The following is a 72,089-nucleotide window of genomic DNA, read 5'->3' as shown; positions in this document are numbered from 1 at the left end:
CACTCAAGGATATTAGGAAATGCAACATCACGACCTAATGGGCTTACATGCCTTCTAGGTATGATATTTTGCCTTCTACTTCTTAAGTCGGTTATGAATAGACAATGGCGATACATATTAGGAAATGCAACATCACGACCTAATGGGCTTCCATGCCTTCCAGGTATGATATTTTGCCTTCTGCTTCTTAAGTCAGTTATGAATAGACAATGGCGATACTGAAACAATACTTTCTTCGTTGTAGGGAAGTTTTATCTCATCGATGGTGGCTATCCTTTACTTCGTAGTTTTAGAACACCGAACCGAGGCGTATCGTATCATTTAAATGAAATCAGGGGTCAGAGACCACAAACGCCAGAGGAACTCTTTAATCACAGACATTCATCACTCCAGAATGTAGTTGAACGTGCATTCAACTTCCTCAAGAAGCGCTTCAGAATTTAAACGAGGAACCGATGTACCCATATGTGGACCCCGATCCCGATGATGAATGGCGAGGGACACGAGATCCCACGCCGATCATCTAAGATCTCCACAATGTGATAGAGAGCTCTACCAAGGAACTCTCGAAATGGTGCCACTCACAGCATCGGTGGCGATGTAAATGAGATACCTCTCGATTCAAGGACTAGCCCGGAACCAAGATGTACCTATAACAAAGAAGAGTCACCATCCAAGGAAGTAGGCCCTGGATCCCATGAAATACTCTGTTACAACGGATAACCAGAGATACAAAAGTCCGTGCTTGATGACGAATGGGGAAGGTGTTAAGCACCCCCAATTCGCCCAAGTGCAAGCACCTGGTCTCTTATGCCATTTTAAATTAATTTTGAAGAGTTTTGGGCTAAAATCATGTGAAATGGGAACGAGTATCCTCAAGAAAACGTCTATCTAAGCATGCATGACCCGGGGATGGGTGAAAGAAAATAAACATCCAAATCCTAACTCACCGCATCTAATCCTAACCCATCACATCTAGGAAAGCAATAACATCCGCATACACAGCTACAGCTAAGCAAGTAATAGCAGATATGATTAGCAGAAAAGTAGTAAATATCTACAGCTAAGCATATGATCATGATAAGTAAGCAAATAAATGTCACAGCTGAGCATGTAAATAAGCATGTGAAACTAAATGCACAAGGAATAAGCAAGCTGAAAGTAAACACACAAGGAACCAAAGACAAACACACAATAAGCTAAAAGATGCGAGGAAAGAAAGGAATAAGAAAATAGACAGTATGCGCAAACCCAAAATGCCAGGGAAAAGAAAATGGGACATACGATAGACTCAGGGAGCGTATCTAAAGGAATCGAGCTCAGTGATCCTGATCCGCTAAAGATCGGACAAGTCTCGCTATCGTCATAGCCTATCATTGGGCTCAGCGAGGACAATCCCTGTAAAGGGGCCACGCTACGTCGTCGCCCGTCCCAAAACCCGATAAAACGTCGGAAAACCGATAAAATCGGCAAACCACGATCAAAATCGGAAATGAAATAAAAAGAAGGCTCCGAGTGACATGGCAATCACCATCCTTGCCCATTTTGGTTTTTGTATTTTCGAGAAAAGCTTGAAAGATATTTTTGGTTGCTGAAATGATTTTTTTGAAGGGTTTAAATGATTTTATTGAAAAGTTTGACTGAACTTGGGATGAGAATCCCAAGCTGCCTACGTACCCTGTGAAAAGGGATCAAGCCAACGTAGTTTGAACAGCTTTTCGAAAAAAACGCTTTTGTTGTTTTTTTATGTTTTTGTTGTTTTTGGATTTTTATGTATTTTTTATCCCTTTTGATTGAAAGGGGGGTTTTGGCTTAAGAGGTTGCCGTCCGTCATCGCCTTAACCCGACAATGTGCTCCCAAAATCGATGGGATCCCGAAACTCAAAAAATGGCCTTCACCATATACCATGGTAATCCAAGCAAAAACAAACAACAAATCTATTAACTACAACCCTGAAATCAGATTACAGAAAAGTCAATGATTGTAGGAGCTAGATTTTAACATGGGAAGAAAATTCACTCAAAGAAACTTGCAACACAACAACCAAATTTCACTTCCTTAGACAATCAAGACATAAAGCTTGATGTAAAATGTAAATTTAAGAGAATCTAGGAAAAAGAGTAAATCTAATTCACAAAACCCATTAGAATTTTGATGGCATGGAGAAACACAGATCGCTAGTGATAACAACAAAATGCAAATCCCACTCCATGATAATAGGCATGATTCCGACTCAAACATGTATTGAAAGAAAATAGTATAGATTACCTGAATTTATGGATACCCTTAAATGAATCGCTGTCCGATTTATTCTTTGATGACCTTATGCTGGTTTTGTTGAGAATAGGCAGATCTTCCTTTCCTTCTCCAGCATTCTCCTCTCCAAAGCAACGATGAACCCCTTTCAGACCCTCTTCTAATCTTGTATTGGACTCTCAAATGAGAATCAGAGAATCCAACTTGTGTTATCACTTTCCAATACTATGCTGAAAAATGGATTTTCAGAGAGTGAGAGACAAGAATTGAAATCGTCAGAATAAATGGTAATCACTGGAAATTGAGGCAAAAATGAGGATGGGGTCAAATCTGGATGGAGGTAGTAGCGGCCCTTAGTTTTCTTCTTCTTCCCTGAGCAGACATCTATCTACAAACCCAAATTAAATGAAGTCCTATGATGATATGAAGTTGATGTGGCCGGAGGTGTTGGTGGGTTAATTTGACCATGGGGAAGAGTAATGGAGGTGATGGGGTTTCAAAATAAAAAAAGAAGAGGAGGTCAGATGAGTAATGAGTTTGATGGAAATGATCGGAGGGAGCCGGAGACGGTGGGTTAAGTTGATGGTGGAGAAGAGCAACAGAGGTGATGGGGAGTTGAGGATGATTAAAATAGGTTTGGTGGAGGGTCACAGGTTAGAAAGTGGTGGAAATGGTGTAATGAAAATGGTTTATATGGAGGAGGGATTGTAGTAATGATTGAGGAAATATTGGGCTCGGATCTGCAGAGGGAAGGGTGGCCGGATTCTGGCCGATGTCACCGGAGAAGATAAAGTGGGTTTATAGATGGTGGCTGAGATTAGGAGGTGGCTGAGATTAGGAGGTGGTGGATGAGGAGATGGCTGAAATCGATGCTAACGATGAAGAGGATGATGTTAGAAAAAGAAGAAAATGGGATTGGAATGGAGGAGGTGGAGGCGGCTTGTGGTCGAAGAAGATGGACGGAGGTGTTGTTCGATGGAGGTGGGAAGATGGCGATGGTGGCAGCAAACCCTCCCTCTTTCCTTCCTTGCTCTCTTAGTTTCTCTCTTCCCCTCTCTCTCTCTCTCTGCTTTTCTTTTTTCTTTTTTAATGGTGGTGTCGGTGGTGATGGGGAAGATGGTGGAGGTATTGGAGGAGATGGAGGTGCAAATGAGGGTGGATTGCAGAGGGATGGTGCCGGAATTAATGGAGGAGGTTGAAGAAGATGGTCATAGGTGGTAGTGGCTGGAGATCGATGGAGGTTGAGATGGGTTTGGGTTTGGTCGGATTCCGACAAGCTTGCCGGAATCAATGGAGATGGTGGCGGAAATGAATAAATGGTGGTGGTAAAAAATGGTGGAAGAGGTGGAAAAGAGTTTTGGTTTTGGAGGTGGCGGTTGACGGTGGTGGTAGAAGGAGGAGAAGATGAGGTGGCTGCAAATCCCTTTCTTCCTCTCCCTCTGTCTGTTGCTGCTCTTTTTCTTGGAAAATGGGGCTCCCCTGTATACTCACAAGATATATGACTTTATAGCTAGGGTTGCCACCCTCCTCCTAATCTCAGCCATCCATTTCACTTCTGATCCTATGGTCTTTCTTCGATGCTTGCAAGACAAGCCAAAATGATAAATTCGGCCCCCTTCTTCTTGCCCTGGACAGACCCTGGTAGATGAATTTATGACTATTCTTTTATCCTATAGGGGTGGTCTTGGGGGGGAAAAGGGTCTTAGGAAAAGACTACATATTTGCTCCCCCTTTTCACACCTTGGACAACCCTCCTAAGGTTATTTATAACTAACTTTTGCACTTGGGTGGGCTGTCCCTAGGTAATAAAAGGAACAAATGTATCAATTGTTTTTATAGGGCATTGATACTAGCACCCTTCCCAGGTTTAAATTCACCCCCTCTTGCAAATGATACAAGTGCAACCTTGCTTTGATAGTTGGCACCAAACAACTTGTCTTCTTTTTTTTCCATTTGACTAGCCAATGGGTTGATATTGACACCCCCTTCTTTGATAGGTTACCCTCCTATGGCTTGATACTTGAGCTAATTCGGTTCGGGACCTCGACTCAACTTTCGGGATTTTATCTGATTTTGGGGAAAAGGGTTAGGTCAAAATGGGGTGTCTACACCATACGAGAAACAAATTGATATTATCCTAGCTTGTTGTTGTGTCCACAATTACATTCGGAGGGAGATGCCAGACGATGAGCTTATTGATGACGTCGATCGAGAGTTACGAGTACAAGTCCCGCCTGAGGAAGAAGAGCCTGCCCCAATGACAACACTTAGTAGGGCCGATGATGCAATGGAGGCGACTAGGATTAGAATTGAATTGACCATGAATATGTGGAATGACTTTCAACGTTGATTTATGTTTAAGGTGTTTGGTTTTGTTGGATGTTTATGGCTTACTTTAGCTAAACGCCCCATACTTTAAGGTATTTAAGACTTGGTTTTCTACCTTTCCATAACTATAATGGAGTTCTATTTTCATTCTTATAGGGTATCTTGTTAAAAATGTGACATGTAGACAATAGGGCTTCTCCCCACATGCTGAGTGGTAGCCCTGAACTGGTTAATATGGCATTTACCATATCAACTAGAGTTCTATTTTTTTCTGCTACTCCATTTTGTTGTGAAGAATAAGGTCCTATCACCTTATGTACAATTCCATGTTTTCTATAATATTCTGAAAATTCATAGGAGGTCTATTCTCAACCTTGATCCAATCTAAGTATTTTAATCATTTTCTCTAATTGATTTTCTACTTCAGTTTTATAAGTTTTAAAATTTTCTAATGCTTCATCTTCAGTTTTAAGAAGATATATCATTGCATAGTTAGGTTTATCGTCGATGAAGATAATAGAATATGTATTCCCTCATTGAGTAATTGTGTTCCTTAGGTCACATACATCACTATGTACTAGTCCTAAGATTTCTGAATTTCTTTCTATTGATTTAAATGGTTTTTTGCTAAATTTTGATGGAACACATTTTTGACACTTTTGTTTTTACTCGAAAGAAACATTTGGAATCATACCTAGGTTCATCATTCTTTTTATGGATTGAGTGCTGACATATCCTAGTGCAACATTTCATATGATTCAACAATATAAGCTGGAAACTCAGAAATTTTATTGATTTCATTCATGGATGCATTGAGTTTGAATAAACCCCGACAAGAATAACCCTTTTCCCACAAACATCTCACCCTTGGTGAGGATAAACTTATTAGATTCGAAGATGAGCTTATAATCGTGCTTTTTCAACAAGTAGTCAGAGATTAAGTTCTTCCTAACTTCTGGAACATAGAGAACTTGGTGCAGTGTGAGAACCTTGGCGGAAGTGAGTTTGAGATCAACCTTCCATTTTCCCATGACATTCTCCATTGAGGAGTTACCCATGAAAAGCCTTTCGCTTTCATTTGCTTCATAGTAGGTGACAAACATACTTTTGTCACACCAGACATGTGCACAGCGGCTTCAATATCTATAAACCAATTGCTCACGTTGCAAACCATGTTCAATTCAAAGTCTACGGTTTTAAGCTTCTCCTCTTCGGTTCCATAAAAAATGGTCCCATATTGGCTTGAGGAGCGGGTTTCGCTTGAGAGTTTCTGACATTTTGGAGCTTGTCTTTGCCTTTTGGTGTCAACATTATCTTGCATAATGTCCAAGTTTTCCGCGGTTGAAGTATCCTTCTTTTTTCTTGTTCTTGTCTATCTTTTTATTGTTCTTAGAAGTGTCTTCGGTTCTCTATATTCTTCTTGTTTTGATGAGGCCCAAAGTTTTTAATGGTTTTCTTTTCACTAGACTCAACAACTTTGGCCTTGGAGAAGAGTTCTGATTCTTCATCATTTTGATCACAATTCCTATGCTCTTCTTCAATTCAAAGTGTCACTAGGAGCTCTTCTAAAGAGAACTCCTCTTTCCCGATGCTTAAGACTTTTTCCGAAGCCCTTCCATGAAGGTGGGAAGTTTATAGATGATAACCGCCGAATCGAAACGGTCATCAATTGTAATTCCTTCCACTAGGATTTCATTCAATGAGAGTTGGAATTCATGAACTTGCACTAAGACGAATTTTCCATCCACCATCTTATATCTAAGGTAGTTTCCCACTACATGCTTTTTCACTCCTGCATCTTCTGTCATGTACTTTTAATCTAAAGCTTCCCACATTTCTTTTGCGGTCTTCATTCCACAATACACATCATACAAAGAATTTGTCATGGCACTAAGAAAGTAACCACGACACAAAAAATCATCATTTTCCCATTTTTATTTAAGGTTGGGTTGAGTGGATTCATCTTCTTCAGGACTAGGTTGGGACACATTCAAGACATAGGCTAGTTTAGGTGTTGACACCTAAACGTGGTTGCCAACGATTGAAGTTCAATCCATCGATCTTCTCGGGACGAGTGTAATCTTCCCCAGTCATGTTGAACTAATCCGATAATCTATCTTAAGATTGTTGGAAAAATTTTGGGGTTAAGAGAATTAGTTCAACAATCTATCCAATATGTAATAGAAAAAATTGAAAACGAAATTTGAACCAAATATGTAAGGAATGGAAAAGAGTTGAGTGGTAAAGGCACGTTATGGATTAACGCTACTCTTAAGATAGATTATCGCTCCCATCACGGTCGGTTTGCAATCGGGTTCTCTTGTGACCTATCTCCAGGATACAATACCACCATCTTCATCATTGATGGTGTGCACGCACCGGCTCGAACCTAGCGAATATATACGATCGATTCAGAAGATTTGTCCACTTGAAAGAGAGCTTGCAAGGCTTTGAAATTAGGAAAAACTCAAGACCTTGTAAAATATAAGTCTGGATGAAAGAAGATAACAGCAAGAAGAGAAATGGAGAGAGAGAGAGAGGGTGAAGTGAATTCTTGTATACACTAGAGAAGTGTATATACGACCTTCTCAACATCTCTCTCAACGCAAATGTCTCATTTCCCATGAAAACAGTTGGAGGTATAAAAAAATATTAAGGAATTAATAAAGGTTAATAAACAATTGAAATGTAAAACGCATGAAATCTTAAAAATTTCATAAAGCTAATTGTTGTTGCAAACCTTATAGAATAAAAAATAAAATAAAGAGGCAAAGATGGGACGTTACAAGCTTTAAAATTTTGATTTGAAAAGTCGAAAGCCTTAAAGACAAATAAGGATAAAAAAATACCAACATATGCAAGTAAGGGAGCTTGAGATAGACAATTAGAACGTGGGGTTATGGGGCAGTTACCCGAATAAAGCAATAAAAGGAGATGCTTGTCTCCAAAGAAGAGTTCCCTTAACCAAAATCAAACATGTTTTAGCATTTATCTTTTATCATTTACATTCTTATACGACCGTTTACTTTTCTCAGTTGTAGTATGGGCTTAAGGAAGTAATGAATTCATCTTCCCGTGTGAGTCTTTCACTTTAATTCACTATCCTTCACACTAGAGTGTGCTTTCATTGTTTTGTTGGTTATTTAAATTGGACGGTCTGTCGACCCTGAAAGTGGTTTGCATTTTGCATGCATCGACAGAGCAATTTGCATTCTGCATGCATTAGTGTTTATCCCGTGAGTTGTTCACATTCTGCATGTGTTGACATGTCGTTCACATTCTGTGTGTGTTGACACCCCCAAATTTGGTGTCACGTTTGCACTGTAAAAAATCATTTCCATATGTGTAAAGGCGGAGGAGCCCCAGGAAGAAGTGTTGTTCCCACCTGAAATCGAATATCAAGGCATGGAACTCGTTGAATTGAATTTCAATCTTGCCTCCCAAGAGGTGGCATGCCAGCGTATCATGTAAGATGCAACAGATCTTGGCGATTGAACATTGAGAAAATTACAGAACAACTGGGATTGAATTGAAATAAAGAAAAACATACTGAAAGCCATGAATTGGGTTTTTCTTTCTCTCTGAGTTTCTCTTCGCTACACAACCGTCGGTGATGGGGACCGGTTTCTTTCTCTTCAAGCGTGGATTCTCAAAGATTGAAAACGAATTTTTTGTGTGCAAATAGGACCCAAGAGTTCCTTTTTATAAGCGTTTGTGGGAAGAGATGCGACTCCTCATCGCGCCGATCCCTCTCCCCGAACGACTCTTTTTTTTAAACGTTTATATCTTTTCACACCAAATGATCTTGACCGTCGATCTTGCAACCGCCATATCCACCGTTAGAATATTTCCTAACATTCTCCCACTTGGCTAGCAAGATCTTTGAGTCAAACATAAGGATCATAACTTTAAATTAGTTAGATAATAAACACAACATTCCGTTTAGCAAAAACTACCAACAATAAACCATGTAACCATTGGGTCACCAACTCTACCCAATAGCCTACCCCATGATTATATTATTACTAACATGAATGTAAAAGCATACATGTATAAGATGTAAACATGGTCCAAAATAGTCATACAGACACATTCTACCTCTTATTAACAATCCATTTACAAAATGTGCACGAAATGGAGCGGTAGAAAATAGTCATAATATATATCAGAATCTTAAAATATAATGTGATCACAACAGTGTATCTCAATACCAAATGCAGACTCCCACTATCATAGGCTATCAAAAGTGTCAACCAATCCCATGCGCGCTACATGCTCTCTGAAGAGCTTTGGTGACAAGCCTTTAGTCAAGGGATCCGCCAACATAAGTGCGGTGCTTATGTATTCCACAGATACATGCTGATTCTGAACTCTTTCCCTCAGAACAAGATACTTTAGATCTATATGCTTCGAGCCGTCTCCAGACTTGTTGTTCTTGAAAAAGAAAACCGCAGCGGAATTATCACAGAGAAGTTTCAGCGGCCTCTCAATAGAATCAATCAAATTAAGCCCTGAAAGAAAATTTCGCAGCCATAAGGCATGAGCCGAAGCCTCCGAACATGAAATAAACTCTGCCTCCATAGTGGATGAAGCCGTCATTCTCTGCTTGACGCTTCTCCAAGAAATAGGTCCTCCTGAAAGCATAAAAATATAACCAGAAGTGGACCGATGGGTGTCCCGACAACCAGCGAAGTCGGAATCAGAATAGCCAATCACCTCAAGGCTATCCGATCTCCTAAATGTGAGCATGTAATTTGAAGTCCCTCGCAGGTAACGCATAACCTTTTTGGCTGCCTTCCAGTGATCCAGACCTGGGTCACTTTGGTATCTACCAAGCATGCCAACTGCAAATGAAATATCTGGACGGGTACAGACATGAGCATACATGAGACTACCAACAGCGGAAGCATAAGGAATATGTCTCATCTCATCCCGTTCCAGTGCGTTCCTGGGACATTGTAACTGACTGAATACATCGCCCTTAACTATAGGGACAAGACTAGGGGAGCATCTCTCCATGCTGAATCTCTTAAGGACTTTTTCTATATAGGTCTTCTGAGACAATCCCAGCAATCCTCGAGTCCTATCTCGATGAATCTCTATTCCTATAACATAGGAAGCTTCACCAAGATCTTTCATATCAAAATTCCTTGAGAGGAATTGTTTTGTTTCTTTCAGCATGCCTAGGTTACTACTGGCAAGTAGTATATCATCAACATATAACACTAGGATGATGAATCGACTCCCACTAACCTTAAGATATATGCATTGATCTACAACATTTTCCTTGAACCCAAAACTAGACACTACCTCATGAAATTTCAGATACCACTGCCTAGAAGCCTGCTTAAGTCCGTAAATGGAGTTTTTAAGCCTACAGCCTAGGTGCTCTTCGCTCTCAGCCTTAAAACCTTCAGGCTGAATCATATAGACATCTTCATGAAGATCACCATTTAAAAAAGCAGTCTTCACATCCATCTGGTGTAACTCTAAGTTATAATGAGTCACTAAAGCCATGACTATCCTCAAAGAGTCTTTCCTTGATACTGGAGAGAAAGTCTCTTTGAAGTCTATTCCCTCTTTCTGAGTGAACCCCTTAGCGACTAGTCTGGCCTTATATCTTTCAATACCGCCCTTAGAGTCTCTTTTGGTCTTGAAGACCCATTTACAGCCTACAGGCTTGACCCCTTTAGGTAACTTGGTGAGTTCCCAGACACGGTTCTTTTCCATCGAGAGCAACTCATCATTCATGGCTTCAAGCCACTGAGCTGATCGGTCGCTATTTATGGCCTGACCAAATGAAAGTGGATCATTATCCATTTCACCGTCGTAGTCACACTCGTTTAGATAGACAACATAGTTATCAGAGATGGCTGGCCTCCTCTCTCTCTGTGACCTACGCACAGATTGCTCAGCGACAATCCTTGCTGGAGCATCAGGAATGTGGGGCGAAACCTCCAATGTGCCATCTGGTGCATCAATATTCTCAGGTGGAGGAATCGACACTACTCTTTCTTGGATTACCGGTATTGGAACAAATATCCGGTTCTCCTCAAAAGTAAGTGACCTAGGCACAGAACTCCCACTGAGATCACCATCCTCTAAGAATACAGCATATCTAGTCTCTACAATCCGGGTGCCATGAGTAGAACTATAGAACCTATAACCCTTAGACCGTTCAGGGTAACCTATGAAGTAACAAGAGATGGTCCTAGCGTCTAACTTTCTCAACTGTGGGTTATACATTTTGGCTTCAGCCATACAGCCCCAAACATGCAAATATCCTAGCTTAGGCTTTTTACCGGCCCATAACTCATAAGGGGTCTTAGCCACAGCTTTACTCGGTACACGGTTTAGGATATGAACGGTTGTTTTCAATGCTTCTCCCCACAAGGACTCAGGCAATGGTGAATTGCAAATCATGCTCCTCACCATATCCATAAGAGTACGGTTTCGTCTCTCAGAAACACCATTTTGCTCAGGTGTACCTGGCATCGTGTACTGAGCGACAATACCGTTCTCCTGTAGGTAAAGTGCGAACGCACCTGGACTGCGGCCCGTATCGGAATATCTGCCATAGTACTCCCCACCTCTATCGGACCTCACAACCTTAATCTTCCGGTCAAGTTGTAACTCAATCTCAGCCTTATAGATCTTAAAGGTATCCAGTGCTTCCGACTTTTCTTTGATGAGATAGACGTAGCTAAAACGTGAAAAGTCATCGATAAAGGTAATGAAATATCTCTCGCCACTTAGGGCAGGAGTAGGAAATGGCCCACATATATCAGTGTGAATAACTTCTAACAGGCCGGTACTCCTAGTGGCGCCCTTCTTTCTAGTTTTGGTTTGTTTACCCTTAAGACACTGCCTACAAATTCCGAAATCAGAAAAGTCAAGAGGAGGAAGAACTCCATCCTTCACCAGTCTTTCCATACGACTAATGGAAATGTGGCCTAAACACTTATGCCACAAACTGGAAGAGTTTTCATCAACTCGACCCCGCTTATTGCCACGGTAACTGATTTCCTCATTCACATGCATGGATAACAGAGAATGTGCAAACGAGCTATCTAAATAAATCATATATAGATCCCACAAGAGGACCAGAACCAACAACATTGGAATCATGGAGTAATGTAAAACCTTTATTCCCAAACTTAAATTCAAATCCAAAGGAAACAAATTTGGATACAGATATAAGGTTTCTGCTCATGGCAGGTACATAAAATGTGTCTTCCAAATACATAATGAAGCCACTATCTAATACAAGACGAAAAGTGCCAATAGCCTTGACGTCTGCTTCTACTCCATTTCCCATCTTAATGGTTTGCTCCCCTTTCTTGAGTCTCCGTCTCTCTTGAAATCCCTGCAAGGAATTCGAAATGTGAATAGTGGAACCTGTATCTATCCACCAGGTATTTCTAGGAGCATCTACAAGGAAAGATTAATGACAAACAAAAACTGAATTATTACCTTTCTTATGCAGCCACTCTTCATACTTGGAGCACTCTTTCTTTATGTGACCAAGTTTCTTACAGAAATGGCACCTAATGCGACTTTTGATCCCACCGGTCAAGCCCTGAGCCGAACCACTTGCTACCTTCTTCTTCCCTTTCCCAAAGCCCTTTCCTTTGGTTTTCTTCTTGAAGTGACCCTTCGATGTTCCCTCTGTGGTGTAATGAGCACTTTCAGGTTGTTCGGTCTTCAACCTCTCTTCTTCTTGAACACACATGGCTATGAGTTCACTCATTTCCCACTTCTCTTTCTGCGTATTGTAATTAATTTTAAATGGAGTAAACTGCACAGGAAGAGATGTCATCATGAAATGAACAAGGAAACCCTTAGAGATCTCCATGTTCATTTTCTTTAGCTGGGAGGCCATGTCATTCATTCGCATAATTTGCTCTCTCACACCACTACTACCATTGTACTTGATAGTGATCATCTTCATCATCAGTGTACTGGCAAGAGCCTTAGACGATCCCTTAAACTGATCCTCTACTGCCTGTAGGTACTCGCTAGCAGTAAATTCCTCATTTTCTTCTGAATCGGGAATGCCTCCTTGGATAGAGGTAGAGATCGTGCTTTTCATAATCATAAGGCTCATGCGGTTTGACCGTTCCCATTTTTCATAGGTAGCCAAATCCGCAGCAGTACTTTCATTAGAAGACACTTCAGGTTTGTCATTCCTAAGTGCATAATCTAGGTCCAAACACCCTAAGACTATGTGAATATGATCCTTCCATTTTCCGAAATTAGTCCCACTCAAAACCTCGATCCCGGACAAATAACTAGAGATAGAACTAGGGTTCAATGCTGTAGACGAAAAAGACAGACAGTTACAATTTTGCTCACTATCTAAGACACCATTTAAATCCACAAAAAGAGTTTATTCATTAAAATCCACGATTTAATGTAATCCAACTTTAAAATAAATGACTAAAGTAAACAGAAACACAAAATACATAAGTGTGTTCTTGATGGAACACCCGGTGTGTCACCGTGGGATGTCCGTTGGGCCATGCCACGATACACATTTGGTTCCATTTTTAAGTCAATTTATCTTTAGGGAAGTTAGTTGGATTGCCTAGAATCACAGAAACACATAAATGTGATTCTAGGGAGACACCAGCGTATCATCATGGGTCGTCCGTTGGGCCGTGCCACGACACACATTTGGCTCTCATCCATGAGACTAACTAGGGCCAAATAACTCTATACTTAAGGTACACATCACCGTTGGGCAGAAGCGCAACCCCAAACCAAGTTATCCCGTCCTAGCCCTCTCACACCGCATATTTGTGCAAAACAACAGTCATCCGTTGGGCTGAGTGTTACTCTTGGACAAATAGACGCAACTTAAAGTGGTTTTGTAGTTCATAATATGTCACTATATGCGACACTGTTCTTTATTTAAACCATTAATTCTAAGCGATTCCGTTTCCCAGTCGGAATCACAATTCTTTGTTCATTCACAACTAAAATAATGAACAAAGTGTACAAACATGTGTACATAAAACCCGCTTTCAAGTTCCATGAAAAACAGACATCAAATTTGGGTTCAGAGGGGTGGAAATCCCCTAAATCCGGATTTACCCGGCCCAAAACCCAAAAAAAAAAAATTTTGACTCAAAATCAAACAAATAAAACCAAAATTTATTGAATTTACACTGTAACCATATAATACAGTGCTCAAATGTAAAAACTGAATCCAAAAATGGGTTCAAAAGGGTTCCAAACCCCTAGAACTAATATTAGCCAGACCCAAAACCCCAAAAAATGGTAGAAATGGCTCAAAAATGGTCCCTGGGCCGGTTTGGGTTGGGTCTGCTGGGCCCAGACAGGTTTTATGGGCCTTTTCTGTTAACTGGGCCTTTCAAAAAATCGCGGATCCTTGATGGATCCTTAACGGGCCTGCGAGGCCCATCGGCCCATTACTATTCATCATCTTCTCCAACAGCATTTTTAAATTCCAGAAAATCCCAAAAAAACAACAAATTTCAATTTCAATTTCTGGGTTCATTTGACATCGGATTTAGGCACCGTTTGTTGCATTGGACTCGTCTCTCGACGAACTTCATATCCATGCCGGAAAATCACCGGTCGGAGCAACCGTTTTCCGGCAACACGCCGTTTTCCGGCGATGTCAAAAAATTCCCAAAAAATAAAATTTTCAATCGGATTTTCTCGCCATTTTCTTGCTAGAACCGTGGCTCTGATACCACATGTAAGATGCAACAGATCTTGGCGATTGAACATTGAGAAAATTACAGAACAACTGGGATTGAATTGAAATAAAGAAAAACATACCGGAAGCCATGAATTGGGTTTTTCTTCCTCTCTGAGTTTCTCTTCGCTACACAACCGTCGGTGATGGGGACCGGTTTCTTTCTCTTCAAGCGTGGATTCTCAAAGATTGAAAATGAATTTGTTGTGTGCAAATAGGACCCAAGAGTTCCTTTTTATAAGTGTTTGTGGGAAGAGATGCGACTCCTCATCGCGCCGATCCCTCTCTCCAAACGACTCTTTTTTTTTTAAACGTTTATACCTTTTCACACCAAATGATCTTGACTGTCGATCTTGCAACCGCCATATCCACCGTTAGAATATTTCCTAACATATCACTCACACGCTCACACACCACACCCACCACGGGTGGTTGGGTGTGGTGCACTGACTCATTGCACCAAAGCATTTTTAGTTTGAACAATTTTGAATCCGTTCTTTTTTTCACAGCTATAAGATCACCTTTCTCGCGTGGTTTCCTCCAATATGCATTGACCAAGTAAAGACATCCAGTCAGCTTTGTTGGCATTCTGTCAACCGAAATAGAGAGTTTGATAGTCACTAGAAAAATTTCAAAGAATAATGATATGGTAACCGAGTTGGGAACCAAGAATGGAACCGAATAAATAGCCGTTTCACATATTAACAACCGTTTGGATACGCGGATTTTGGAATCTTGGATTTCCTCAAAAACCTAGATGGGAGGCGAGAGAAGAAGGAGAGCGTTCATCTTTTTCTGATTTCTCACCATTGTTTCCGTCAGCAAGAGCGTAGATCATCCCATGTTTCCAAGTTTTATAAATCTCAGGATGGGGAGAGAGATTTCTAAAACCTGGATTTCTGACTTAAAATCCAGGATTCTAAAGAGAAGCGAAACATATGGTCTCCTTCTTCTCTTGCCCCCCATCCTGGATTTTGAGGAAATTCAAGATTCTAAAATCCGCGTATCCAAATGGCCACTAACTACCCTTATATGGCATGTGGGGGTTTGTTCAGTTCCACTCTAGGTTAGGCAGTCGGCTACTCATATTTTCAAATTATCTCCGAAAGTTGTACGAGGGGATTTAAGTCATTTTCTGGAAGCCACATTCGGCCAGTTGATTCTTTTCTGTGCACACGTGTTAATATTATACCGGCTCATTTTTTTAATCATTACGGGTTCCTATTTTGCTAGCCTCTCTCTTTCCCGTTTTTGGAAGGAGCCACTCAGTTTAGCACATGGTTTCAAATTGTGGTTTCAGAATGTGTTTCGGCACCGAAATTTCTGCTGAAATCTATCGAAATCAATTAAAAAAAGATTTTATCTCATATGAAATATTAGCCGAAATTACTAAAATTTTGGGAAAATATTAAAAAATAAACAAAATCGAGATTTTTGGCGTGAAATTCCTTAAGGACACGTTTGGATATCTCATGTTTTGTATTTGGATTTGGAATTGAGTTTTGAATACAAAATGAATAGATCTGCCAGCTGATGTTGAGGGAGACAGGAAGGGAATGGGGTACTTCCTATTAGAGGGGAGAGGTCGAGGAGCAAACAGGGTGAAGGAAACTGCCAGATCTGTGGATTTCCAATTACTTATTTCCACAGCATATTTGGAAATTTGCCTTTTTATCCCGTCAGTTGCTGATTTGAAAATCCATGGATTAGATCCGGATCCAAATCACAATGCCAAAAGGGCTGCAAATGTGAGAATCCAAATCAAAATCTTCTCACATCCAAACGGGCCGTAAATTTGGGACGAGAAAAAGTATCATTTCAGGTATATATAATTTCGATTTCGGTTTTGACTTTAAAACCATGGTTGAGCATTCCTCTCTACTATTTGAGGTCCATGATTTTGCCGCTCAAACCGCAACGAATCTCAAATTTAAGAATTAAAAATGAGTAAAAGAGCGATCAGAAAAGACGAAAATAGGCATGTATATATGGACGCTCTCTTAGTTTAGTCCCCTCATCTTAATAGAGCTCGATGTAATTCCGCGCTTAGTCCCTTCAAATTTTAAATTGGTTACTTGGATCTTGGAATCCGCGGTTACATACGCGTAGAAGAAGGAAACCCGTTACATGTTTAAGGTGATGACGTGGAAGTTTCTGACCCGTCAGATTCCCGCGTTACGCGGTTGTATAACGCTACCTGTTCCGTTCTCGTTACATCTTTTCTGACGATTCAAGTTTCAAAGCATTAGAAAGGGATCGAAATCTTCAAGGAGAAACCCTAATCCTAGGTTCCAGACGGTAAAACCCAAATCAGAAAGCTCGTTTTTTCTTTGTTTGATTTATAAAATTTCCTACATTCTTTTCCACATGAAAAGAGATAATTTTAACCAATGCTATTCAATTTTTACTTATAGACACCTTCAATTTATTATAATATCTATCAAAATTAACTATAATCATATGATTTTCTTCTAAATCGTGGAAATAAAAATTTTGCCCTAGAAAAAATGTCTTTTAGGAATCCAAACAGGATTTTGAAACACATTTGTTAATCGGATTTCATCCATTTTCATGAACTTGATAAAAGAATTGCAAGCAAAATTTTATTTCTACTGTTCGTTTTTTGAAATGAGATTTCATATTTCTTGGTAGAATGTTGGAAATTTTACTAGTTTCTTTCCACAAAATCTGATAATTCTCATATTGGCTGCCGATCTGCTTTTTTAGCTTCTTCTTCCTTTTTTTTTTAGGTTTTCATCTGTTTTTCTTAGAATCTTCAATCTTTTCATTTTATTCGTGCCCGATCTCTAACTTGGTAATTCTGGTCACATGTGTCTGTTTGGGAGTATGGAGTTTCATATTAATTTCCTCTGGTCCTTTTTTTGTTGGGTTCTTTAAAAGTTTTAGGTTGATTTATGCCAGTTTTTATGATTTTTTTTTTTGTTACATTTCATTTCATTTTTCTTACTTTCAGGAAAGATGACTGAAGCTGTAGTAAACCCTGGTTCTCCAATTGACAAGATTAAGGAGATGATTCATCACTATGACGAATCTTCGTCTTCATCAGATTCTGATAATGAGAAATACTTTTCAAAAAAGACTCGTTTATTTGGCAGACAGAAACCCGTTCATACGGTGTTTGGAGGAGGGAAATGTAATTCATTTGTCCTCTTTGTTTCTGTTTTTCTTTTAATTTCTAATTCCTTGAATTCTTTGTTTAGTATTGATTTCTTCATTGAATATGTTCATTTGTTTTAGTTTATTTGAAAGAAATCTCTGTTTATTGGTTTTTCTTTAATTGAAAGAGTTACTTTGTAGGATGGAATATGAATATGTTCATTTGTTTTTTATTTGAAAGAAATCTCTGTTTATTGGTATTTCTTTAATTGAAAGAGTTACTTTGTAGGATGGAATATGAATATGTTCATTTGTTTTAGTTTATTTGAAAGAAATCTCCGTTTATTGGTTTTTCTTTAATTGAAAGAGTTACTTTGTAGGAGGAAATGAGGAATACCAAACCTTTAAAAAGGAATTTGCTGTTCGGTTCTTTTATTACTGGGAATGACAAAACAACCTTTGTAATTTGTCCTTGTGCAACCTTGTATACAAAACTTTCTCTTTCGGACATTTTTTATTGAGATAGAACTAGAAACCTAATAAATCCTAGGAAGCTGGCTATTTTGAGGAAAGATCAAAACTAGGTTCTCACCTGAGATGGTTGATTTGGCTTTTCTGGGTAACAAGAAAATGAAAACGTGATAGGATTATGATGATTGGTAATGACAACTAGCCAATTTTGGAGATTATGATGACTGGTAACTGAATGTGGAATTTGTGAATTCTGCTTGACTCTTTGGTCTTCCTCAATTTTTCTGATTGGTAGTCTTCTAGAAATTCAATAACTCCTTTTACAACATGGAGTCAATCCCATTTCTTTCAACTTTCAAATTTGCATATTTTCTTATATTTCGTCTTTCTCATATTTTGTCAACTTTTAAGGTTCATCAATAACTTGTTTGTTCAACTAGTTCTGCATTAGCCCAGCTGAGTCGATGTCCAAAATCCTTAGAGTAGTTTCTGAGTTTAATTTGAGTTTCTGCAAAAAGGAAAGTTCTTTAGTGTTTTTCTTGCATTTGTTCCACTTTAATTATTTGATGTTGTAATTTTTGGACTTTAACTGATTGTTCAATTATGCAATATGAACAGTTTGACCTGTGATCTCTGAAAAATTTATTGTTTTATGGTTCTGTTGGTTGGGGAACTTTGGAAATTGATTCTGAATTATTTTGTTATACGTGTAGAGTTCCGCTCATTTCAAGAAAATTGTCATATGTTCAGAATTCTCAATGTGATTCAATTTGAGAATTACCATGCCTAAATTCTACTTTTGATCCTAGCCTTACCTAAAAATAATCTGCTTTTGTAATTTGTTTTTGACTTGGCGAACTTTTTTCTTTTTTAATCATCGGAGTTCTATATCGACTAGGACAGTTGGCCAAGTAGAGCTGAGGTGATAAAAGTCTGAATGTTTGTAGAATTTTGTCTTGTGAGGTCTATTGTTTCTGATTTTAGAGTTATTGGCTTCATCTTAAGGAGTTTACTCCTACAGTCAGTTATTTACAAGTTAGAGTCCTTGCTTTTGTCCTTTGATTCTGCTGACTTTAATTTTTATTGATTGCTTAACTTTGTTTTTGTTCAGAACAACCATTTTGGAGATCACAGCTTGTTGTGCTGTTGAATTTCCTTCAATTGTCCTTTACTTATGTCTGCTCAAAAAGTTACAAAACCAATATCTAGTATGATTCTTGATTTCGTAAAAAGAATCTTAATGAATATGTAATTTTTATGAAAATATGCTAAAAAGATGAAAGCTGTTAGCCTTTTTCCTAATGGAGTTTTTTTTTTTTGGGTCCCATGTGTGCCATGGGAACATGATCCAACAGGCGAACACAAGACCGCCCTATTGCTATTGGCCTAGCCTACGACTATTGGATGATCTAAGCCCTTTCATCTATTTGGCCGGGTTTTAGGTTTCAGTTTTGATATGCATTTCAATCGTAATTAAAATCGAAACATGTTGGTTTCCGATGAAAATTTTATTGAAAATCCTATAAAATTACATATACATATTAAAACATATGCAAATTATGAACATTCAAGATGAAACTTCAAGAAGTGGTAAATTGAGATTTAATCCAACAGCTGGCCACTTTGCAAGAGTCTGCTATTGGATCAAATATCAAGGGTGGTACTTGTATCGTACCACCTACACTTGACTTCACGGTCGGGCACCATATAATTTCTCGTTAAAATGAGCATAAAATACACACAAATGCCATCATATAAGCAAAATAAATCACCCACAAAAGTTTAACAACATTGAACAAATAGTGACATGCGGTTTCACTAATGTCTGATAATTCAGTACCTATCACATTTCACATGTAACTCATAAATATTTATACATAATACATACACTACTTTCCACATGCAATTCATATAAATATAATTATGTAACCCCACTAATACACTTGCAATTTTAATTTCGCAATGAGTTTCAGCTTCAAGATGCTTGGTTGCACAAACTTTAGGCATTTATTGGAATTTTGATAGAAAAGTAAAGCCGATTCCTTGTTTGGTTGCCAATATTGCATTGAAATTCTAAGTGACTCTCCAGCATATTTTAGATATAACTATTGCTTTTTTGCCCATCTGGCGCTCATGTGGCATTCATGTCCTCCCTTCTCACTTTCTTTTTCTTTTTGCAAATTAGGTAATTTCATTAAACTTAAAGGGTGGATGAGTCCGACCAAGACGGTCGGAACTACCAATACAATGGAATGAACAGCCAAAAGCTGCCTAGTACAAAATGATCTCAGATCATGGTGGTAAAAAGTTAAAATTACGTAGACCACTCCGATGAACCCCGTCCTTAGCCGGACGATCCACCTCACTGTCGGCGGAACATTTTACTTGTTGAAATTTAACATCAAAACCATCAGTCCGGTCCCAAATCTCATCAAAAAAGTCCAAGAATCTCCATGTGGGTGCAATATTACTGGACAAACGTCTAATGACGTTAAGCGAATCTCCTTCGATTATGAGGCGAGCTAGATTGAGCCTCTCCACCATTCTAACGCCTTGCAGCACCGCACGAACCTCTGCTTCATTGGAGTCTCTAAATCCGATGGGGCCTGAGAATGCCCACATAGTAGATCCATCTGCATCTCTCAAAAGACTACCAATCCCAGCTGGTCCAGGATTCCTCCAGCTAAACCCATCAAAGTTAAATTTAATCCGGCCTTGCTCGGGAGGAGCCCATCTAGAAGCAATCTTCCGCTTCTCCACAATACCGCATAGTTCTTTCCAACACCTTTTAATGTCGGAAATAGAGTATAGACCGAAGCAGGAGATACAACTCACTTTGAAACCAAATTCTACCAATATAGGAGAATTTTGGTAGAAAATTCTTGGAAAAAGTGTTGTCTCTCTATTTCTCTCCACTCTCTATACTAGTAATGACACTCCTACTTTTTCCACTACCCTTCAAGTCTATGCCACGCAACCAAACGCCACTATTCCACTATTCTCCAAATGGTAATTATAGACAAATCAAATGCTTGTCTCCTCCCTTTTGATTTCTTATTCCACTACGCTCCAAGCCACCCCCGCGCATCCAAAGAATAGCCTGTGTTTCGGTCGTAATAGAAATGGAAACATTTTGGTCGTTTCATGTTGGTTTCGGTGGATTTTTTTTTTTTTTTTTGGGGACAAAGGCTTTGTTGAGTTGAGTAGAATGGTCGGTGGAAATTTAAACTATGATATTAGGTCTCTCTTAGGGTTGCTGTCCAAGACTGTGAGGTCTCCTTATGATGTTCCACCAGATCAACGGTCCCAATTAACCCAATGTTGATCAAAGATTGATCCTAACGATGATCGTCCAATTTTTTTTTTGGATACGATCAGAGTCGCATATTAAGGCTCACATAGCTTATTTTGCTAAAAATTCTTCTGCTGGCTGAAGTTAATTTCAAGCCTGTTTTCTGAACATTAATTAATCGTTGCTTGCTTTATTTTTATAGAAAATTTTAATGGAATTTTCTTTTCTTTTTTAGTTTTTAAGTGCACAATATTTACATTAATTCTACTGCGTGAATGGTTTCTCTTCTATTCTGTTTGGAATTTGGGTTGTCTTTTAATGCTTCAGGTTTTTGTTCTCTAGTTGTATCCATTATTTAATCATGCTGTATAGTGAGCAATTGTCATTTGGGATTTCAGCTGCTGATATTATACTGTGGAGAAACAAGCAAATATCAGCAGGCATTCTTGTTGGGGGGACTGTTGTCTGGCTTCTCTTTGAATGGCTTGGCTATCACTTGCTTACCCTCCTTTGCCATTTCCTTATACTGTTGTTGGGTGTACTATTCTGCTGGTCAAATATATCTTCCGCCATCAATAAGTAAGCTTTCTTCCCTATATTCATTTGCATTCTGTTTTGGCAATTTTTAGTGCTATGAGCATGTTTGGTTCATGTTACACTGAATCCAGAAGGATGGAGTTCTGTGTATAAATGAGAACACCACCTCCTACGGAAAAAACTGCCTATTACCTATAAAAGAGGCTTCACAAGAACCATTTTCCTATTAAAAATGGTGGCCTAACTATTCTCAAATTTAATTCCTTAAAATAAAACTTCAGAAAGGTAAATTTAAAGTCTCCATATCTCCCACTAATCCACGCCTGTTTCTCTTAACACCTGTCTGCCCTTCGCATGTTTAGCTACTGTAGAGTCCTTTACATCCCCATGTTTAGCAACCATCATTTCTTTTACCTCTGCCTGTCTCTTCCCTTTCTGTCAAAAAATATGAAATGCCCCTATGCATTGCACAACCTTACTACAGAGAGAAGTTAATGTAGGAAGTAATTGAAGGATAAGAAGAATGGTCTCTCAACTGAATACATGTTTTGAACTTGAAAATCTTATTTCTCTTTCATATTTATTTCTAAATTAATAAATTACCAAAAACTATATTGAATGTTTTGAGGTAAGTTCATTTTTTTTTCCTGTTTGTGTAAATCTCATCTCTCTCTCGCACATATTCCTTCATCCGATATGGAAAATTCAACAACTAATTCTGTGCTTTTAAGGTAAAACATTTAAATGATAGGTTGCCTTAAGGAACTAAGGAATTATTACTAATCCAGTTGATGGGAACCAACCTCAAGCTCATTCAAGCGAGATCATCCCCGGATCTTTCGTAGTCTTTAGATGCAAGTGGGCTCCACTGTGTGTATTCCCCCTTTCATAATTGTTGGGAATTTCAAGTGGGATATTTTTATGATTTTGGACTGTTGACCATGGTCATATTGTCCATTGTGGGATATTTATTCCCCTTTGGGTTTCCGAGAAGTTAGTATGGCACCCGCTTGTGATCACAATATGGATGAAGAGTTCTTTTCCTATTTTAGTTTGAATTAATGTAGGAGTTTTTATTTTAGTGTTTTACTAAATTTAATATCTTTAGGAATTTCTTTTATTTAAGAGTCTATGTTAGTAGAATAGTTTCTAGTCGGTTGTTTCTAAATGTGATGGGTCAAGTTTCTAGTATCGTTTCCTTTTCAAGGTGAATCTAAAATAGACTCCAAGGATGTAAAAGAAACGAATCTAGTTGTGAGTTTGTTTTCATTTCCTAATTAAAAGGAAAACCCCATGAAAGGATTGGAATCCTACAATCCTAGGAGGGGTCTATAAAAGATATAGGCCTATGACTATTTTATTATGATGAATGAAAATTGAAGCTTTTCTTTTGAATGTGGATGTGATTTCCCCTATTCTTGACCGTGGGTGTGATCACATGAAATCAACCATTGGAGTGATTCCATTGGGCCATTGGAGTGATTTCCTTAGCAACCTATGGGAGTTAGTGAGTTACAATTGGGACTCTGATATTTAACGCTCCATAAATTTATAATATCTTATATCTTATTGCTTAGACCAAGAATCAACGTTGTTCATATGCTGGTAATTTATACTCTCGTATTTCTAATACTTAATTTAAAAAAAATACAAAAATCAAGTGATATTAAGATATAAGAGAGTCCTTTCTAAGTGCGTGTTATTCAAATACATGTAAACAATAATGATGTTCAAAGTGAATATTACATGTAGGCAAGGATTCAACTTTCGGTTTCGGTTTCAGCCTCAGCCGAAAATGAAATTTTGGTGGCAATTCAGTTTTGGTGGAAATGTCAGTGAAAATCTTAAAATTTTGTCCGAAATTTTAAATTTTGGTTCTGATTTTAAATTTCGGTCCCGGTGGAAATTTCGGTCGAAATTTAAAACCATGCATGTAGGTAAGTAGGAAACATTCTTCATACTCTTTAGTGGATTAGACAGATGCATGCAGGGCAACAAACCGAGCATGGTTTTAAATTTCTACCGATACCGACACGAATCAACTGACATGGGTCCGTTTCTATCCCCTTCGAAATCGAAACCAGAAGGATCGAAAAGCATAATCCAAAATCATGTGGTAGTGGTATACAATATTATTATGTATTAAATAATCATATTTATTTGAATTGCATGCAAAATGTGGTGCATGTATTATGCATAAATATTTATATGAATTACATGTGAATTTTGGTATGTACTAAATCATGAATTACATGTGAAATTTGGTATGTACTAAATTATTAGACTTCCACTCAGTGTTCGATGTTTAAACCATTATAGATAGTTGTCTTGCTTATGTGATGATTTCAAAGGACATGTTTGGATCTAGTAAAATGAAAATTATGGAAAACAATATTTTCCTGGAAACCTTTTTATGGTTTTTTTTTTAGATTTTTTTTTCTAATGTTTGGTTCACATCAATCAATTTTCTAGATTTTCTTTTTCTCTAAGGTTTGGTTCATCAATTTTCTAGATTTTCTCTCGGTTACTGTGAGAAACTGGGTTCATCAATTTCCCCGTCTTGCTCACTGCCGTCCAAGCTATCGGTTCCCTTTTCCTTGTCATCAATATCACCATCTTCTCCATCAAAATCCTCTTCATCAGCCTCGACATTGAAATCCTTAGGAGGATTTCGCCATATATCTTTCTTGATTATCTCAGCCACCTCATCATGAAACCCTTCTGAAAGATGTTTCTGCTGAGTTTCACCAAACCAGCTGAAAAAACTTTCCTCAGCATGGGGTCGCTTGTACCCCTTTCCATATGGATACCATTAACAATATGCGTACCCTCCTTCCACTTGAATACCGAAAGGGTTAGGGGAGAAGTTTATTAGAATAAGCCTAGTATGGGCATTCTTGTCATTGTACTCTTTCTCTTATTATATAAATACTTCAGTGAGGAGGAGCCTAGCTCTAACTCACTATTCTCTTCCTCCAAACTCTCTCTCATCATGGTATCAGAGCCCTGATCCTTAGGGAAAACCCTTAGCCTCCATCTTCTTCATCCCCAAACTCCTATCCCTCCTCTTCCCTCTCTCTTTCTCTTCTCCAAATCCACCCCCCAAACCCCACGCCCCTCCTCCTCTCCTCTCCAGTGGCCGTACTGCCCCTACCTTCTCCCTTCCCTCTTAGCCTTACAGCTAGCCCCCCCGCGGCTCATCGTCCCCACCCCCCAACTCCGCGACCCCTTTGGAACCCCCCACCCCCGCGACTCTCTCTACATCCCTCGCACCCCCCCTCGACTCCTTTACAACCCCTCTCACCCCCCCGCCCCCGCCCACACACACACACACACACACGCTTCCCGACACCCCCTAACCCTATTTTCCCACTTCTTAAACCCTAACCCTAGTTTTTCTAATGAACTGAGATATTTCAGTTGTTATTTGATACTTCCTTCGCGGCTCCGCCTCATCTTCTTCATGTCTCCATTATCTCTCGCATTATTTGTCTGCGTAGCCACAATATGACCGATTGTTTCAGTTAGTTGGTTTCTCCACCTTGTAGTTCATTCTCTGAGGGCTGATTGTTGTGGATATTTCCGTTTTCTCGTCATTTGTTGTCATTATGGAGCCACCTGTTATTGTGGATCCCTCTCTAGGCATGACCACTGAAGTCCGTACCCAACCCACTCCTTCGGCTAGCTCTTCTTCTTCTTCTCCTAGCTTGGCACTTATGGAGGGCTCTTACCCACAGCTGACCACTGCCAAGCTTGATGGAACCAACTACTTATCCCGGAAAGTTGCGCTTGAGACATCTTTTTGGATGGAGCAAGGTCAGTTTTCTTCGTCAGGATCCTCCCCGGCCCAAGCATCCTACATATATTGCTGGGAACAGGAGGACGCATTGATTCAGACTCTCCTTTCGCAGAGCATGACCCCAACCATTTCTTCTACCATGATTCTCCTCCCAACCGCAAAGGAGATCTGGGATCACACTGCCTTGACATATTCTGGAGTTGAGAACCCCACGCGTATCTATGCCACGTATTCTGATTAGATGTGTCTGCGCTGTGGTGACATGTCTCTTGAGGCTCACTATGGCAGTTTGTCTCTTTATGTCAGCAGCTTCACATATTCATGCCTCTTACCTCTAATGTTACCGTCCTCCGCCGGCAGCGGGAACAGATTCGAGTGGTGTACTATCTTGAGAGCTTGGGCCTTGAGTTCATTCATTTGCGTCATCAGATTATGGGTTCAGGCAACATTCCGTCGCTGAGAGAGGCCTACTCACGTGCACAGCAGTGCCTTGGCGAGTCTCCATCATGGCACCTGGTTGACAGTTATGCTCTAGCTGCGTATGATGGTGGTACTCGCTCTGTCAGGGGCGGTGGCTCCTTTCCACGAGCTCGTCGCCGTGTTGGTGGTGGACGTGGTCGTTCTTATCGTACCCATTGTCAGCGTGATGGCCACCACCAGATTGAGACTTGCTATACGCTTCACCCTGAGCTTCGTCAGCCTTGCTCATCACATCTCACGACAGCTAGCCCCTCTGACACAGTTGCTTCTAGCTCTGCCTCTGCACCTGTTGATGATTCCTTCAGCTTTACTAGGGCAGACTATGAGGAGTTACATCGCCTTCGTTTGAGTGCTTGACCACCCACTGCAGGCTTTGCTCAGCCGGTAGTTCACCCACGACCTTACTCTCTAGCTCAGGGTCTTGGATCATTGACTCAGGAGCCTCCAATCATATGACTGGTAACTCATCTCAGCTCTCGTCTTTTCGTTCTTTTCCATCTGATTATCAGTCCATTACTCTCGCTGATGGCTCCACTACTCCCATCACTGGTATTGGCACCACATGTCTCTCCCCTCCCCTACCACTATCCTCTGTATTGTGTGTTCCTAAGTCCCCTTTCAGTTTACTTTCTGTCAGTCAACTTACAAAAAATCTTGATTGCTCAAATAATGGATTCCAGTCCCCTTTCAGTTTCATTTCCTTCCCGAGTCCTTAGTCGAGTCTATAGTCCTTTTCATTTGGTTCATTCAGATGTATGGGGACTCTCTAGGGTCGCGTCAAATAATGGATTTAAGTATTTTATAGTCTTTATTGATGATTATTCACGTATGACATGGGTGTATTTACTACAGGACCGCTCTCAGGTCTTCTCTGCTTTTAAAACTTTCCATGCTAAAATAAAGAATCATTTTGGTTGCAATGTTAAATGTTTCCGTACTGATAATGCTTGCTTGGAGTTTTTCTCTGGTACTCATGGCTTTCAGGACTACCTCTCCTCTCATGGCATTACACATCAATCCTCATGGAGTTTTTCTCTAGTACTCATGGCTTTCAGGACTACCTCTCCTCTCATGGCATTACACATCAATCCTCATGTGCCTACACCTCGCAACAGAATGGTCTAGCCGAGAGGAAATTGCGATATCTACTTGAGGTGGCCCGCACCCTACTCTTTCATATGCGGGTTCCTAAATCTTTTTGGGCTGAGGCTATTCTGACTGGGTACTTTCGGGGGAATCACCTTTCGTCCTCTGTCCTACGCGGTGATTCTCCATATCACACCTTATATCCACAGCATGATCATTTTCCTCCTACGCCTCGTCTCTGTGAGTGCGTATGTTTTGTTCATCATTTAGGTCCTGGTCGGGACAAACTCGATCCTCGGTCGGAACGGTGTGTCTTTCTGGGCTACTCGTACCTTGAAAGGCTATAGCTGTTACAGTACTCGTTTGCATAGGTGGTTTGTATCGGCCAATGTTACATTTTTTGAGTTAGAGCCCTTCTTTAGTCCTCCGTCAGCCCCTAGTTCCTCCAAGCTAGAGCCCGAGGTGACCGTTTCTCTCCCTGTTCTTCCGGACATTGTTCCGGCCCCATTACCATCACCTTCTGAATGTCCTGCCGGTCAAGTCGAATCATGTGCTCCCACATTGGCTCCACCGGCTACTACAAAACACTATCAGCGGCGTCAGCGGCAGGATCGGCCGCCTACTTCTCGACCCAAGACATTATCTTCACAGGAAGAGATCTCTTTACGCTCTACCCAGGTATCCTCTCTTCCCTCTTCTACAGTTGTATCCGACTCGCTATCGCCTCTCGTACTCGCTCCCATTCTACTGCACACCCTATATCTAATTCTGTTTCCTTATGATCGTCTAACTCCTTTCAAAAGTTTTGTGTTCCCTGTCTTCTGTTGTGTTACCATAGTCTTTGGATGAGGCTCTAGCTCACCCAGGGTGGCATGCTGCCATGGACCTTGAGATGGGTGCTCTACATTCCAACCAGACATGGGATCTGGTTTCCCTCCCTTCTGGGTGCTAGACTTGTTGGCTGCCATTGGGTATTCTCCATAAAATACTTGCCAGATGGTACTGTTGAGCGATTGAAAGCTCATCTCGTGGCTAAAGGATATACTAAGACGTTTGGAGTTGATTACAATGAAACATTCTCTCAAGCTGAGAAGATACCATCTGTTCGCGTTCTCCTATCACTTGCAGTCAATCATGGTTGGCATCTTCATCAATTAGATGTGAAAAATGCTTTCCTGCAAGGCAACCTTCATGAAGAGGTGTATATGGAGAAACCTCCAGGGTATGTTGCTCAGGGGGAGATGTCCTCTTTTGTCTGTCACCTCAGGAAATCCCTATATGGCTTGAAGTAGTCTCCATGAGCATGGTTTGGAAGGTTCAGTGAGGCCGTTATGCGGTTTGGTTTGAGACAGTGTGTTGTAGATCATTTGGTATTCAGTCATCAGTCCTCAGCAGGGTGCATTCTATTGATTATATATGTTGACGATATCATCACAGGTAGTAACTCAGGGGGAATCCAGAAACCGAAGACCTTCTTACAAAGAGAGTTCGCTATAAAAGACTTGGTACGCCCTAGATATTTTCTTGGGATAGAGGTGGCATACTCTAGTAGTTTGCTCTATCACAGAGGAAGTATGTTTTGAATTTGTTGGAGGAAACATGGAATCTTGGCGTAAAACCTGCGTCTGCACCTATGGATCCCAATGTAAAACTAGTTCCAGAAGAATGAGACCTGTTGGAGGACCCTGGAAAGTATAGAAGACTTGTGGGCAAGCTCATATACCTTACCGTTACTCATCCTGATATATCTTATACTGTATGGGTAGTCAGTCAGTACATGAGCTCCCCACGTACCTCACATTGGAGTGCAGTGATTCAGATTCTTAAATACCTGAAGGGTGCACCAGTAAAGGGCCTATTATTCAAGAGACATGGTCATATGCGAATTGAGAGGTTCTCTGATGCTGATTGGTCTGGATCTCCTGCAGACAGGAGATCGACTACCGGGTATTGTACCTTTGAAAGAGGTAGTCTGGTGCCATGGAAAAGCAAGAAGCAGGACGTCATTGCAAAGTCAAGTGCTGAGGCAGAATACAGAGCGATGGCACACACAAGTATAGAGATTATCTGGTTGAGATCACTTCTGTTTGAGATTGGTATTGTATCTTCCTTCGCCTTCACAGTTGTACTTTGACAACAAGGCCGCTATCTATATTGCGGCAAACCCAGTCTTCCATGAGCGAACAAAGCACATCGAAGTCGAATGTCACTTTATTCGTCAGAGAATTCAGAAGGAGGAGATATGTACTGTATTCACTCGTTCTGTAGATCAGTTGCCTGATATGTTCACAAAGCCACTGAATAAACCAAAGTTGAGCGATATTTGTAACAAGCTATGAATAATTTATACATTCCAGCTTGAGGGGGAGTGTTAGAATAAGCCTAGTATGGGCATTCTTGTCATTGTACTCTTTCTCTTATCAGATAAATACTTCAGTGAGGGGGAGCCTGGCCCTAACTCACTATTCTCTTTCTCCAAACTCTCTCTCAACAAAGTTCAATGTAACAAAACACCCAAATTTCCTATCTTTGAATCCTTGACATCAAGAGAAAGCAAGCACCTAAATATCTTCTGATCTTCCTCACTCAAAAGATTACAAAGAACGCAGGGTGACTCAGAAATGCAGTTAACTAAAAATCAGGAATGGATTGAATGATCTCATTCCTTTTACTGGCCTTCTTGACCTTTTTCAAGATCGTCTTGAATCTCCTGCAACCTTTCATTGGACAGAACGAGCTCTCCATCAATGTGATCAAAATCCTCCTCTCCTCGTTCTGAGATCTTTGTTTTCTTGCCCTTGTTTGCAATCATCTTCCAAAACCCTACTTTTTTTATCCTCCTAAAACCCTCACCATAATTTCCAAATAGAAGGAGGGCAAGAGACAAGTGAAGGGTTTTGGTTTTGGCTCTCCAGAGAGTAACCAACAAAGGGCTTCTCATGGGAACAGACCACAATAGAAACAACTTGAAAAGGGAGACAAGTGAAGGGCTTTTGGTTTTGGCTCTAGACAAAGTAACCAACAAAGGGCTTTTCATGCAAACAGACCACAATAGAAACAACTTGAAAAGGGTTTTTCAAACCTCAACCAAGCCTCTATCTTGCCAACAACTTCTGCTCCGTCAAATTCTTTTTCCTCTTAAGGACTGACCCTGAAGCGTAGTAGAATTCCCAAGTGAAAACCCCCCTTCTATTTTCTTTTCTTGGACCCCCATCAACAGATATGGTAAGAAGAATGCAAGAACGCGTGAAAGCAAATCATTCTCCAATATATGGGAAGTTTACTTTCCATGGGAAGAGGAATAACACCTCCTCCTTGGTTTTCTTAAATCCCTATTTCTTAAAGAAAGTTTTTTTTCCGAGAAAGTAGAATCCACATTAATAGGGATGACCAACCATAAGAAACTAGTTTTATAGGGAAGTTTCTTCTGAGAAAATAAAATGACTAGATCCAAACATGCCGTAAGTGTGTATTTGTGCTTATTCTAGAATTTCCTAAAGTTTGATCTTTAAATTCTAGCACTTGCATATGTTTCCATATGTTTTCTCAATTTTACAGGATTTCAACTGAAATTTCCAGCTGAAACCGAAACATTTTTGTTTTTGTGGCGACCGAAATCGAAATTTAAAACCTTGGCACCAGATTCCAGCTTGGTAGTGGCAATAGGTGGCCTCTGGATTTTCTTCTTGTTGCTTCACCAGAAAAGTGGGTAGGGCAAAGAGTCAAAGACAGAGTTTGATAGAGGAAGTGATATGCGGCTAGCGGTATGCAAGGAGAGAGGGAGGTTGATGGAAAACACCTATCTGATCATTAGTACTCTCTACCAGCTTAAATAAAATGTGGCCACAAGTAGTATTAATTAAGGGATTTGCTAGGGACCATCACAGAAGGCATTTCGCGCAACAGATTTTGTTTCTATTCATAAGGTGGCTGCTCTCTCATGCAACAGACCGTCCACGAAATGCCTTCTGCCTCTGTTGTTAAAATCTTACACTTTACGATTTGAATCTTACGATTCAAACCGATTCGTGGGTTGAACGATTCAAATCGGACGAAGAATCTTTTTTCGTAAAAATCTTATGATTCAAGTACGATTTGACTTTGAATCGTGCGATTTTTACCATTCTTTTTACGATTGTCTGTTTTGAATTTTGAGAACTGATTGTGATTTCAAAATGGAAATCATTTCAAAATGCTTTGTTTATTGCTGACATTTCTTTGTATGATGATTATTGTAGATTTTGAGTATGTGCTTTGTTTACTATTGTGATAAATTATATAATGATTTATTATATGATAAATATAGTTTGTGCCTTGTTTAGTAATTTATTGTGCGATGAATATGGTTTGTGCTTCGGATTACTAGTCATGGAATTTTATATTTAATTTAATAGTTTAAAATGGAAAATAGATAATTAGTCATTTTATTCTCATATTTTACCTTTTTATATTTTATATTTTTTTCTCATTTTTATTTATAAATATGAAAAAATCTTACGATTTACGATCCGATTTACGATTCGATACGATTTGAACCCTGTTACGATTTACGATTCGATTCCGATTTTCAAAACCTTGCCTTCTGCGATGGTCCCTAGCAAATCCCATTAATTAATATAACACTGATGGTATTCCATACTTCAGTACAATCATCCTAAACTTCCTTATTTGCTACTTCTTTCAAATCACAATATTTCTTTATTCTTTGTTTTTGTAGGATCCAACCTTGACGTTGGATCAGATTCCTAAACTCTAATTTTGAAGGCCATTGGATTTGGATCCTTGGTATATTTAACCCTAGGTTCGATCAAGCAACCCACAGGTCAAACTCTTGTTATTGATTTTCTGCCAAACCCTAATTCTGAAAATTTTGTAATTTCCTGTGGATCCTTACTTTTGATCAGATCGACACCCTTTTCTGATCAGATCAATCCTGATTTTCCATATCATCATTACTTCTAACACTTCTATGACATTCAAATTTGGTTAAGATTTAATGATTGGATCTGCTCCAATCATCTGGATCAGTTCTATCCTCTTTTTTCTTTTCTTTTTTCAGTTTTTACTTTTCTTGAATTATTAGATTGGATTCCATCTAATTCACCTAGAAAGCCACGACCACCGTAACTTACCTCTCATACCAATTCCTTCCTAAGGTAAGCCTGCATCACCAATTTTTTTGTCTTTTGCATTTGATTGCATCTCTCTCTCATATTTAACATCTATTTTTTACGTTGTTAGGTGACTTTTAACCCAGTATGTTTTGCTCTTTCCTTTTTTCCTTGTGTGCATTTCAAATGCCTTCTTTGCTCGTCGAAATAGAGTCTGGATACTGTGAATACAGTTGGACTATAGCCCCACCATGGATAAATGCAAGGCCTAAAAATGACACACTATGCTTACTGATTGATGGCTTACAGTTATTAAAATTTTTATTCTACAGCATTCATCAAACACTTGCAGTTTACCATGTTAAGATCATTGGCCATGGGCAATCCTTTGTGGAGTCATGTAGTGGCTTATTTGCTCTTTGTTATATCTGCATGTATAATTCATTGTCCTGAAGGTGGAAATAAAGCTATAACACCCTTGTTGTGGAGGCTGGAAGCATTTGGTGATGCTGATACTGCATTATTCTGTTATGAACAAAATAATTTTTAGATTAGCAGTTCAGTGGCATGCTTCTTTTGATGCAATGTGAAGATTCTAATATTTTCTTTCAGGTCTGTGCCAAACTTTCCGGAGGTTGTCTTACCTGAAGACCTCTTCATGAGCATTGCTATGTCGTTGAGATTTGAAATTAACCGAGCTTTTGATACCTTCCGAGAAGTCGCTTCTGGAAAGGACTCGAAGAAATTCCTCATGGTAACATCTCTGATTAACTCAACTTTTCTCCTTTTTCCTTTTTTCCAGAGTGGATTTCCAATAATGGCAAGAACTTCCATGCAGGTGATTGCAGCCTTGTGGGTTCTCTCTGTGATCGGCAGTTGGTTCAATTTCTTGACCCTCTTCTATATACGTCAGTTGCAATTCTTTCTTTTCCTAATATCCTTTTGTTTTCCCTGCTAAGTTCTCTTTAATGAGTTACAAAAGGAAAGATGTAGCTTGTACTGTGTATACATGCTTATCTTAATTTCTTTATTCTTGAGGTCAGTTTTGCGATGAATTTTGGTTCGATGAATTTTGGTTCAAATGCAGGGCTCTGGTTATTTAGTCTCCCCATTATGCATGTGTAAGGATTTAGAAGCCATTAGATGAAACTGCTAGATAATTTTTGGATGCTTGATTTAAATCCATTTGAATTTCAATCAATTAGATTTTTCTGAACCTTATAAATTCCATTTTAAAATCATTTTTTTCTGTTTCCAGCAACTTGGTTTTTATAGAAGAGTTTGGTTTGCTGATGGTTTCTTTTTCTTTTTTTTTTCTTTTGAATCACTATCATAGTTGTCAACCCATGACTCGACTCGTGAGTCGATTTCTTAATTTTATGACTCGTGACTCGACTCAACTCGTGACTTGTAAGAGTTTTTGACAAGAACATAATTTAGTTGGAAAAAATTATAATTATAAATCAAAAGATGAAGCATGTAAAAAATATAATCTAATAGCACATAAATAAAGCACTAAGCCAAAAATATAAATAACTATATGCTTGTATCTTGCATGCACAAAAAACATTAAGTTCTAAGTTCCAACTTCCAAGTTTTCAACCACCAAAACAAGAAAAATTCAAACCATCCAAGTTCCAAAAAAAAAAAAAAAAAAGAACTCAATAATCTCCAAAGTCAAGGCCCTCATCATAATAAACTAATCATTAATGATTCGAAATCTATCAATAATAATAAAATTAAAACTTTCTTGGGATTTAAAAAATAAGTCGTCGCATGAAGAGGTCTATGAATTTATTTATCCTGTTGTTTATCAATTATCTTCAACATCAAAACACTCAACCATCTTCAACATCAAAACACTCAACCGCATAACCACCATCAATCTCTTTTTTTCATTGTCTTTTAATAATTTAATTGACGACTCGGACGACTCGTGACTCGACTCGGACGAGTCACCAGACGACTCGGACGAGTCTTCAACAGAGGCAAGTCAATCATCGAATCGAATTGAAATCCCAGTGACTCGACTCGACTCGCGAGTTGACTCGTACGACTTGTACGAGTTTGACAACTATGATCACTGTAGATTGTTTCTGTTTCCCCAAGAACTTGTGGGAGTCACCTTTCGTTAGTATGGTGTAATTCCAAGCTTACGCGCCGACTGATTTACTACTTATTTGTTTACTCTCAAATCCAGTGTTTGTGATTCTTCACACGGTGCCAGTTCTGTATGAGAAGCATGAGGATCGTGTGGATACCTTTGCTAGGAAGGCGATGGTTGAAATCAACAAACAATATGCTGTGCTGGATGCGAAGGTGCTCCAAAAGATCCCCAAGGGCCCATTCAAGGACAAAAAGCAGCACTGAGCAGCTTGTGATATCTATATGAGGCCAGCTTTTCTTCTTCCTCATTGCTGAAGCTTTTATTTACCCTTTACAAGTTAGCAGTTCTTGGTTTTGATCATGGGGTTGGGGAGATACACAGACAGAGCATGTGAGCTCATGCATTTTGGTGAGCCCTAACAGTATTTATGACAATAATTATTAGTTGATATTTTACTATATAAGCTATGTTGCATCAGGTATGAGTGTCGGAATCCAGCATGGATATCGAGTGTCAGATTTGTCGAACCTAGACAAGAACAATTTGTAGACTCCCCAAAGTAGTTTAATCAAGTCTCATTTTAAGTTTTTTCATAATAATATGGTTATAACAAGTAATATATTGAAAATTAAAAGTAATATATTGAAAGTTTTAATAGGTTAAGAAAATATAATGTTTTACTTTAATTTAAGAAACTTACTATAAGGATGGACAAAACTCAAAACATACAATAATTGTAAAGTTGGGTTAGGAGTATTCAGAAAAAAACTGTCAGATATCTCTCAGTAAATCCTGAAGTATCAGAATTAACATGGTCATAAGCAGCTCAAAAGCAGTAAAATATGGAGTTCCGCAATTAAAAAAGGTAGTGCATTTACTAACATGAGAGCTACACAAGCTCTGAAATATGACCTACCACCTCCTTGCAGAAAATTCAGCACAGTGAACAACAAAAAAACAGTCATTATTCTTTGGCCTTGACGGATTCTGGTGGCAGAAATGGCTCCCACCACCCAGACTCGTATTTCGGGTAGGGCGCCACCCAATTCTCTGGCTTCTCAAATGTTAAATCAGTGGGATTTGAAGCCAGTGCCTCTTCCAAACTATCAGCTTCGTAGCTCTGTTCTAACACCCGATCCAATCTCAGCTTCATGAACCTTTCAACACCCATTTAACAGTCACTCAGTACAATGAAATTAACTGAAGAACATAATTACATTTCGAATACAATATCACATTCAGGATTAACAGGATTAAGACACCATAAATGTAAATTTTGCACCAATATAAAGTAAGATCCTGGGTAAATTCGACTGAGATTTACAGATACAAACACCTTCTACGGTCCCTTTGGAAACTGATCCAATTTGCCTAAAAGTGTAGTATGATCAAAATATATTACCTTGTAAACCTGTGAGGATGCTTTTGGATTGCCAGAATTAGGCGCTAGAATCAGTATCCTATTCTGATTTTGGCATTTAGTTCTAAAAATGAATCAGGGGCGGAAATGACACTTGGGTGGAATTAAAAGGGGAAAAAGGGGAAATGATAAATGCGTCCCTTTTCATTACTTGGGACACCCGGCTACCGTGTATCTATGACTGCAAAGGTGCTGATGTAGTTCACATTTGAAGGGATGAAGTGACCTGATTGCCAGGTACATTGCAGCTGGGTGTCCCAAGTGATGAAAACGGGCACAATTATCACTTCCCGGAAAAAAATGCTGGAATTTGTTTCCCATCCCAAGAGGTGGCACTTTGATTCCAACCTAGTCAAAATGAAAATTTTATTGAATTAATTTTTTTATTCAATTTTCAAGATAATCAGAATAGGATACCAATCCCTTGTTCCAACAATCCAAATACAGCCTTAGAGATTGCTACTATTCCCAAAAGAATAATGATATGGTAACCGAGTTGGGATCGAACAAATAGCCTGTTCCCATTGCTAACTACTACTTGGCTTTATTTGAGTCACTTTTTTTTCTGCTTGTTTCTTAATGTAGCAAAACTATCCCTCCATATGTCATTTGTCATGTATGCTCCGTTTGGTTGGTTGTCTTGAGGGGATTGTAGGAGTTTCAAATCCATGAGATCTCCCAGAGATCTCCCCAAAGTATGTTTGGTTGTCATTTACACCTTTGACCACTAGACAACTTCTAGACATCATTATTGCTTTTTATCCTAGGGTGGCGCCTACGTGGCGGAGATGTTTCCCCCCCCCCCCCCCCCCCATAATCTTCTCCCCTTTTTTCACCAAAATGGAAAAATTTGTTAGGGGAATTAGGAGAAATTCTTATCTTATTCTTTTTCTCTCTTTCTCTCTCTTACTTTTCTCTCTTCCACCTATATTTTGATAATGACACCCTACATCTTCCGCTAATTTCCTCGCGCAACCAAACACTACTCGCAAATCTCCCTCCTAATATTCTCCCCATCTTCCATTCTCTTCCATTCTTGTCTAATTCTCTTTGACTTATTTTTCTCCTATTCTCCCAGCCATCTACAAGCAACCAAACAGAGCAGTAGGGATTTGTTCGATTCAGCTCTTGGTTAGGCGGCCCGTACTAGCACTCTTCCCAAAATGCTACCTACTACAAAATCTTCAATAATGAGGCTCATTTTCTCACTTGAGAAGTATAGATCATAAACACGGAAAAGTTTATCTTATATTGCTATGTATTGATTTATACTCTTATAATGGTAATTTATAGGTAATATATGGTAGTAATATTAAAAGGAGAGTGGTATTTGAACTACCATATTTTGATAATGCAACTATTCGCTTTGTTTTACACTCTTAATTAACATTTAATGGCTGTTACAATACTCTATCAACATTCATTCAGAAAAGTTCAAAACAAACCGAGTAGTGCCATTATTAAAATATGGTAGCGTAGATATCAGCTGCCAATTAAAAAATGTTCAAGATACTTAATAGAATAATATTTAAAAATTAGAATAAGTAAAACCAACTTGAAAGTTGTGTCATTACAAAATGGCTTGAAAATGTTTATATAAGGCAATTTATAGAAAATATGATTAACATGCTTACATTACAAAAGCCTACTAAAAAATGATCAATGTACTTGTTCAATAATATTTAACATAAGTTAAACCAAATTGAAAGTGTAAATATTCTTGCCAAAAAGATATTTTTATCGACAACCTTGTGAATATGATATAGACATATAACACAAAATAAATTATAAACACATTTGCATTGATCAAAACAAAAGAATAAAAGAAAATTCTTACGTGATCCAAGTAGCATTTGTTGAAACTAAGGCTACTGCGGGTCTCTTTAATCTCTTTGTAATATTAGGGAATTTATCCAGGAATTTCGGCTCAATCACAAGCCAGAAATCTTGCTCTTTGTTGCGCTCGCTATAGTTCCGCACCTTCTCGAACAAGAGCTCCTGAAAATGTTCCTCTTCATCTAGCATGAATTTAGCATTCGCTACCACAAAATAATATTTTGTGGATTTTTCCTGAAATTTGATTGAACAATAAGACAAAAAGATATAAATGTTTGGAATTGCTAGCGTCCTTCGTAAAAGGCATTTCACGGCTGGTCTGTCGCATGTCAGACCACCCACCTCATGAATGGAGACAAAAGCTGTTGTCTCCATTCACGAGGTGGCTGGTCTTACATGCGACAGACCAGCTGCAAAATGCCTTTTGTAATGGACCCTAGCAAATCCCAAGGTTGTTTCTTTCTCCAAAATTAACAAAAATAACATGTAATGACATATTTGTGATAATTGATAGGGTTTTGTTAACGATTGGCCCGGGGCACTTGTTAAGGTGCATTATTGGAAAGGTAAATCTACACATGGTTTGAGAAAAAAGACTCAAAACATATGTAATCTCTCAAACCCTGTGTAAATTTATTGGAAATTTACCTTTTCAATGCACCTTAACGACAATAAATTTACCTTTTCAATGCACCTTAACGACTGGACACCCGTAACAAAACCCTAATTAATAAAGGCTACTGATATTGGCACTACCATGAGTGCGGCAATGGAAACCAAGGGCAGAACTGAGAGTGGAACTGATCAAATCTGCACATGCCACATGGCATGGGAGGCGTATTTTTACCATTTTAAGGAAATTAAAGCCAAAAAATAAGGACTAAGATTGCTAACCTGTGAATAGCTCAGTTACCATATCATTATTCTTATTTGAACAGCCGTCAAAAGTTATTACATTTACCAAAAAGCTCTATTAATCCCATAAAAGGGAAAAAAAAAGAAGACAAGTTGTGCTTGTGCAATTGTTAACATTTTTAGAGGGAATATCAGTAGTCTTAATATATATATATATATATATATATATATATATATATATATATATATTTCCTCTATATGTATATATATATATATATATATATATATGAGGAAAGTTTTTCAGTGGGCCCATATTGTTTGGATGATCCAAAGCATTCATTTGATGGGCCCTATGATAGATAGGGTGTGCTAAAAAAATCAGCTCCATATGATCATCCTAGCCCTTCGATTTGTGGAGGTTAAAAATGGACAGTGGAGGTTAAAAACACTTGAAAAATAAAAGACAAGGTGATTTAGTGCCATTATAAAATGGCAACTGATTTTGGCAAGTAGATTACTGTCAGTATTCTTAATTTTGGTCATTTGCCACGTATATTGCAGAAATTGTGACTCGGCCGCAGGGCAGTTTCTTTTGACTCGGAATTTTCTTAAAAGGATTGAGAACATACTAATTAATTAATTAATTATACAGGGAAATGTAATTAGTTTGAAAAAAAATCTTTCAAAAATCATGGGAGAAAAGGCTTGCATTTCAAAACTCCCCCAGAGCAATGATGGGGCATTATTTCTTTAATGTATTTTCCAATTTAAAAACAAAATAAGGGTAATGATATCAGCACAACCATGTTTTAACAACTGCACTAACCCGTCTTGTCTTTTATTATGGCTGATAATAAATTCACACCCCCTGTAGGATAAATTCGCACCACTGTTATGGTGATTTGACACCAAAAAGCATTCCACAATTCACGTTATAAGGGGTGCAAATTATCTTGCAGGGGGTGCGAATTTATCATCTCCCTTTATTATTTAAAGAGCTGTCACAGATTATTATGGTTCCCAAAAATCTATTACAATCTAATTTGAAAAGAAAAGACAACCTGAGTTAGTGCGATTAGTAAAACATGGTTGTGCTGTTATTAATTCCCTAAAATAAATGTTTTTTTGCTAATTACAAAGAACATAAAACCGAAATATCAAACCCTGTTTCAACCGCCTGTCTCGAGCGATTCTAAAATGAAACAGGCGATGTTTCTAGCCTTGATCACACAACACTAGTCTTGACCACACAACACAAGGGGGCGTTTGGAATGGATACCCGGATTTTAGAATTGAGGATTTAGTTTGAAAACAGTGGAAAAGAGGGTTCATGATCAAAATGCTGTATGTTGTCTGACAGCGTTTCTTGACTTTTAAGTAAGAAATCCAGGTTTTAGAAATCTCTCCCCCATCTTGAGAGAAATCAGAAAATGAAGGCCGGTCTCATCTCCCATCTACAATTTTGAGGAAATTCAAGATTCTAAAATCCGTGTATCCAACGGCGCCTATAGGTTTTCGATAAAGGAAAAATTGAAAGCAAAATCCAATATTTTCTAGAGAGGGATAAAACTTACCTTTTCGGCTGGCTCCGATGAGCCAAGCTGGTTAGAATCAACGGCGACAGCTCTCGTATCGGCAACCGAACGGCTCGAGCGGCTGTGGCTGGAGAGGATTGGAGCGTGTGTTTTTTTATGGAAGGAATGACAGAATCGGTGACGGTGAGATGTGCTGGAGAGAAATGACTTCTCGGCCTGGCCAAGAACTAATCCGGCGCAGGAGCCGAGAGACAACGTGGCCGGAGCTACCATTGCCGGGAGAGAAGAAGATACCAAAGGATAAAGTAAGAGGATTCTCACCTTATCCTCTTATGAGAAAATAAATGTATCGGGGCCGGTGACATTATTTTGGGTTATGTTTTGCACCACCATACCAAGTTGCCTAGGACTTTGAGCATTCAGTGGGCCTGACCTTTGGTTGATGGGGTCCATCTAGTATGCCATATATTGTATCCCCAATGTTACAAAGATTATGCTGCTGGAACGATTTTAACATCAAATTACATGTAACTTTTTTGGAATTTGCTAGTGAATTTTGCGGAAAGGCATTTTGCAGTTGACTGTTGCACGACAAAACAGCCAGACAGCTCACTTTTCTGCAGATTTTGTCTTATTCATTTAATTAATCTGAGGTGGCTGTTCTCACATGCTAACAGTGAGCCGCGAAAGGTCTTTCTGTGAAATTCCCTAGCAAATCCCCTTTCATAATTACATAACTTCCTTAAATAAATTGCATAAATAACTTATGCAAATCACATGGCATCTTTCACAAATTACATAACTTACTGTAGACACCCCATTTTGACTAGGCCCTAAACCTCCTTGTTTGAACAAAACCCTTTCAAATCAGTGATTTGGGATCTCAAATTCCACCCTAGGTTAGCTTAGGGTCCCACCAAGGTTCCTGCAAAATTTCGTCGGAATCCGAGCTGATTTGCCTAGCGAACTAACCGCGAATTGGAATCGTAGTGCATATGCAGAAGTAGGGTGATTTATCCTAGAGAGTGCAGAGCATAATCCGAATAGGACATGATTTCTCCGTGCTCCTATCAAAACTCGCGCATCCGCGCGCCCATCAAAAGTAGTAGTGCCAATATCATCATCTCACTTAGCCTATATATACCAAGTTAAGCTCTCATTTGTCATTCTTAAGGAGGATCTTCTTAACCCTAGCAGAGCTATTTTTCTAAGAACCAAAGAGAAGAAAATTTTTTTCGCCTAAAACCCTAATTCCCTTCTCTTTCTTCTCCGATCTTTATTCTCCGGCGATCTCATTGGAGCTCCGGCCAGCCATCCATTTTCTTCAAATGTTGTTTCTTCTTCTATAAACCATCAGATCTTCTCACTTGTGTACTCATTGCAAATTTTCAAACCCTAACCCTATCCCTTGCTTTCGACTAAGCTTTAGAAAGCTTCGATTGAATTCTGATCAAGGTTTTATTAAGATCAAACTAATTTTTGCTGAAATCAGGTTATGTTCGAGCTTTATTTGCCGTTCCAATTGAGGTTTCTTTCATTATTTTTTTTAACCATATGGAACCCTAGAAAGTGTGGTTCAAAGCTTTGAAATTTGATTCGAAGATTTCCGGCCTGGATCTTGCTAGTTTTGCTCGAATCTAATCACTCAAGTGAGGTCTTCCGGAATTTACAAGTAATTTTGGAAGTTTCATGGCCTGATCTTGATTGTCACTAGTTCATCCTTCGATTCGACTCAAGGAAAAGGAGCTGTTGCAGGTATTTTTCTGGAAAAAATGAAGTTTAAGCAATTTTTATGTGTTTGTGTTGTGATTCTTTCTAATTGTTAAGCTGACCTGAATTATTTTCATTTTTTTAAGCATATATTGCCGTTTGGAATGATCCTCTGTTTAATACTGTTCAGTGCATATCTCTTATTAAGCATAGATCGTGGATTTTAATAAAGGTAGCTGAATATGCTTTCAAATCGAGTAAATACTATGTCATTGGATCAGTGCTTGTGACTGAAGAAGTGTCGTGAAAATCTTGGAGTATTCATGGTCCACTTGTTTTCTTTGAAATTTTTAGAGTTTGATTTTTAATGCTAACTTGTATTCCATCCTTAAAGATTACATGTTAGTCTTCTTGTTTTAAGGAACCTTGTTTGAATTCTTTGTCATTTCGTTAGCATATTTGTCATTTCTCAGGTTTATGCTTTAGAAATTTACCCATACATGGGATCAGTAGTTAGATGGATTCTTCTTATCATGTCTTTTAACCTACTGAAACCAGTTTCATATAAAATGGGAAGACAAGGTGGATTGGTGCAGATATTGGAGGAAGATAGTATAATTGTCAATAGCCTAGCTAGAGCTCAGATCTCCCCATTTTTCTTTTAAATTTCTGGTTAATGTTCCTTTGATTTTGGGGTTTTGCCTTCTATACTCTTCCTGAAATTTGAAAGGCATTATCTAATATCCATGAGCACTTTCAAAATACTTGTCCTCCAGCTAGGTAGCTCATGGCCGTTTGATTGTTTTTAATTATCTTCATTGAATGATTAATCCATGTCTCATAATCATAGAATTTCAATTTAGTTATGGCCTATGTTGTATCATCCAATATATTATTCTGAATCTTCTTAGGTTAAGTCTTAACCTCTTGAATTCATATTCTCAGATTAGTGACTTGCAACTGGTTTCTTAACCCATTCGTCATTTCTTTTTATTCTTTTACTCTAATGATTTTTGCACATGTCATTGGATCTATTTATTATACTTACATGTCATTGGACCCATTTATTATACTAGTCATTCCATATGGGTTGTGTCAAGTAATTCAAAATCTACTTTATGATCAAGCATGACATTGCATGACATTGTAATCTCATTTGTGATTAACTGTAGTAATAATGATTGCCATAGAATGACATGCATACCTCATCTACGTAATCATTTAAATTTCAATTTATTGTCATAGGAGATAAGTGCAGACATATATTTTTCACTTTATATTTATTAAGTTTTACTTGCTTGAACATGTTGTTTATTGAATTGATGCAAGTGCTTGATTTAGTACCTCTTTTGGTTTAACTATAGAGATTTAGGAAATTGGATCCTACTTGATCCAATTTCTTAAATCCCATACATGGTTCAATGAAAGAGTCTTTTGTCTTGATCATTTCATTTCGGCTTTGACCTCCAAATAATCTGATGAATCCTTTGATCATGTGTTTTCCTTAAGAGCTCGTTGTATAATGTTGGATGGTAATATGAAAATGTCCTGTTTAATGGTGAAATGTCATCGAAATAGTGCAGTAATTGCACCAGTTATGTTTAGGCCTTTGAAGGGTAGCAATATGTAGTTTTATTAATTGGATACAACTTGTTAGTTGAAATGAATCATTTGCCAATAATACAATCTGCTACTTTTCATTGCTTTAGTAGGTTGTATATAATGCTTGTGACTTTAATAATTTTTCATAGTTGTAATATTTCTAAGTTTTGGGCAGTCAACATAACCATATTTTTTAGTAGGAATATTGAATCAAATGGTATGGAAAAGTTTAACTGATCTATGGGGCATTAGAAGTCTTATTACCTTGTTCATATGATAAAATAGATTCCTTAACCTTTTCGCATAGTTTTTATGTTGGAGTTAAATTCATAAACAAGATTATCCTATTTACTTGTTGCCCAAGACATCTATAGCTAATTTTGCTTATCTTAGAAAAATGAACTCAAGTGGCTTTACATTGTAGTAAAAGCTCTATTTTACCAGTAGACCAGGATGTTTGTGGTAATTTTGTGCTATGAGAATAATCTCATTTCTTTGGATTCAAGCCTTTCGTGACTCGGATGCAGTTATAATCCATTGGTCAATATTCATCTCTGTTACCATGAGAGCCTTGGTATCTTTTGAGGTCATTTTTGAGCCTAATTTTTTTTTTTTTTTGTATTCATAAAGTCAGCACTTCTATATGCACAGTCCAGCTATGTATCTATCAACAAGTGCATATAGTTCAGTTCATCGCTTGAGTGTTTACACCAACAGGTATAGAGTTCAACCCATTCTTCTATTGTTTACGCCCACAGATGTATAATTGAGTCTTCTTCTTGATTTTTGGCATTAACAAATGTAGAGTTCAGTCTTCCTTCAAATGTTTGCACTATCACTTGAACAATTTAGTTTTCCTTTAAACTGTATGCTATTAGTTATGTGGTTCATGTTTTCCCAAACATTGAGGATTTTGAAATGGAAGCTATACCTTTGTTTTGAACAACTGTATGAAGGAAGGCCTGAACACTCGCTTGAGTACCCACTTTAAAATTCCACACTTCAGTTTATTAGAAAATGCTCTCTGTTAATGGCATCATTGGACTAAAAATGGTACAATTATAACAAACTTGTAAACCAATTAGTGCCTTCACTGTTCCAAGTGTATGCATATGTGTTATATACATATGCTTCTACCATAATATATGTCAAGGTGTAAGCCCAATGGTTCTCCACCTTGGCATTCCCATCTTCTTTTGATGATTCCAAACTCAAGTGATTTTATTTCACTAATGTGTTTGATTGTCTTAGTTGTAGATCATGATAGTTCAACATCAAGGTTGCTTGGATCAAGTCCAAGAAGCGCTCTTATTGGACCATATTCGGAAGGCCAAAGTCATTGGAGATCCAAGAAGTAAGAAGACTTGAAGCAATGCAAGTGAAGATCATTCTCCTTGAAGTCTTTTATCCTGTAAAGATCCAGTCCTAGTTTAGGTTTTGAGAATCATAAATGAAGTAATCACACACCCCTAAATGAACTAAATGATTAAGTGATTGTCCTTGTGGTGTTCCAAGACTTTGGAACCCTCATAACAATCTCAACTTTGTATAAAATTGGAAGTCCATGAAGCCCAAAATAAATCAGCAAATTAAACTTAAAAACCTGCTGAAATAGGCTTCTCGGAATTCCGAGAGTAATTCTTGGAACTCCGAGAATTTCTCGGAACTCCGAGAAATGGTCTGAGGACTAATATCCAATCTCTGTTTGAATTCCCGGAACTCCGAGAGTAATTCTCGGAACTCTGAGAATTTCTCAGAACTCCGAGAAAGTCTCTCGGAACTCCGAGAACACTATATCGGGAAAAAATTATATCCGTTGGGGTTTTCCACAGAATTACGACTATGCCCTCAAACGGTCATTTTTGGGTTTTCTATATATATATATATATATATATATATATATATATGAGATCTAAACTTCACCATTATAACTCTAACACTCTAAAACCATATTGGAACATCCTAAGAGTGAATCAAACTTGTTTTATGCCTCTCATCTTCTAGATTAAGGTTTTGGATCATAGGTTCTCATTTGTACATCCTCTTCAGAATTGTAACCCTTTGGAAGGGATATTTTGTGTTCTTTCTTTCTTAACAAATCAATGTATTTGGGCGAGTGTTCGGAGAAGCGAAGCCCTCTTTCCGTGGTGAGGATTGCCACCAAGGTTAAAGCAATTGGAGATTGTAATTGGCACCTGTCTTCGCCAAGGTTAAGAAGATCAACATAGTGAAGCCATCAACGTGTTTGGTTGGTGGAGTGGAGTAGGCCTCGTGTTTGAGGACCGAACCACTTTAAATCTTGGGTGCACTCTTTCTTGACTCTTGCTCTTTTCAATTGCATTGCACTTTAGATTTAACTTTATTGCTTAAATTATTTTTGATCTCTTAATTGGAGAGTTTAAATAATCGGGTTAAAGTTTTCAAAAGGATAAATTTTATTTTTATTAAAACCTAATTTTCCTCCTCTTAAGTTGCCAATCTATCATACTCGGGCCTATCATTGAAATTTCACTTGGTATCAAAGCCTTGGCTCTTAGAAGAAATTTTTTAAACTTTGGTAAGGTTTTTCAAAATCTAACAAGGGAAAGATCGTTGGCAACTTTTCTAATTGTGAAATGACAAATATGATTGGAACAGGACTTTCGGAAGGCCATTCCACAGCTAGACCTCCTTTCTTTGATGTGTCTAACTATGGACATTGGAAGACAAGGATGTGCATCTGTAGACAGCCCATTTTGACCGAACCCTAATAGCGTCGTTAGATTAGAAATCCTGCTAAATCGTTATTCTAGAGTCCCACTTTGTACCTTAAGATAGGTTAGGATCCCAGGTAGGTCCCTTTAAATTTTATCAGAATCCGTCAAGAATTGCCTAATAAGGCAAGCTCAGTTCGTAGTCTAGTGTAGCGTAGTGCAATAGGAGGGTGATTTAAACAAAAGAAGTGTGCCAATACTCATTCCCATTTGTAAATGTATGAAGAGGAAAAGACAAATGGGGGTGTGGTTATTGAATTGGGGGTATGATGGAATTGGCCCTATTTTTACTTATAAAAGTCATTCCGATGGGGCAAATAAAAAAGAGGTTATTCATTTTCAAGATTGAGAAATAGAGAAGCTATCTAGAGGCATGAAAAAGGGGTTAAATATGTCATTTCTCATAATGATAAGGAGGGTGAATCATCGCATTGAGGATGTGTCAATACTAATCAAACCAGTAGAGAGGGAGGGAGTGCAATCACCAAAAAGCTTTTTTTTTATAAATGGAATCACCAAAAAGCTTTAACCGGCTATAAAGAGAAAAAGGAAGCAAATGACTCATTTTGTTTAAGAAGGCTGTACATGGAAGAAGGGAGGGTATAAATATATCATTTTGCTTTTGTGGTTGGACACCCCTCATAGAGCAAAAGAGTAGTCATAATGCATTAGAAGAAGGGTGCATTATTAGTATGTAGACGAGGTGGTCATTATTCAAAAAGGAAGAAAAAACTATTCGTTCTTGCTTATAAAAGTCAAAAGGATCAGATGAGAGCATTGGGACGGAGCAAGGCTACTTTCTCATTTTTTTAGATGATGGCATTATCTTTTACTTAGCCACCCTTCTTTTGTAGGGTAAAAGAGTAGTCAAGTACATAGGAGGGTGAATTATCCAGCCTTGGTGTGGCCCTACCAACCTCATATGCAACAAAATAAAGCCTAAATGCTACCCCTCTTTTCCTGTCTTGGACCACCCTTGGAAGTGTAACAGGATAGTCATAAATACATTAGGGGCCTGTCCAAGATGCAGAGGGGGGGGGGGGTATGAATATATCATTTCCCTTTTAAGGCCACTCGATTGGGGTTTTCTTGGAGGGGGGTTTTCTTCTTGGTTGGAGAAAAGGGTAGAGAGGAGAAAAATCAGAGGGGGAGAGGAGAAACCCTAGAAAAATTTGAGAGAGAGAGGAGAGAGAACACATTCGGCCATGATCTCCCTCTTTTAGCTGAATCAACCCCCCCTCCAATTTTTCCAAATAGCAGCTGCCCCTCCATCTCTCCCAACAACAACCATCCCTTCCATTCGATCCAACAACAACACCCCCTCCATTTCTCCCAACTATCTCGACCATCATCCTCCTCTCTCCACAACTAGCAGTCCCATTACCTCACCCTCTTCTCATCTCCCTTGGCTGTCCTCAAACCATTACCTTCATCACCATTTTTACACCCCCCATTTCTACCACCCTTGTTGCCATTTTTACAGCTCAAATTTCTACCATTGCTGGCATTTTTATAGCACAAACCAACACAGACCTTGCTCCCCTTTTGCTGCCCAGAAACACCTCCAAACTCCATCAGCTCCTTGCCTTGCTACGGTCCTTTTCACACCCCAAAAACTCCACCAGATCATCACTTCTTGCTGTCCACAGTACTCCCTCATCTCTACGCAAAACTCAGGCCATTCCCATCCCATGTTTCCATTCCTTTCAAGGCAGCAATAACACCCCATTCTTCCTCTGTCTTGCAAGCCCAAACACCACTAATTTCGTTAGTTTCGCAAGCCCAGACCACCACCCCATCATCACTCATCTCATTCCTTCACTTTCACCTCCATCTCCCTCCATAGCCACCACCTCCACCATTACCAAACCCATTTTCAGCCACCATGAAATTCCAAGGGTGGTCCCGAGTACGGCAACTATGAGGAGTGAAAATTAATTAGGTTTCTAACAAGTTTTAATCTTTTGAAAACTCAAACCTAAATTGGAAATTAAGAGATCAAAATGAAATTCAAGCACACAAGTTAAATCTAGAGGTGCAATGCAAAATAAAGAGCTAGAGTTCAAGAGAGAGTGCACCCGAGATTTAAAGTGGTTCGGTCCTCAAAACGCGAGGCCTACTCCACTCCACCAACAAAGACCCGTTGATGGCTTCACTAAGTGATCTTCTTAACTTCGGCGAAGATCGGTGCCGATTACAAATTCCGATTACCTTTAACCTTGGTGGCAATCTTCACCACGGAGAGTGGGCTACGCTTCTCCGAACACTCGCCCGAATACAATTTCTTGAATAAGAAAGAAAGAACAAAAATCCCTCACAAGGGTTTACAACTTTGCAGAAGATGTACAAATATAGCCTAAAGATCCAAATCCTAATCTTAGAGGATGAGAGGCATAATCAAGTTTGATTCACTCTTTGGATGTTCAAATGAAGTTTAAGAGTGTTAGGATTGATGGTTTGGAAGTTTAGAATGCCCATATATATAGGAAAACCAAAATATGACCGTTCAATGGCATTGTGGTAATTCCAACAAAATTCCCAACGGCTCAAAATATGACCGTTATAGTGTTCTCGGAGTTCCGAGAATATTTCTCGGAGTTCCGAGAAAAAATCTCGGAGTTCCGGGAATACAAAGAGAAGATGAAAAAAAGTCTACTGGACCATTTCTCGGAGTTCCGAGAATTCTCGGAGTTCCGAGAAGCCTATGAAGAGCAGATTTTCACTTCATGTTTTTGGGCTTCCAACTTAACACCACGTTGGGATTGCTATGAGGGTTCCAAGGTGTTGGAACACCACAAAGACAATCACATATAAATTTAGGGTGTGTGTTTATTTCCTTAATTATGCCTTTCAAAATCCTAAACTAGGATTGGATCTTAATACAATCTAATATAACTTGATCTTCAATGGACTCTTCAAGTCTTCATTTATCTTGGACTTCGATGTCTTTGGCCTTCCGAATGTGGTTCAATGAATGCTTCTTGGCCTCAATCAAAGCAATGATGTCTTAGCTCCAATGTGATCTACAACTTAGACAATCAAACATATTAGTGATCATAAATCACTTGTGTATTGGAATCATCAAAATAAGATGGGAATGCCAAGGTGGAAACCATTGGGCTTACACACCATCAACATCGATTCCGGCAACTTTGCCGAATCCGACCAAACGGCCATAAATCTGACCTCATTCCCTTCCCTATAGCACCACTATCTCTTCCATTGCCACCTCCGCCATCACTTCGTCGCCACCTCCGTCCGGATCCACTCAATCACCACCGTAGCAGCCCCTACTCCCACCATCAACCACAATTTTCAAACCATTTTTTTTTATTACCAGTTCTTTCTCATAACCCAAGCACCTCCCACATCTTCTCCATTCAATTGACCTCCATTAAAACCCCTCTTACAACCATCAGCTCTCACTCCCTCCATCAGCCGCAATTTTGCAGAAAAGGGTTTTGGGACATTTAGGATTTCGTGGTTTAGAGATGAAGGAAAGCAAGGAAGGAGGTAAGTTCATTTTGATTATTTTTGTTTTGACATCTATGAGTGAAACACTGGATGATTCTTCAGATATCCTGTGGATTGTAGAAATTAAGTTTTTCCGAGCTTTTTTGGTGTGAATCAGCAGAAAAATTTTAACATAAGAGTTGTGGATCATCTTGAGTAGATAAATTTTGGCATAAAACCCAGTTAAAATTGGTGAAGAATTGAGCAAGTTATATTGATTTTAAGATTTTAGCTCAAAAAGGGGGTTAAATGAGGATTTTCGTGATTTCTGCTCTGATTCAATAGGAATTAGTAAAAGCTTTGACCATGAAAGTTGTTAAGCATGATGTTTAGAACGATTTTTATGCTTATGATACTTTCTGATTTGAAGTGTGTGAAGAGCTATAGTGAAAATTAATTTCAGTTTCTTGAAACTCTGTTTTCTTAGAATCAGATCGGAAATGTCAATTTGCCGGCCATCTCTGGCCGAATTTGGCCTGAGTGGTGAACTAGAAAATTGTTATTTCATCTATTCTCTAAAATATTTATGTTGAGTACTTTTCTTGATATGATAGTTTAATGGTTAAAATTGTGATTCAAACTTTCAGCTTTCTTGAAAAACTGAGATTCTGAAATCAGATTGGAAATGTCAAATGTCCGGCCATCTCTGGCTAGATTTGGCCAGAGTGATGAACTAGAAAAGTGTTATTTCATATATTCTATAAAACTTTGATATTGATTACTTTTCTTGACTCTGATAGTTTAATGGTTAAAATTGTGATGTAAACTTTCAGCTTTCTTGAAAAATTGAGATTCTGAAATCTGACAGAGATGTCCATTTTCCGGCAATCTCTGGCGAGATTTAGCCGGAGAGATGAACTAGAGTCATTTTGTTTAATGAGTACCCTAAAACGTTGTTGTTCTTAGATTATGGTGAAAATGAAGTTTAGTGTGTGAAAATTCAATGCAAAATCTCAATTTCTACACTAATGTGCTTTTTTTTAATGGCGATGAGCCAGAGATGGCCATTTTCAGACCACTTTCGGCCAAAACCAGCCAAAGATGTGAAGTAGACAAATGTCATGCAAGTCTAAATCTACAACTTTGATGTTTATGGGTTTTGATGAATTCGATGTTTGAGTGATCAAAGTTTTCATTAAAAATCACATTTTTTCACATCAAATGTCATACTTATGTCTTTTCATGCAAGTCATGGATAATTTGAGCTTTAGGCTATACAAATAATTGTGTTTTGGATGTTGTGAACTTAATAACATGTCATAAATCATATATTAGACAATTTCCATGATTTACTTTGTACTTTTGGGCATATTTTGTGAAAATCTCTTGTTGTTTGAAAATTTAGCCCTCCTATTCTTCTCAAATGATTTAACCTGTCGCATGAGTAGATTTGTGGGACTTGCCTAGTCTTTTAAGTATTTTCATATATAAGTTTCCCTTCATTGCAAAGGTGATGAAGGCGTTAGCCCAAGCCCATCATTTTGGGGACTTTTTAAGTCCTAGTAGTATTTTCCCTTCTCTTTTAGGAGACTTTCCCAGTCTTTTAGATACCTTTAGATAGAATTCTGATCTCATTGCAAGGGCAATGAAAGAGTCACCTAGAGCCTCCACTGGGAGACACACTATGTCTCATTAAGGCGATTCTGTTTTGGAGACAAGCCTCAGTTAGAGCCTACCCTCAGGGAGGTTACCTTGATTTTGATAGATAGTGTACCCATAGGAGGCATGCCTTGCCTCATTTATAGAGTCCCTCTCTAAGTTGTACCCCAACTTGTACCCCTTACTAGTTGGAGACCAACTTGGTCTGTTAGTTGCCTTAGCCCTACTTACTTGTTGCAAGGGCAATGATAAAGATACTTGGAGCCCATCTTTGAGTATAGGAGGCATGCCTTGCCTCATTTATAGAGCCCTATTTGGGGACAAGTCTTTTCTCATTTAGAGAGTTTCCTCTTTCGGAGGCTTACCTAGCCTCATGTTAGAGCCCCCCTTTCTTCTAGAGAGAGCCTTTGACTTATTTGCCCTCGCATTTTGGTAGCGTTATTAGAGAGTCATTGACTCATTTGCACCCCTTCTTTAGTGTTGTTAGCTAGGAGTTTATCTTTTAGAGTAGTTGTCATTCTTCTTTATTAGGTACTAGCACAGTCTTATTAGAGCTTTGCTTACTTGAGATTTTAGATCGTTTTTTCTGTTCTTGGGGCACTAGTTTACTTGTTGTGGATCGTTTCTTTGAAACACTTGTTGTTTGTTCGGGATTTTCCCTTTAGAATTATGGCTTTGCCCTAGTTTGTGGTTGTGCTTGCGTGTTCCTTTTATGAGTGAAAACATTTAAAGGTCCAAAAGCATTGAAGAATAAGACATCAAAAACCTTTGAAAATCAGAAAAAGCTTCAAATCATCTGAAATGTTAAGTTTTAGTGGTAGTTAGGAGAGTTCGATTTTGAACTACGTTGGCTTGATCATCTTTCACGAGATAAGTAGTGCAGCTTGGGATCTTTATCCCAAGTCAAGCCAAACTTTGTAAATAGACTTTGTGAATCTTTCAAAAATCATTCAAACAACTTTATAACCTTATTTTTCAAAAAGATCTTCCTCTAGAGTTAGGAGTTTGTCCTAGATAGAGAGTTTTTGGAGTTAGGAGTTTCTCCTTGATATGTTCTTTGGTTGTTGTGGTTGTTGTGTATTTGTGTTAGAGTTAGGAGTTTGTTACGCCTTCGTCCGGTCAGTTGGCGATTCACATCGCCGACTGATGACTAAGTCTAGGATGCGTTAGCGATCCCATTATTTTCCTTAGGACACGCAGCCTAGTTACACATAGGTTGTAGGAACCACCTGCATTAGCCTAAGGCTAACCTGCATTTAGTTATGGCATATAAGATGCCCTAAAATCCACAATCCATTAGAATATAAATAATCACACAAGAAGCTTTAATAACTATTCATCTCTTTTAGGTCGTGTCTAAGGTAGATGTTTAGATGTCTTAGACATCATAGTTTAGAATAGGTGCGAAGAACTACGTTTCTTTGATTCTCGTGGAGGCAGGGAGTTTAAGTTGATTTGAAATTGATATGCTATATGTTACTGTGTTAATCTATAATCTGATTTGAATTTTAACAAATTGGGAATTGATATCAAATCTTAATGATAATTCATAAAATTTTTCCAGTAAGCCACAATCGTCCAGATCTTGTTACTGGAAAAGTGTCAACTGATTTGTAGTTCGATTGCTTAGGGTTACTGTGTATTCCTAACAATCTGGTCTTAATGATATTAAATCACAATTTAATAGCAAATCAATACAAAAGTCAGTAAAAATCTCCAACAAACCTTAACTTTTCATCATAAATTCAATCTCTAACTTTTTGAAACAGAAACCTTAGGGTTCATAGATTGCCTTTGTAAATTGGCTATGCTGTGACAATTTAACTGCCGAGATCGCAACCGTAATCGTATACTAATTGCGATTAATCCTGCATAATTGGAGTGCGTAAATTATAGTATGATATTGGCTCCGAGGTCCACTGTCCACGAAAATCCTGAGAAATATGCCAGGCAATAAGATAGTATAATTTACGTGCTAAATTATACAAGTGTTGAGAGCACGATTCCCTTCCATGGTTGCGATTCGAGGCCGAAACTTGCGAAACATAGAGCCTTTGGTATTCCTTAGATGTTTAGGAATCAAAAATCCTCAAAAATTGAAAATCATTAAGTTCAACAAATCGAATTAACTCGATCCGTGTCTTAGGAGCCGTTGGATTACGGTCTCCTATCGTAGGAACCTTTAGGGTCCCTTAGGAACACTTATGTCACGTTGTGTCCTAAGTTTTAGGGAGTCCTAGAGTTAGGAGTCCAGCCTCATCACGGGCGTTTGCTATGGATAGCAACCGTGCCATAGATCTAGTTACATTAGTCACCCAATTTTTTCCTAGGACAAACCTAGTTACCTAGGATGTAGGTTAACCTGCATTAGTCAAAGGGATGTCTTGCACTTAGCTAGGACCATATAGCATCTTAGATGAAGTCCTAGGATAATAAAATCTTCAACTTGAATTAAAATAACTTCTCTTAAAACTGTTGAAACAGTCAACCCAGTCTAGATCGGTGTCTTAGATGAGTTAGGCATAAGTAGCTTAGCTTAGGTGCACCGAACTACGTCGACTCTGACCCAGTGAAGCTTGGGTACGTAGGCAGCTTGGATGCTTGATGGAATACCAATCACGAGTCGGTTCCACACATAACTGGTGGGGTTTTGTACATTAATCCTTAAATTAAAAGTAATTAAATCACTTACGACTTTCCATGAAATTAGAATTTTAGGAGAACTTTCACTTAGATTGAATTCAAACAAATTAAGAAAATCAAGATACACATTTAGGAATTACATTGAAATTAGATCTTAGGATGCATGCCACATAGTTCGCACATTAATATAGAGTTAAATGAGCCATTTAAAAGAAATTCAAAAGAGTTAACTTTTGGAATTGAAGACCGATTATCGGGCATGAATGGTGCATGTGGTGGTAACTCCCCATACCTTCCATTCTCGTAACCAGGTAACGAGTCTAGATTTTTGGTCAATTATGGGTTCTAGATCCCTCATCTAGGTGGCGACTCTGTCACTCTCTTTTGCTTGGAATTCAGATTACCTTAGTGATCCCAAGTTCACGGAAAAGATGAATTAAATCACACCTTGCTAGGCTCGGCGGCTTAACCCTGCCCTTATGGGCACTGGGTTGCATGTTTGTTTGCACCCTATGGCTTGGTTGCTGCCTGCTTGGTTGGGTAATTAAAATCAATAATAAAAAACACGCCATTCTGTAGACACCCCATTTTGACCGACCCCCTTTTTCCATAGATGAACAAATTCTCGAAGTTGAAAAATGCCCATTTACAAATTATTGCTAAAAGCCTTTCTGAAGCGCAAGTTATCCCTGAACTCCGCTAATTGGCCCGAGTCGCACCCCAACCCATGTCTTGGGTTTAATTCGAGTTTAATATAAAGAAATACAGAATGGGGTGGATCAGATGCATAGGAATGCTCTGTAAGTGAATTAAAGAAGAGAAGAGGAGGTCTAAATATACCATTGACTATTGAAAAGGGGCGGTGATTTATAGAAGCCAGGGATATACCAGTGTTTTTTTTTCTAAAGGATTCATTTAGCCAACCCCACCTGGCCTGGTACAAAAAGCTTTGTTGAGTTGAGTGAGTTGAGGGGTGTACCAATGCTAATCCCATATGCAGCAGCTAGAGACCGAGCCCAAGTGCCCCCCTGTTGGTATAAAAGAATAGCCATAAACTCATTAGGGGGCTGTCCAAGGGGAAAATGGGGATACTAATATTTCATTGCTCTTAGGTTAAAAAGCCTAGCAAATTAGGGTTTGAAGGGGGTTTTTCTCATTTTGGAAAAAAAAGAGGGAGAGAGAGAGAGCCGCAAGAAAGAGTGGAAGAAGGGAATTTGCAGCCGCCCCCATCATCCCCACCTCCGACCATCAGCTCCGATCGGCCTCGACCTTCTTCTTCTTCTTCTTCTTCTTATACATTTTCACCATCCATCTCCTCTTCTCCGGTCGCCACCGCCATGAAATCCGGCACACACCCATCTCCAGCCATCTTCTCCGGTTGCCCCGTCGGAGATCCGACCACGCCATCAACCGCTTTCACTCCCAATCACCATCATCTTCTTCAACCTCAAACCATCCACCGTCTTCTTCCCATCCCATCTCAGCCACAATCCCAACCTCTTAAACCCACATTCATTTTTACCCATTCAAACCCTCTTCCATACGAAACCCATTTTTATCGACCTCACAGCCCCCATCCCACCATTAATCCCCACAAATCAGCCACCATTTTCGGCAAACCCCATTTCTCCGACCTTCTTCCACCTCACCCATGTCCGGCCACCACTACCTAACCCCATCTCACCACCATAAGCCACCATCACCTCCATTTGTTTTTTTACAGAAACCCATTTTTTTTCCAAGTCCACCACCACCGGCCGCCATTAAATCCGGCAAAGCCATCGACAACCCTCAGCCATTTTCGGCCAAACCCATTCTCCATTGCAGCCGTTTCCTCCAATCATCTCCTTCTCTCAGCCACCTCTCATTTCTATTTTTTTCAAACCTAAGAAAAACCCACTTCGTCGGTTCCATTTCCCACCGGAGCTCCAACCAAACCCCTTCATCTCACAACCACCATCAAACCCCCTTCTTGTCTCTGCCATTAACCCACCTCCAATCGGTTCCAACCCCAATTTCCACCTCCACCACCATCGTCCTCTGCAAATCCGAAACCCTCTTCTCCGGCCACCGACCCTCACCTCTGCAACTTCAACACCGACCTCCACCTCTGTTTCAATCCCATCCTCCAACCCTTGAAACCCATTATCAAACCCATCTAGAACCTCTCTCATTTTCAGCCACCATTACCATCTGCCACCTCCATTAAACCCAAATCTGCCACTAACCTTCACCCAAACCCATTTTCTGAACCACCACCATCATCAATCCATCATCACCAGCGATTCACAACCTGAGAAAGTTTAAATTGTGGGTAGAAGAGGTAAAGAAGGAAGAGAAAATTAGACCTGCATGTTCTAATCAGGTATCAGCTCGAGCATTCTTTTAGGTTGTTGTGAAGTGTATAAATAGTTCCTTCTCTCGCTGATATAAGTGTGTATGGTTGTTCTCTTCATTTCTGATAGAGAATGTTTAGCTTGTGAATTTTGATCTCCATTTAATCTTGGCTTAAACCTTGAGCTCAATCCTCATTATAAACTGATTGAGAGATATTATATGCTAGTAAAGGATAGAGACTGACTGGTTTATTTACCCCATGGCATGTGTACAGGCATGTAATTCGATTGCATTTCCCTACTTCATGTTAAAGGTTTGGGCATATGATTTACTTGGCAGAGTGGTTGCATGTTTCTACTGGACTGTGGTTTATTCAAAGCTTAGCAATATCATACTCTTGTTCGGTTTCAAAGTAAATCATTTTCAGCATGCTAACTGTTTGAGGGAGCATGTATAAGAGGTCATTGGATGGGGCTATTGCCAAAGTATACGGGCCCTGATATAAATATGGTACATTTTTTTCAATTAGATGATCCTCCATGGTCATATTGCTAGTGCCAAAGCTTTGTTCGTATTCCTTCATTCAATTGGGTAGTTTATGTTATTCATTGGTGACGTTATTAACCCAAGTAATAGATATTCATACCACCATATTCCAGAAAATGTCCGTACTACCGTGGTTCAACAGGAGTACTGCTAGTGGCTTTGTATTTCAACAATGCATTATGGCAGGAACAGGGGCCAGAAGTTAAAGTTGAGTTCATTCTGTTAGTCCAGTTTTGCCTGAATTCTTGGGTTTTGTGTCGATCCTCCAAAGAGAAATGTGAGGGTCGGGCCGTGTTTGCAGTCTTAGTGTCATTTTAAGTTCAAGTTCGTGGGATGCGAGCTTGAATGGTGCAAAGATGGGGCTCAGCTTTGATAGTTGATTTCATCAGAGCTCTTGCTTTTGATTTTTGGGCCAGGAATAGGTGAAGGGGCGATGAAGGCGATAGCCCAAGCGCATCTTTAGGGGACTCGCTCAATCCAAGTAGCTCTCCCCTCTTTTGTTTAGTAGGCCTACCCAACCTTTTGGATTTTTTTTAACCATTTTTTAAAAAAAAACTCTTCTCTGGGCAATGATAAGGTTACTTGGAGCCCGTCTTTGTGTTTTGTGGCTCACCGTTTTTTGCACTTGAATCTGCACAAGTTGATGCCCCCTGTTATGCACCAAAATTTATAAAAATCAGAAATATCATTGCATGCATTTGTATAATTTGTTGAAAATTTAAGATTCTTCTTTTATGTTAAGTTTTGAGTTAGGTTCTAAAGATGAATGGACTGTTCAGGTGAGACTATCTTGAAAGCTTATCATACTTATTTTTTATTTAAATAAATTGTTTAATTGAAGAAGGAAATCAGATGACTACTCTATTCGATGTTATCGACATGAGTACTGTTTGATTTCAAGGCGGTTTGTAGAAATATTATATGTGTATGAAATCAGATGATTACTTTGGCATCATCTGATTTCGTTGGAGTCCCCGTATTGGGGTTTGTGGTTGGCTTTGAAGTGTTTAATATCATTTTTTTTATTTCATTAGGCTACCCAGCGGCTGGTCTGGGCTAATTAATTTTATTTTAAATAAATTGTTTAATTGAAGAAGGAAATCAGATGATTTGCACTATTCGATGTCCTTGACACGAATATCGTCTGATTTCAAGGCGGTTTGTAGAAATATTATACGTGTAGGAAATCAGATGATTACTTTGGCATCATCTGATTTCATTGGAGTCCCCGTATTGGGGTTTGTGGTTGGCTTTGAAGTGTTTGATATTGTTTTTACTTCATTAGGCTACCTAGCGGCTGGTCTGGGCTAATTAATGTTGTTTATCATGCTATGATTGCTATTATTACAGGTTGTGTACTCTTTAGTTATAAGTCTTTCTTTGCTTAGTACTTGATTTGTTTATATAAGAATTGAATGGAAATTTAAGATTGCCTAGTAGCTCTTTTCTGCTCTCTTGGTGGAATAGTGCAGTCTTCTAGACTTCTTTAGATACTAGAACCTGTACTAGGAGGCATATTCTGTCTCATTAGGAAATCCTCCTTTGGAGGCAAGCCTCTTTTTTTTAGCTTAACCTCAGGGAGGTTGCTTTGATTTTGATAAATGGTGTACCCATAGGAGGCATGCCTTGCCTCATTTAGAGAGCCTTTGAATCATTCGTTTGTGTGGTGATGTTATCGGGGGAGTCTTTGACTCATTTGATCTTTATTGATGTTATTAGGGAGTCATCTGTCTTGGCTTTGTAAGTAATTAGCCTTTAGAAGGCCTGCTTGGCCTCATTTGTAGAATCCTCTCTGAGGTTGCACCTCAATTTGTACCTCTGTTAATTAGAGACCAATTTGGTCAATTAGTTGTCTTAGTCTTGCTTACCCCTTGCAAGGGCAATGATAAGGTTACTTGGAGCCCATCTTTATGTGTGTTTGGGAGACCCGCCCGGTCTCATTCTCTCGCTAGTTCTCCTCTTTGTGCGTCGTTTGGTTTTTGGGAGAACACCCTACTCGGCTTGGCTTCATACTCCTACCCTTATGGGGTACTGGGCGCACATTTGTTGCACCCTAGGGCTAAGCAGCTGTCCGGCCCGGCCCGGCTGGGTGTTTTACCTCTGCCAAATGTGCACAAATTCTTATTCCTTTTTACTTGTGAGCTTCTCCTTATTCGATAGTCCATTCGCATAGGAGTCAGCCCTTGATTAGAGAGTCTTTGACTCATTCATCCTTTAGATGGTGTTATTAGAGAGTCTTTGACTCATTCGCCTTTTAGGTGGTGTTATAGGAGAGTCTTTGACTCATTTGCCTTTTCGGTGGTGTTATAGGAGAGTCTTTGACTCATTTGTCTTTCGGGTGGTGTTATTAAAGAGTTTTTGACTCAATCTTTCTCTTATTGGTTTTTCTAGAGAGTCTTTGACTCATTTATCTTTTAGTTGGTGATAGTGGAGTCTTTGACTCATGTTCTTTTTCTTTTAGGGAGTCTCTGACTCATTTATCCTTTAGTTGGTGTTAGTGGAGTCTTTGACTCGTGTTTCCTTTTCTTTTAGAGAGTCTTTGACTCATCTATCCTTTAGTTGGTGTTAGTGGAGTCTTTGACTCGTGTTTCCTTCTCTTTTAGAGAGTCTTTGACTCATCTATCCTTTAGTTTGTATTAGTGGAGTCTTTGACTCGTGTTTCATTCTCTTTTAGAGAGTCTTTGACTCGTCTATTCTTTAGTTGGTGTTATTGGAGTCTTTGACTCATGTTTCCATTTCTTTTAGAGAGTCTTTAACTCGTCTATTCTTTAGTTGGTGTTAGTGGAGTCTTTGACTCGTGTTTCCATTTCTTTTAGAGAGTCTTTGACTCATCTATCCTTTAGTTGGTATTAGTGGAGTCTTTGACTCGTGTTTCATTCTCTTTTAGAGAGTCTTTGACTCGTCTATTCTTTAGTTGGTGCTATTGGAGTCTTTGACTCATGTTTCCATTTCTTTTAGAGAGTCTTTAATTCGTCTATTCTTTAGTTGGTGTTAGTGGAGTCTTTGACTCGTGTTTCCATTTCTTTTAGAGAGTCTTTGCCTCATTTATCCTTTAATTGGTGTTATTGGAGTCTTTGACTCGTGTTTCCATTTCTTTTAGAGAGTCCTTGACTCATTTATCCTTTTAGTTGGTATTGTTAGAGTCTTTGACTCATATTCCTTTTCTTTCAGAGAGTCTTTGACTCACTTGTCCTTTGCGGTGTTATTAGAGAGTCTTTGACTCATTTGCTCTTATAATGGTATTATTAGAGCCTAGTTTCCCCTTTTAGCCCTAGGATTTGGCCATAGGGTGTTGTTTTTGTATTTTCCCTCCGGTCTTTGACCAAAAGGGTGAAAATATCAGAAACCTATAATCCAAAAATATCGAAACATTTGAATTGTTTTAAAATGTTCTGAGTGTAGTTAGAGAGTTCGTTTCGAACTACGTTGGCTTGATCCTCTTCCACGAGGTACGTAGTGCAGCTTGGGATCTTCATCCCAAGTCCAGCCAAACTTTGTAAATAAATGCTTTAACCTTTTTTCTTCAAAACCTTGTTTTCAACAAAATCTTCCTCTAGAGTTAGGAGTTTGTCCTAGATAGAGAGTTTTAGAGTTAGGAGTTCGTCTTTGATGTGTTGTGTGCTTGTTTGTGTTTGTTTTAGAGTTAGGGGTTTGTCCTAGAGTTATAGGAGCGCCTCCGTCCGGTCAGTGGGCGATTCACATCGCCGACTGATGACTAGAATAGGATGCGTTAGTCAACCCTTTGTTTTCCTTAGGAAATACAGCCTAGTTACACATGGGATGTAGGAACCATCTGCATTAGCTTAGGGCTAACCTGCATTTAGTTAGGGCATATAGGGTGTCCTAAAATCTACAATTCACTGGAATTTAAATAATCGTTCAAGAAGCTTTAATAACTAGTCCGGTCTTTTAGATCGAGTCTAAGATAGAGGTTTAGGTGTCTTAGGCATCCTAGCTTAGAATAGGCGCGAAGAACTACGTTGCCTTGATTCTCGTGGAGGCGGGGATACGTAGGCTTCTTTGGATGAATACCAGACCATCCGAGGACTCGGGCTAATTATTTAGAGTCTTAGGATTTATTGTGTTGCGATTATATGTTTTGATGTGTTTTCTTACTTTATCGTACTGATCCTATACCTTTAGCTATAGCTTGCATGTGTTTGCACATCAAAACTTAGACACCTATTAGGCATGTTACTCATAACCTAGCTATGCTTAGGTGATACATCTTTTATCTTACTTTGTGTGTGTTTATTATTTCATCCCCGAGTCATGCATGATTAGGTAGACGTTCACTTGGGGATATTTGTTCCCATTTCACATGATTTTTACCCAAACTTCTTCGAAGTTAATGAAAAATGGCATAAGAGACCAAGTGTTCGCACTCGGGCGAATTGGGGGCGCTCTTCGGACCTTCTCCATTCGTCATCAGGCACGGACCTTTTGTATCTCTGGTTATCCATTGCAAACAGAGCATTTATTTTGGTTCCATGGCGCATCCATGGATGGCGACTCTGAGTTGATTTCAGGTATGTCTTGGTTTCGAGCCTCGGCTCCGGATCGAGACATATCTCATTCGTTTTGTATCGCCACTCGTGCTATGCTATGAGGGTGGCATCCGTTTTGAGAGTTCCTTGGCAGAGCTCTCCTTCATACGTGGATGATCCAGAGGTTGTTAGGGACCCGTTCCCTCACTATCCTCAGATCGGGGTCCACACATTCGCGTGGGTACGAGAGACCAAGAAAGAGCGTGGCGGCTCGCACCTTACCTCTCTCGCGGGATCGGGTCCCACACTAGCGCACAAAGCAAGAAGAGCAAGAGGAGATAAGATGAGCATGGTGAATGGGGCTGCAGAAGTTATGCACCTTGGCTAGGGGTTCCCCTTTTATAGACTTGGAGCCAAAGGCCATTTTAGAAAGCTTGTCTTCCGTGGAGTCCTTGTGATTGTTCAAATTGCATTATAAGTCTGTTTCCATCTTTATCCTCAGTGCCAGCAAGTTTTCTACTAGGGCACGATTTCTAAATTGAGGGCTTCAATGTGAGGCTTGAAATGACCTCTGTGCCATCGATTGCCATTTCAGTCTCCTTTGGGGTCTCTTACCATGTAGGCAGCACGTGGCAAAGCTCTATTGGAGGTCAGATTTTACGCCTAACGTATTTCCCCAAACTTCATTGGGTCTCTCCAAGCCAAGGAAGTAGTTTCAATATTTTTATCAGGTTTCCTTGTTAGATTGTGCTCTTACCTCGATTCATCGACCATCTATATTCGATGTTCGCCTTCGCAGTGGGTTTTGGAATTGATTAGATAGTCCATAGTCTATATGCATTTCTAGCTTTATATTGCCATATTTTGTGCGTATAGTAAGGGGGAGCAATGCTTCATTGCTTATATCATTTGATGCTTATTTGCCTACTATTGTGATATCTCCTGCCTCCTAATCAATTTGATTTGCCATCATAAAAAAGGGGGAGAATGTAAGCCCAAGGGTTCAAACATTCACCTTTACCTTCTTGTTTTGATGCTAGCAAACCCAAATTGATTAGTCTTTATGGACTAATGTGTTGAGTTGTGTAATGGAGATATGACCTGTCAGGTTCCTGTCTAAGGCACAACACTACAAAGCAACACATTAGTCCATAAAGACTAATCAATTTGGGTTTGCTAGCATCAAAACAAGAAGGTAAAGGTGAATGTTTGAACCCTTGGGCTTACATTCTCCCTCTTTTTTATGATGGCAAACCAAATTGATTAGAAGGCAGGAGATATCACAATAGTAACCTTTTGGCAGTAGTAAAAAAGGCGGTTTTATCAGTGAAAGTTCAAGATATAGTGCCAAGCAGTGCAATAGCAACTCTCCCTATCTACTTATCATGGATATGAGATGATTCAAGTGAAATATGCATGATAAGAACAATCAAACATAGAGATATAAGAACTCAGTGTAAAATATTTCTATGTGTGGTCTCAGGTAGAGCTATGTGGATGGGCATAGGTAAAGGGTGTTAAAATACTATAGGTTACTTCTATGACCCATATAACTAATGATGATATTGCAAATTAAGCTCTCCTAATGCTCATCACAAGGTTTTAGCAAAAACAGTGCATGACAAGCAGTTTTTTTTATTGTATCTATAAGATTTACATTTAAAGCATAATAAATGGGGGAATGGACACTTTGAGCATATCATAATGGTTCATATAAGTATACAAATGAGACAATTTGGCTCTCCCCCTAAGTATTTATCATTGGCCTTTAGTAAAACCTATAAGGCAAGGCATGACTATACAAACTGGCTAGAGATATGACAGTAAGAGCATAGCCAATTGATCTTGTCATGAAGAATGATGTGTTCACCTTCAAAGACACATGATTAGAGAGAATTCATAGGCAATGAGATAATCAACTCAAGCACTAACCTATAAATGGGAGTTCTAGAGGGTTTTCAAAATTGAACTCTAAAATAAGATACTTATCATTGGAAGAGATGATACTATATGAGTCCATCCAAGATAAGTCTCAAGCCTAAAAGGATATGACACTACAACTTAGGCTAAGGGTACTATTCAACCATCTAAACATGCTATCCTAGGGGCAACCAACTCTATTTGAAGGTGAATGCAACTAGTTAGGTAAGTTACCCTATAGAAACAGGCTAGGTTGCATCTAAGTAGAGGGAATATCTAGTTATATGAGATTTTCAAGGTTTGGGTTCAATTTCATCTATCCCTCATAAAGCCTTTTTAATGTGTTTTGATAGACTCAAATTTAGTTAAATGATTAAGCATGAAAACACATTTCATTTCAGTTTTTCTCTTTTAAAGCTAATTATATACAAATCTCATTTTTAGTACATTTCTGGCTTTTTAGGTACAATCTCATGATTTTAATGCTGTTCACAATTTGCAATGAACTCATGAGATACAAGTTTGAGTGACTTTAGATTTTCTCACTCAAACTCTATAGTGATCTATCTTAAGAATACTCAAATGACGCTATCCATAGATCACATATATAGGCATAACGATATATATCATTTTGGATCCCATGCCTCTCATTAAGTGGATTTTTATAATCATATCATTTAAAGATTCCACTTAAGTTTGAAGTTCACATGTATTTTTATTTTTCAAGTTCAATAATTCTTATGAACTAATCAAGGTCATATCGATGCTATATTGCACAAGCATCATACATGCTCCATAGTGACCATGTGTTTCAATGTACATACTTTGAGATTTTACTTAGATTTTCATTTTTCTACTGCACCTAGGTTTGTTGTGAAGGGATTAACATAATCAATCAAAGTTTCTTAGAACTTCACATTCTTTAATCAAATTTCACTTGTTTGAGTGTTTTATGTTCTTCTTAGAGTTATTTCAAAACAAGTGAGTCACATGTCATAAATGAATTGTCATATTGAAGCTTTTAGACATGATTAGTTCAATGAGGAGTCAAGATAACTCACATGTGTTTCTCACATCGAACCAAGTCTCATTTTTTCCTTAAATATTCTAGGATTTAAGTTCAAAGGGATAATATCAAAATCCAAGGATCCTCAAAAGTGTCTAAGGAGTGATACACCTTGGGCTAATGAATTGACTCATGAACTTTTCATGATATTAACTAGTTTTGAAAGTTCATTAAGTTTAGTATTTTGACCCAACCTTGTTTGTTTAAAGAAGTCTAAGGATTGATTTACAATGATTTAGCTTAGATATACATTTTTATGCATTTTTCTTGATTTTTCAACATTTCCCCTATTTTTAATTTTCATTCTATTTCTTCTATGTTTGCTAGAATGACATGATTAATAATTCTAAACTAATGAAATCTAGCACTGGCATGACTTGTTCCACTTTAGTTCAAGTTTCAAGATGTTGAACTTCGGAACATAGCTTGAACCATCTTAAGCTATTCTTATGGGTTAATTAGGTTAGAGAGTTTCAAATGAGGTACTTAAACACTTAGACCAATGAGCATGATCATACCAAAATACGAGTGTGTAATCTATTGTGCACAATGACATGAGTTTATAGAAATTAATATAATATATCATGTTATCAATAGTATGAACAACTAAATATAGATACATATGGATGAACCAAGATAAGTATATTTGTATCTATAGTACATTTTCAAAAAGATGTGATCTTTAAGCACAAATATCTAGACATATGATATTCAATCATTACAACAAGTCTAGTGTGGAATTTAAATGATTTATCATTTTAGCACAAACTGACTAGATGCAAGGGAGTTAATCTACATCTAGCATGCATGATCACAAAAAATATAACTTTTAAGCACAAGTGTACACTAAATACTGTGGACCCCGATCCGAGAGAAGAAATGAGAAGGTGAGGGAACAGGCCCCCTACACCATCCTCTGGATCATCCACGTGAATGAGAGCTCTGCCAAGGAACTCTCAAAACGGATGCCACCCTCATAGCATATCACGAGTGGCGATATAAAAAGAAAGAGATATGTCTTGATCCGGAACCGAAGTTCAAAATCGAGACATACCTAAAATAAACTCAGAGTCGCCATCCATGGACATGCCATGGAACCCTAAAATCAAATCCTCTGTGCAATGGATAACCAGAAATATATATGGGTTCGTGCCTGGTTACGAATGGAGAAGGTCTGAGAGCACCCCCAATTCGTCCGAGTGCAAGCACTTGGTCTCTTATGCCATTTTCATTAACTCTAAAGAAGTTGGGTAAAAATCATGTGAAATGGGAACAATCCTCAGGAATCGTCTACCTAAGCATGCATTTCCTGAGAATGAAGAAATAAACACATAAAATGAAATGAAAAATGTGTCACCTAAGCAAAGCTAGGTTATGAGTGACATGCCTAATGGGTGTCTAAGTTTCTGGTGGACACACACATGCAAGCTACAACCAAAGGTATAGTATCAGTACAAGAAAGTAAGAAAACACATCAAAACATGAGATACAAATCTATGCTATATATGACAGGACAAGTCCTAACTCTAATGCAGGACTGGACTCGGACCAGAATGGCCATCCATCCTAGCTGCGCTACGTATCCCGGCCTCGGGAAGAATCGGAGCCCACGTAGTTCGATGCCCTATTCTAAGCTAGGATGCCTAAGACACCTAGACCTTTATCCTAGACTCGATCTAAAAGACCGGACTAGTTATTAAAGTTTCTTACACAATTATTTAAATTCTGGTAAATTGTGAATTTTAGGACACCCTATATGCCATAACTAAATGTAGGTTAGCCCTGGGCTAATGCAGGTGGTTCCTACAACCTATGTGTAACTAGGCCGTGCATCCTAAGGAAAACTATGGGCTGACTATATGCCTAATCTAGCCATCGGTTCGACTAGATGTCTGACCGATCGACTCGAGGCCTCCTAACTCTAGAGACACTCACACGACAAGACATACCATATCAATACAAATCAAGACAAACTCTTAACTCTAGAACACAACCTAAACAGCTAGGACATACTCCTAACTCTAGAGGAAGATCTTTTTGAAAATGGTTTGAATATTTTTGTAATTTTTAAAGATTAAAAATGTTTATTTTTTAAGGTTTGGCTGGACTTAGGATGTGGATCCCGAGCTGCACTACGTACCCTGTTGAAAGGGATCAAGCCAACGTAGTTCGGAACGAACTTTCAAACTACGCTTATAAAAGAAACACTCAACACTTTAGATTTATTTTTTTTTTTAGTTTATTTATATTTTCAAATGTTTTTGATAGTTTTAAAGTTTTCAAATGTTTTTGAGTTTTAAATTTCTAATGTTTTTGGATTTTAAAGCTTTTCCAATGCTCTAAACCTTTAAATGTTTTCAATCTTAAAGGGAACACGCGAGAACAACCACAAACTAGGGCAAAACCCTAAAACCAAAAGGGGAAACCCCGAACAAGCAACTAACGCCTCAAAGAGACGATCCACAACAAGAAACTGGCGTCTCAAAGAGACAAACCACAACAAGAAAGATAGCGTCCCAAGAAGAGAGAAAAACGATCCAAGATCCCAAGCAAGCAAAGCTCTAATAAGACTGAGTTAGCCTCTAATCAAAGCGAAGTAATCAACAACTCTAAAGGAGAAACTCCGAACTAACAACACTAAAGAGGGAGAATAAATGAGTCAGAGACTCTCTAATAACACTATCGAGTCAAAGACTCACTCTAAAAGAGGAGGCTACTCTAACATGAGGCTAAGTAAGCCTCCTAAAGGGGAAACTGTCTACATGAGACAAGGCTTGTCTCCGAGACACAAATGACGTAAAAAAGAATAAGAGACCCTGCGCATATTTGGCAAAGGTAAAACACCCAGCCGGGCCGGACAGCTACCTAGCCCTAGGGTGCAACAAATGTGCAACCAGATACCCATATAGGATAGGGGTATGAAGCCAAGCCGAGTAGGGTGTTCTCCCAAAACCAAACGACGCACAAAGAGGAGGTTTAGCAAGAGAAAGAGACTGGGCAAGTCTCCTATACACAGAGGTAGGATAGAGAAAAAAAACTAGCAAGACTAGGCAAGTCTCCTATATACAAATGAGGGGTATGCTACTTGGACTGAGCAAGTCCCCTAAGGATGGGCTTGGGCTAGCACCTTCATCGCCCCAATATAAGCATTAAAATTGATATAGGCTCCAAACAATTTTTAAAAAAAAGAAAAAGGTGAAATTTCCACCCAATATGTAATTCTCTTCAAAAAATGGTCAAAATGCCAAACAAATCATGGGAATGATTCAATATGTGATTTCTGACTTGCTAGCATGCTCATCATATCCCAATACAAGCATTAGAACTATATAGGCTCAAAACAATCTAAAAAAAATGAAATCTCCATTCAACATGTAATTTTCAACAAAAATTGTAAAAAATGCCAAACAAATCATGAGAATGATTCAATATATAATTTAAAACTTGCTACCAAGCTCAAACATCCAAAACAATTATTAAAATTGAATTGAGCTCAAGTTATCCATGATTTTCAAGAAATAGCACAATTATGACATATAATGTGAAAAATGCAACTTTGCACTTACTTTTGGACCCCTCAAACATCAAAACCATAAAAAATACTACTAATCAAAATTGTAGATCTCATCATAAGAAACATTCTCTCAGTTGACCACTTTGTTTGGATCTGGCCAGAAGTGGTCGGAAAATGGCTTCTTCCGATCCATCGCCATTAAAGGACATATTAGTGTTTTAACTGAAAGTTCGGGCTCAGTTTTGACTCTTAAAACATTGCTTCTGGAAAAATTCACTCAAGGACAAAGTATTAGAAAATCTCTTGAATAACATTTTTTCTTTGTATGGCTTCGGACGAAACAGACCTGGAGTAGTCTAAAAATGGCCAACAAGCTGCTGTTGTAGAAATGACATTGTTTTCAGAAAAACTGAAGCTTGCAAGTCGTTTTTGACATATTAAAAAGCATTTATGGAAAACTTTGATCAATAAGGAAGTTTTAGGAAATACTATAACGAACACTTTTCCAGTTCACAGTTTTGAACAATTCTAAGCAGTAGCAGTCCAAAAGTTTCACGACACAGTAATTTCTAATACACAACAAAAACATCAATTAAAGGACATATTAGTGTTTTAACTGAAAGTTCGGGCTCCGTTTTGACACTTAAAACATTGATTCTGGAAAACTTCACACAAGGACAAAGTATTAGAAAATCTCTTGAATAACATTTTTTCTTTGTATGGCTTCGGGCGAAACAGACCTGGAATAGCCTAAAAATGGCCAACAAGCTGCTGTTGCAGAAATGACATTGTTTTTAGAAAAACTGAAGCTTGCAAGTCGTTTTTGGCATGTTAAAAAGCATTTATGGAAAAATTTGATCAATAAGAAAGTTTTAGGAAATACTATAACGAACACTTTTCCAGTTCACAGTTTTGAACAATTCTAAGCAGTAGCAGTCCAAAAGTTTCACGACACAGTAATTTCTAATACACTTAACAAAAAACATCATTATGGACTGAAAATTTTAAACGGGCATAACTCTCTCGTCTTTTGGCCAAATTTGGGCTGCCATATGTCGAATTGACCGGTTTGACGAGATCTACAAGATTGAGATGTTTAATTTTGAAAATTTTGAGCATTTGAGGTCGAAAAATAAAATAAAACAAAAAAATAAAAATAAAAAATCAGAACTAAGGATCACTATACCTAGGAAACACACATACACATTCAGAGACACATACATCTATTTGTAGACATGCGCATATATATCTGCAAATAAGTACATATCCATATACATCCATTGTATTGACATACCTGATGTAGATAATTCCCTGAGTTCCAGTAGAGCCAAATGAAGGAACTGTAATTGTGCTATTGACGGAAAGATGGTTGGGATTCGACCAGAGTTGTCGAAGTCCACCCGATTGCCGGAGATCGGTGGGATGATCGGCGATGGAGGAGAAAGTGAAGGTGGAGGGAGGAGATGGGATTGAAGTAGAAGATGGTGGTAGGAGAAGAAAATCTCCAAACCCTCTCCCTCTCTCTGTGTTTCTCTCTCTCTCTCTCTCTCTCTCTCTCTCTCTCTTTTTCTCTCTTTTCTTTCTTTCTGTTTCTCTCTTTTTTTCTTTCTTTCTTTCCTCTTCTTTTTTCTTTTTTCCTTTTCTTTTTCTCTTTTTTCCTTTTCTTTTTCTCCCCTCAAACACCTCTCTACACTCTTCTTTTATAGTTGAAAATCTCAGATCTAGATCTGAGATTTTCTCCCAAAATCTCAGATCCAGATCTGAGATTCTCAAAATATCAGATCCAGATCTGAGTTTTCCCAAAATCTCAGATCCAGATCTGAGATTCCCAAAATATCAGATCCAGATCTGAGATTCTCAAAATCTCAGATCCAGATCTGAGATTCTTAAAATCTCGGATCTAGATCTGAGACTCCCAAAATCTCAGATCAAAAAAAAAAAAAAAAAAAAAAAAAAAAAAAAAAAAAAAAAAAAAAACGAAAACGATAATAATAATAATAATAATAATAAATGATATATATGCCTCCCTTTTCCATGGACAACCACCTTTAAGATGATTCACCCCCCTTTTTAGATTACACTATGTAGATTACACTATGCTTCTTACATTGCTCGTCTTATTTGACAAATCGGCTTGGATTTTGATGAAATTTGGCGGGGGCCTTGGTGAGACCCTACCCTAATTCGCAATGTAATTTGAGATCTTAGCTTAGTGATTGGATGGGGTTTTGCTTGAACACCGCAAGCTTGGGTCTGGTCAAAATGGGGTGTCTACAGATGCCCCTCTTTGGCAGAGCGTGCTTGTCACGCGAATGGCAAAGCTGAACAGACGACACATTTTGACTGACCCGAAAGCAAAGCAAATTTTTGGGTTTTCAGTTTTAAAATGATATTCACAAAGATAAAACTCTACCAACAATAGGAGATAGCCTCTCACCGACTCTTAACTCGGCAACTATGACATCTCAAAGAGATAGTCTCTCCCTAATACTCATGACTCAACTATCTAAACTAGTTAACAAAGAGGAACGAGCAATTTTTTAAAAACACAAATATTTTTATTTATTTTTATATATCAGGCTAAGCCAAAGTAAACATATCAAATGCTCAAAGAGCACAAACCAAACAAACAAACCAATCACTCCAATTACTCAAAGAGCTTTCATTTTTTTTTTTTTTATATCAACCACGTTGCAATTTGTCTAAGACAAGCACAAACTCAAAGAGTTTTTCCTTTTTAGAAAACCTGCAAAAATAGGCCAAAGACCAATGAATCAAAACTCGTCCAAAACAAGTGCAAAACCAAATACTCAAAGAGTAAAAAAAAAAAAAAAAAAAAAAAAAAAAAAAAAAAAAAAAAAAAAAAAAAAATTATATATATTTTTTTAAAATCATGCCGATCAGTCAAAGACTCGACCAATTATAGGGTGTTCGAATATTTGAGCTAAACTCAAACTTCTAATCCCGAGGCGAGACTAAGTCTCAGGCCTGGCGATAGATATATAGATCATTGCTGAAAATAAATCTGTTTAACTATCAGAGTAATTCTCACTCCTCTCTTTCAAGGTAGCGAATCACTCTAGGTTACGCGGTTCTGCTAAACAGTTCCACATAAACCCAAATTCGTAGGTCCTGCTAAACAGTCCCCTACAAACCTCTTCGCAGATACACATGACTCCTAACACGTTAGGAAGCTGCACATTGTGGAACGATGATTAGGTAAGTCACTACTTGACATTACATTACTAATCATCGGAGTACTCGAATATTTGAGCTAAACTCAAACTTCTAATACCCAAGGCGAGACTAAGTCTCAAGCCTAACGATAGTTATACAGATCATTGCTGAAAATAAATCTGTTTAACTATCCAAGTAATTCTAACTCCTCTCTTTCAAGGTAGCGAATCACTCCGGATCACATGGTTCTGCTAAACAGTTCCACGTAAATCCAAATTCGCAGGTTCTGCTAAACAGTTCCCTACAAACTTCTTCGCAGATACACATGACTCCTAACACGTTAGGAAGCTGCACATTGCGGAACGATGATTAGGTAAGTCACTACTTGACATTACACTACTAATCATCAGGGTACTAAGTATCCGGGCGAAGACCAATCTGCGTAACGCCGGATCGGAAATATTTTCCTTAAAAAAAAATGATCGAAGAAAAGACCAAACCGTGTAACACAGGTTCAATGAGTTTCTCCATTAAAAATCTTTCAAAAAGACCAAACCGCGTAACGCAGGTTCGGTATTTTCAAACTCTATTAAAATCTTTCAAAAAGACCAAACCGCGTAACGCAGGTTTGAGAATTTCAAACTTTGTTAAAATCTTTCAAAAAGACCAAACCGCGTAACGCAGGTTTGGTAATTTCAAACTCTGTTAAAATCTTTCAAAAAAGACCAAACCGCGTAACGCAGGTTTGGTAATTTCGAACTCCAATAAAATCTCGTCGATCAGTCTAAAACTTTCTCGACCACTTATTAGGGTACTTGAATATTCGAGCTAAACTCAAACTTCTAATACCCAAGGCGAGACTAAGTCTCAAGCCTAACGATAGTTATACAGATCATTGCTGAAAATAAATCTGTTTAACTATCCGAGTAATTCTAACTCCTCTCTTTCAAGGTAGCGAATCACTCTGGATTACATGGTTCTGCTAAACAGTTACACGTAAATCCAAATTCGCAGGTTCTGCTAAACAGTCCCCTACAAACCTCTTCGCAGATACACATGACTCCTAACACGTTAGGAAGCTGCACATTGCGGAACGATGATTAGGTAAGTCACTATTTGACATTACAATACTAATCATCAGGGTATTAAATACCCGGGAGAAGGAAAAAGACCAATCCGTGTAACACAGAATTAACGATTTTTCCCCAATTAAAACCTTTCAAAATGAGCGAAGAAAAGACCAAACCGTGTAACACAGGTTCGG

General features: G+C 38.6%; 2 protein-coding genes across 2 annotated transcripts; one reads left to right on the top strand and one right to left on the bottom strand.

Moving 5' to 3' along the window:
* The first annotated feature begins 17,291 nt into the window (after positions 1 to 17,291).
* LOC143878582 (reticulon-like protein B5) lies at positions 17,292 to 34,575 on the top strand. Its single transcript, XM_077380857.1, has 5 exons — positions 17,292 to 17,466; positions 21,591 to 21,771; positions 32,818 to 32,959; positions 33,044 to 33,113; positions 34,406 to 34,575. Exons 1-5 carry the CDS (start codon positions 17,292 to 17,294, stop codon positions 34,573 to 34,575), a joined length of 738 nt encoding a protein of 245 aa, XP_077236972.1.
* Positions 34,576 to 35,066: 491 nt separating this feature from the next.
* EMB3143 (YCF54) lies at positions 35,067 to 40,334 on the bottom strand. The gene is made up of 3 exons (XM_077383111.1): positions 39,998 to 40,334; positions 37,570 to 37,802; positions 35,067 to 35,469 (listed from the first exon to the last, which is right to left on the bottom strand). Exons 1-3 carry the CDS (start codon positions 40,229 to 40,231, stop codon positions 35,277 to 35,279), a joined length of 660 nt encoding a protein of 219 aa, XP_077239226.1. The 5' UTR covers positions 40,232 to 40,334; the 3' UTR covers positions 35,067 to 35,276.
* Between the last annotated feature and the right edge of the window lie 31,755 nt (positions 40,335 to 72,089).

The sequence above is a fragment of the Tasmannia lanceolata genome, unplaced genomic scaffold (assembly GCF_043159265.1).
Source record: "Tasmannia lanceolata isolate RefF3 unplaced genomic scaffold, GAP_Taslan_0.1 ptg000006l, whole genome shotgun sequence".
Lineage (NCBI taxonomy): Eukaryota > Viridiplantae > Streptophyta > Magnoliopsida > Canellales > Winteraceae > Tasmannia > Tasmannia lanceolata.
Note: the sequence above shows the minus strand (reverse complement) of the source record. Positions and strands in the feature narration are given on the sequence as shown.

What these genes read in the sequence shown, in the direction of transcription:
- LOC143878582 (XM_077380857.1), top strand. Translation starts at nt 17,292, where the DNA reads ATGACTGAAGCTGTAGTAAACCCTGGTTCTCCAATTGACAAGATTAAG. An exon ending in GGTGTTTGGAGGAGGGAAAT is followed by an intron (nt 17,467 to 21,590) that starts GTAATTCATTTG and finishes TTGGGATTTCAG; the next exon opens with CTGCTGATATTATACTGTGG. An exon ending in CTTGACCCTCTTCTATATAC is followed by an intron (nt 33,114 to 34,405) that starts GTCAGTTGCAAT and finishes TCTCAAATCCAG; the next exon opens with TGTTTGTGATTCTTCACACG.
- EMB3143 (XM_077383111.1), bottom strand. Translation starts at nt 40,231, where the DNA reads ATGGTAGCTCCGGCCACGTTGTCTCTCGGCTCCTGCGCCGGATTAGTT. An exon ending in CATCGGAGCCAGCCGAAAAG is followed by an intron (nt 37,803 to 39,997) that starts GTAAGTTTTATC and finishes ATCAAATTTCAG; the next exon opens with GAAAAATCCACAAAATATTA. An exon ending in ACAAATGCTACTTGGATCAC is followed by an intron (nt 35,470 to 37,569) that starts GTAAGAATTTTC and finishes GGGTGTTGAAAG; the next exon opens with GTTCATGAAGCTGAGATTGG.